Source organism: Vicia villosa, linkage group LG4, assembly GCF_029867415.1.
Source record: "Vicia villosa cultivar HV-30 ecotype Madison, WI linkage group LG4, Vvil1.0, whole genome shotgun sequence".
NCBI classification, from domain to species: domain Eukaryota; kingdom Viridiplantae; phylum Streptophyta; class Magnoliopsida; order Fabales; family Fabaceae; genus Vicia; species Vicia villosa.
Window position 1 is genome coordinate 173,917,508 of NC_081183.1, and position 69,548 is coordinate 173,987,055.

Sequence of the window (69,548 nt, forward strand, 5' to 3'; positions counted from 1 at the left end):
AGAAAGTAGGATTACAATATTTATCACATTAACGTAACTGTGACAGTAAACAAATTTTTCCTATTATAAAGGAGAATACTTTGATAATTTTTTCCCTTGCTGTTTACCTTCACGAGCTTTCATTCTTATCACCTACAGTATAACGATTTTGAGTATCACTCAAGCCTGATGAATGAAGTTGCTTTCTCTTCTTTACAAGACGCAATGCAGCTTTTCTATCATCTTGCGCTTCTTCATAATCAGGCTGCAAAACCACAAAACAGTTAACTGTGCTAAGTATCAAATTGAGTATCATGGGTGATTCAGCTTAAGCTTCAGCAGGAAAGCGGACAGACACATTAGTGACTTTCTGCATGCTAATATTCAAATAATGTTAATGGCAGAAAATTTGAGCAACATTTAAACCTACTACCAAACTTCTTGAAGACTGACCTTGAGAGCTAAAGCTCTGTCAAAGCTTTCAATAGCATTATCAGGCTCGCCATAATTAAGCTGTGCTCTCCCAAGTGTGACCCAAGCCTGCAAGGATCAATAACGAAATAAATGCTTGCACTAGAGACTTCAAAATGAACTACAATTGCTCTAGTACTACTGGGCATGAACATTGGTAAATGATTAAAACTATGACATATTATGTTAGTTTAGACTACTTCCTAAAAAAAAAACACAGTTTGCAGAGTAATCCATTGATCCCTCAATAATTGTCACACTAGTTTAAGAAAAGAATATAAATAAAATTATTTGATATATGCCAATACTTGTAATAGTAACCAATGCTAATCAAAACTAATTGAAAAAATGAGTGCAAAAGCCAAAAAGTGTACACACATAAATATCATCAATAAGAAGGTAAAGACAAAAAAATCATGCTGATAAATTTTACAAGAGATATGCAAATAACGAGTGAAGTACCTCGGCCCACGATGGCTTCAATTCAGTAGCTCCTGCCATGTAGAGAAAATCAATCATCATATTCAAAGTAAAAAAAACACCAAATTGAATTCTACAACAAACATCAGAAGCACTAACAAATCAATTCTGACATTGGCACAAATCAGATATACTTCATTACCATAATTAAGTTCATCACAACTAATTATATGGTTCATATAGGAAAGAAGACAAGCTCTTCTTAAAAGTTAAAACAAATTACTTCAGTAAACTCAAATTACCCTTCAAAACCGGTTCATTTGTTGTCCTTAGTTTAGTAAAATGACTTTCTTTTTTTTTAACATTTCAATCAACATCAAATAAACAAGCTAAGAAGAGTATAATAGCAGCGCATACGCACGAGTTGCGGCCTTCAACGCAGTCCAAGATTCTCCAATTTCCAGTAAAACTTGTGCCTTTTGTTCATGCAAAGCTGGAACATCAGGTGCCAACGTAATAGCAGCTTCCCATTTACCCAGTGCTTCCCTATACTTCCCCTCCTGCAACAAACATGCGAAAAACAATATTCTAATCGGGAGAACACCATTAGGGTTTCAGAATCGCATGCAGATTTCAGTAACCTAACAAAAAGAAGAGAAGAGAATAATATACCATAGCAAGGTTGTCTCCTTGAGATTGAAATTGCAGAGCTAATTGTGTTGATTGATCGGAATTGGGAGAACGTAGTGTTGTTGGTGCATCAGAATCATCTTGGGTAGTGTGTGAATTGGGTTGGTCGTTGTCGTGTTCAAAGGGAAGGTTGGTGAAGTGTGATAAAGGTTTCTTCTTCTTGTTCTTCCAGGTTACTTTCATTTCCACCGCCTCTTCGAACTTCAACCACCGCAACCTCCGTCACTCTTCTCTTCTTCGGTGTCACTCGTGGTCGTGGCTATGGTATTAACAAGACAAAAAAAACCAAAAGAAAATTATTAAGGGGGTGGATTATATATATATATATATATATATATATATATATATATATATATATATATATATATATATATATATATATATATATATATATATATATATATATATATATATATATATATATATATATATATATATATATATATATATAGGGGACGACTCAAGTGAGAACACTTGGTTATTATGAGAAATGAGAACAATGAATCATGATCATTAAATTTTGATTTTGTTGATTTTAATGGACTGGATTGATTTCTCTCTCTATGTTTTAATTAAATTAAATATTAAGGATCATAGAAAGATCCAATCATGTCCATTAAAATCCACAAAATCGAAATTTAATGGTCGTGATTCATTGTTCTCATTTCTCATAATAACCAAGTGTTCTCACTTGAGTCGTCCCATATATATATATATATATATATATATATATATATATATATATATATATATATATATATATATATATATATATATATATATATATATATATATATATATGAGGAAGGTTATATTTAATACAGGAGTAAGTTATTATAACTTACTCCAAATCTACATCATTGATCATTCTCAATTTAATGGTTAAAAATAATAAGTAATAGTTTTCTCTCTCCACATTTAATTACTTATTATTTTTAACCACTAGATTGAAAAGAATCAATGGTCTAGATTTGGAGTAAGTTATAATAACTTACTCCTGGAGTAAATATATTCCAAGAGTAAGTTATCAACACTTACTCCCCATCTTGACTATTAATTATTTTCAATCTAATGGTTAAAATTAATGAGTAATTAAATACGGAGACAGAAAATCAATACTCATTAATTTTAACCATTAGATTGAGAAGAATTAATGGTCAAGATGGGGAGTAAGTGTTGATAACTTACTCTTGTAGTAAATATAACTCTCCTCGTAAATCATATATCATAATCATAAATTTTAATAAGTCTAGCTATAATAAAGATAATTAAAATCAAATTGAACATAGACAGTTGTAGCGGCCTTTTGCAAGAGCAATAAGCAATGTAATATTTCTTCTATTTTAAAATGAGTGTGATTTTAGTAAATAAAATGAGAATATCCCAATCTATTTCTTGATACTCTTAGGTATTTAACGCAGTTCTATTTATGACTTCTGATTTCGGAACTAAATTTACAGAACTTGTTAGCGCCAGAATATTTCGTAGATATATTTACAGAACATTCTGCTATACTTTGAATCAACATGATCACTCCCATTGTTTCTTTTCTTCTTCAACACTCACATTCATCAACCTAAAAAACCTTATATCACCAATATCATTTTTCATTCTAAAGCTTCAACTATTTGGTCCAACAAATCAAAAGGAGCAAGAGAAAATTGAATTCAACTTTGTCCATTACATTGCTCACATTAATCGTCAATTTTTTGTAAAAAAAAAAAAAGTAACGTTACTTTCGTAGATACAGCTCCGAAACGTGTTGAAGATGAACGTGTTTCATCGGTACATCTCTGGGATATGTTTGGGCTGTTTTTTACACCAATTTTGTAATTTCGTGTTATTTTTCTTAATGTTTACAAAAAGGTATGGTGCACCCTCATAATATCTCACAAGAATTAGTTTCTACATATGAGTTTCTTCGAATGTTCAAGGGGTTGTTGTAAAGGCGGTAGATGTTGGCGATGACTTTAATAACAAGTAAGAGTCTGATGATCGTAATAGCATGCTCACATGGATTTGTAGGACTGCAACTAGACTTGGTTTTGGTGTGGTAAGAAGATCGAATAATGGTTCGGAAAGAATAACCGCTTTTGTAACAATGTTGTGCGAAAGAAATAGAAAATACCATACTCCTCTAAGGAAGTTTAAAAGAGACGACACAGATAGTAGAAAATGTGAGTGTCCTTTTAAATTTGTGGTTATATGTTGGCTAGCAAGAAGTAGAAATTTAGTGTCATTTGTGGTTTGCACAACCATGAATTATGCTCAAAGTTACAAGGTCTTTCTAGTGTATGTCGGCTCAAACCGAAAAAGAAGACATGTATTAGTGACATGACCATGAATCTTGTCCAGCCGAAAAATATACTTGCCACATGAAACGGAAGGAACCCGACAGTGTATCAAATATAATGCAAGTGTATAACATCTGGTACCACAATAACAACGCGATTAGGGGAGATAGAAGTGAGATGCAACAACTGTTGAAATTGTTAGATGATAATCGTTACATGTTCCGGTACAGAACTTGCGACGATGGATTTACGGTCCAAGATATTTTTTGGACTCATCCAGATTCGATAAAGTTGTTCAACACGTTCTCGACAGTGCTCATTCTCGATTCTACCTACAAGACTAACAAGTATAGACTTCCACGTTGATGAATGTGGTGGCAAAGGTATTTCCTTCTTCTAATGCATTACTTTGTCGCTATCACATAACATGTAATGTGAGAAGTAAGGTTAAACCCACAGTAGGGACAAAACAAGTAGAGACCGAAGGTGAAAATTGGTGAAGCCCGGTGTGATGGTGTATCAAATAATGGATGTATGGAATCGTATTGTAAATTCATTGACAAAAGCATTTTATACTGATGTTGTCATTCAATTTCGAAAAGTGTGGGAAAAGTATCTTGATTTATTGAAATATGTTGAAAGCACCATTCTTGATAAGGTGAAGGAGAAGTTTGTCTGTGCGTGGACTCATAATGCCTGACACCTCTGAAATACAACCACCAACAGAGTTGAGTTGGCACATGCTAGTTTGAAAAATTGGTTGGGTAATAGAAAGGGTGACTTGTGTCAAGATTGGAACTCTGTAAATCTCATGGTTAAAAACCAACTTAATAAGATACAAATCAAATTTGGTCGGAGCATAACGGTGTTGGAACATCGATTTAAGGACAACATTCTTTATTCTCAATTGGTAGGCAAAATGTCTCGGTTCGGCTTGAACTATATTTTTTACGAGGCCAAACGGGGTGAAACTGTAGGTTCCGATTGCGCAAAATGTGGTTGCACTATTTCTAAAACATATGGTCTCTCGTGTGCATGTGTTATTGCTAAAAATATGAAACTAGGTGAGCCAATAAGAATGGACGAAATTAGCCCTCATTGCAAAAGACTTAGTATTGATTATGATGATGGTTGCATGGAAGGAGGTAAATCGGATATATCTATTCCTACCGAATTGAAAGTGATACAAGAGATATTTTCGAAGGCCGATAACAGCATGAAAATCCGGATCAATGAACAATTGAGGAAGATTGGATATCTCGAAACAACCGACATAAAACCTCCTTCTCAATCGGTAAAGACAAAGGGTGCTCCGAAGAAAATTAAGCCTACACCGAATGACAACTCGACTACATTGTTTCCTTCTTATGCTGAGCATGTTGATAAACTTTTTCCCAACTCACCGAATCCTAAATCTCGAAAAAGTTTCATGAAAGGAGCTTGCATAAGCAAACCGCCTCCAACACCGATTCTGCCGAAAATTCCATTCATCGACGAGATGTCAGTTTTTATGCCCAACAACATTGAGCGGATCTTCAATGTTGAGGGGGACGGTAATTGGGGTTACCAGGCCGTTTCGAATTTTCTAGGTGAGGGAGAGGATAGTCACGCGCTTGTTTTTCATAAACTTATATAAAAGTTGAAGACGCATAAAGACTCTTACACGCGGTTATATGTGTAACAACCCGTTTCTATCCTGCGATTATTATAAAAATCAGAGTTATAAAATTTCAACAAACAAACGGGATGTCACAATTCATAGAAACATAAATCATAAAACAACATGCTCGTTTTAATTCAATAGAGGCATAACACTTACATACGGATTAACCAAAGTAAACTTCACGATATTAACTTCGCATTTTAATACACAGCGAAAAATATTCATATTCATGTTATCAAAACATTTTACATCTAGCATAAACAACATGTATCCTATTTATAAGCCAACATGGCAACTTCATTCATCATTACTCAAAATCATCCTTTATAAATACTTTAACAGTAACTAAGATTCAACTATGAAACAACCAAATGTTCATCCCTCCCTGAGTGTTACATATTAGAGCATGACCGACTCGACGTAAGCAACGGAAGATTAACATCTTCTAAGATACTCTGAAAGTGCACTAATCTTCTTAACCTGCGTGTTACCAACATAGGGGTAGAATTCAAACAGAAGGGTGAGATATCGAACCATGTAAACGAGTGTATGATAAACAATATATTAGAATTCGAGTAATTAAAATCACCTCTTCACAACATCAACATCACAATTCACTTCACTTTACATCATTATATCCGACAAGCAATTCAAGTCACAGCACTTCACATCAATTCACACTTATGCAGTGTAAAATGTAACACTAACTATGCACATGCATGTGGCACCAACAGGGCTTCAGCCCTCATCGCTGAATTTCCAATAAATAGAGGCATCAACAAGGCATAAGACTACTTCGCAGTTTGTTAGTCCAGACCGTCGCAAAGTATGCAAATGTATGTGACTCGATGAATGCAACATCACATACTCAACAACAACAAATCTCATCGCAAGGCATACGCCTACATCAGTGTTTTTACCAATAAATAGAGGTAAATTATCAACATTACATCGTCGCAGGTTTATTATTATAAACTCTTTCATCTTCATCATAGCATCATCACAACAACAGCACAATACTATAATTACGTCTCAACAATCAAAATAACATCATCACAACAATATTATCAACAGGTACTACAACTTCGCATTATCAATAAAATACAATAGCATCACGACGTCAATGATATATCACAAAGAAAATAACAGCACAATTATTAACAACTTCAACGTATTAGCAACAACAACAACGCAACCACAATAGCAACTTAATTCAATGGCAACCTTATACGGCCTACTATCCCAACCAGAATATTCACAAACACTCTATATAACTATCCGGCCAATTCGACTATGTTCTACTAATAAATTTTCTGCTAAAATTCTAATATTTTCTACTCTATTACATTAACTAGTACTGCTGTCAATGATTTCACAATTTCCTGCAATTTATCTACCGAATTCCACCACCAATTGCCATATTAATAATTTACTAATTTATTTCCTACGGGTACTCACCATTAGTATTTTTATGCTACCACTAATCCCATGTAGCTGTTATTACCATATTCAAGTAACTAGTTATATTTCTCATGATTTACCCGCTACATTACCACTGATGTATTTTCTGCTATGGTGTTGTTATTGTTATCAACATAATTAATTGACAAATCCTATTTTCAACTGATCAAGTATTATATTTCATTACTGATACTAACTAAAATAAACTAACCAGTTATGTCTTCAATTGATTAACTACCATATCTTTATTACCAAAAGTGCCATTACTAGTTATCATCACCAAGTGCTCATACTATTAACTATACTGATATTGCACATGATTAATTAAATGATAACACTAAAAAAACATGGTGCCCACACCCCCTTACATGAAGCGCCCGCCCCACCTTTATATTAGTCAAGTGGGATGCCCACCTTAGATTCTGGGGCGCCCACCCCTCAACAATTGTGGCCCCCGCCACATTTCCTTCTTCCTTTGGAAAGATCACTCTACATTTTCTCTGTTCTACCAATCTCAATCCCAGAATTCATTCCGTTCATAATTTTTATCAAACTCAACACACAACACTCAGTATCACAGAAACATCGAATCATGTTAAATCAATACAGAGAAATTTTTGCAACAACCATTCATAGAAAGAACCAATTCCTTATCAATTTCAACAACAACACAACATACAACATCAAACACAGAGTAATAATTTTAAAGACCCAAATATCATCCATCATAATCCCAGTTATAGAGTTATAACTCCACCCTTACCTTGGATTGATCATTCTATAATTTTCGTTCGAATTTCCTAGCTTCCGACCTTCGCCTATTTCTTTTTTCCTTTTTCTCTGCACTTTCTCACGACCACCACTTTCTCCAATTCTTTCACTTCTCGGCCACTTCTAATTAATCTGATTTCTATTAATTTAACCAAACCCTTCACAACTTATTATTTCTTTTGGGATTTACTCCACAATTTCAATTGGCCTTAACTTACACCCCCATATTTCTACTGTTAACCACAAAAACAATCTCAACTAAATAATTACTTCATTATTCCACCACAGGTAATTAAATAATTAATTTTGATAAGATAATTTAAAGTCCAATATTTCACATTCACTTCATAATTCATCCACTATTTCAAAAAAAAAATTAAATAATTAATCGAATTATTCGGGGCATTATAATATGGAGAGAAAGATAAATTTGAAGCGGTTCACGAATCTTTTGTTCCTTGGTTGAAAGGACACGCACGATGTCAAAATAGATGAGATTCTCGAAAATGGGTCAACTTATTGCATGTGCATATGATAGGGTGTGCATTAACTTGAAGGCAATACGGGTTTTCGGAAACCTTTTTCCCGCTCTGCGCCACCTAGGATTCTAAATGACCGCATCATGGGTATTGGATGGCTTACAAAATCAAGTCATTTTGTACAAGTTTACTTGAAACCGGGATGACCCATACCACCTACGTCACCGAAATGGGCAACTCATCATACCGCAAATGTCGAGACGTGGCCGGATTTTTTTGTTGATAGGATGCACAAATTCGAAAGAGTGAACAATATTGAAAAGGAATCGAATGCGAAAAATTCCAAGATGGAACCACCAATTGATTTACACGGCGATACTTGTTTTGATTTGTTTTGAATTTTGGAAGTTTAATATACTCATTATGTAACATTGAAATATAATGAATTTTTAACATTGCAATATGCTCATTTTCCTTATTATTATCAATTTTTTTTCCATTTTCAATATACTCATTTTCCTTATTATTCTGTTCTGCTGCTAAAAATGTAACAGCGAAAGTTCCAGAGATGTATCTACGAAAACTTCTTAAGATGCAGTCTCAGGGTATTTTTCGTAGATATACCTACAAAACCAAAATATATGGGTTCTTTTCGTGGATATAGTTACAGAATGTTGTGTGACAGAAAATGGGTGGTCCTTATTCACCTAGATTTTCTATAAATTTGGGGTTTCCTATGTTATCTTTCACACAAACACAAAATTGTCTCAATATGATATCAACATCCATTGGTATGTGTTGCACCCCAAAATTTGCCCTCTTTATTCGTGAGTTAAGTTATAGATGACGTTTATTTCGTCTCTCAAAAATCAAAGAAAATGATAAAGGATTTCTCATCTGAGTGCTTGGATTTGTGGAAGTTCAGTTGAGGTTAATTGGTTTATATGTGAGATATCTCTTGCACCTCAAATACTTTCTTCCTCAAGGATTATTCAATGCATGTTTATTGTGGTGTTTTCAAATACAAGCACAATGGCATAGGAGGTTGACTTGTTCACTTGTTTTGGCCAACACAGTTTTTGGTTCTCATCATGTACTTGTTAATTCGACGACAAACTACGTGGGATTTTGAGAAGTAAAGGTTAATTCAAGGTTTGCCATTAAAAATTTAAAGGGGTTGGAGGCTCACTAAATGAACCAAGGATCTTAACCATTTGTGTATGAATTCTTGAGATTTGTTAATGGTTCGAGTTTTAGTTGGAACTCAAGAGGCGAAAGTTCGAGTTTTAGTTGGGATTTAAGAGGTGAAAGTCGGTATCCCAATTATCATTCAAATCATTCAAAAGGAGAAGAATTTGTTACAAAAAATCATTACACAAAAAGAGAATTCAAGTGTCCATTACAAAAACCATATAAAAAAGGAATTACATGAAATCATAGGCCCAATCTCTTAATCTCCTAATCCAAAACTGTACAATCTGTCTGCTACAACTTTAAACCGAAATCTTGCTCTCAAAACCAGCAAAACAATCCACAAGGTCAGGAGCTGAAGCTTTACGCATCTGCACATGGAAAATTTAACAAAGAGCTCTCTACCAGTGTGATTCAAAGCTAAATCGGACCTGCAAGAAGAAAAGAGTGCATAACAGTTCGACAAAAACATTTTCAATCCAGCAAAACAGAAATAAACCAAAACCGGTTCGAGCGAAAATGTATTAGTGTACAAGAGAAGCTCATAACAGAAAGATAGAAAAAGAAATCAGAAAAAGGCAAGAGAAAAGATATCTAACAAAAAATCAGATGGTAACAACCGTGTAACAAACTTTTTCGATCTTCATCTTCATCCATTCATGACAGCATAACAAAATCTTCATACAAAATCCTCTCTAATCTTCATCTTCTTGAGGCCTTCAATCAACTCTTCATCAGGCACCTTCAGGATTCTCACCCCATCATCTTCATCATCTTCAATCTACCTTCACCACGATAACCTTCTTCAACAACCTTCACCGATTCATCTCTGCACCTTCATCTCACAATCATCTTCCACAATTCACCTTCAATCGTAATTCTCTATCAAAAAACTCAGAAAATCAACCTTCATCCTCATTAAGCTCTTCCACGTTGCATCACTGCAAGGTCCTCTATGCTTCACATCTGCATCAGCAACAACACCTCAAGGTGTTCACAATTGAAAACGAATTGCAAGAATTAGAGAGCAAGAAGAGGAGATGAAGAGAATGGAACGAAACTACCTGGATTCTTGAGGTCTTTACGGATTTCTGCTCCTAATCATCACCACCGCGATACTCTTCTCAACGTCAAGGCAATCGCATCAACATCGCACTCGTCGTAACTGCAAAACTCCAATCCCAATTGGTTCTGCAAATCAACAGATCTCCTTCGACTTTCACGAATCGACCTTCATCATTGTTCCACGCAACAACAACAACGATGCTTCATCACCTTCGTAATTGCCCCATTCTACGAACAACAACAACTCAGAAACGGGATCGAAGAGACGAACTGATGTTCGTCACCGTCGCGGAGATTGAATCGGAGAGATGAGAGCGAATCGAAAGCAGAGAGTGTATGAGAACCGAGGTCAAATATGGAGACGAGAGGACCAAAACGGAGAGGAAGTTCCGGCCGCCGTTGCCGTTCCGAGAAGAGATTGAGGAAGGAATCGGATATGAGATCGAGAGAACGGAGAGGGAGAGTTTGTGGTGGCCGGACAGCGCCCACGGCGGAGCGTGACCGGAGAAGCATTCGTCGGAGACTTTGATTCGTTGCCATTGATGTTCGAAAGAGATGAATCTGAAAGTGTTGAACAGAGTGGAAGCGTCACAAGTAATTTTGACCTAATCTCTTTGTTAATCATTTGTCTTTCAATTAACATTAACTGATGCACTAATTTGATTTTAATGTTACAATCTAAACGTGATTAAGCATGGGTTAATAATATTTGATAAAGTTTGGATATGGAATCAAAATTGAATCAAAAATCTCCATGGACCTTGGGCCAAACGAAAATTGCTGTTACCACACCTAAGAGGCCCATGCACCATTCTTTTTTTTGGCTACAAGAAATCTGAAACAAAAACTCTGTTTGGGCCAGGCGCCCTTATCATTACTGCACCTAATTTCCAGCAATAAACCCCCCTGTCTCTCATAAAATTCATATTAGATTTAGTTTTTTTTAACTAGTTTGTATTCCATCATTTTTAGTATAATAAAATGTATAAAAAACAATAGTTGTTGTTAGTTTCTTAACATTGATAAAAATAATAAAAACATGTACTATTTTCCGTGTTAGATTTAATTGTTTTGTTCCATAGTTAATTCTAATTCTTAGACAAAATGCCATGAAAAAATAATATTCTTGTTAGATTTTATTCTTAGAATTTTACTTCTATCTTGTTTCATAATGCGATTAAGCGACTTTGTTCGCATTTCCTTGTTATTTCTGATGAGTGTGTTAGCTTGTGCGAGGTACTTTGAGAGAGTTCGATTGGGATTCCATTGCGTTGTGTTCCACTTTATTTGTGGGACACGAACTTATTCTTGATCTCTCATCCATAAGATGTATTCCTGTATTGTCTGGATGGTATCTCCTGCAGGTTGCTTGTGTGGTTGTGTTTGATACGCACCACATAGTGGTTGTGATTTATTTTCACACCGCTCGCTTTGACGCTTATGCTGGACTCCTGGCTTTGCTGGATGTTAGATTACGTGAAGTTTCTTAGTTCTGCTTGCGTTGCTAGCTCATTGCGGATTTGCTATCCGTTCGGTACCGCTCCTTGTCCCATTTACTTATTCGCGTACCATATCTTGCCATGAGAAGTAGGGTAGGCATGCAGCATCATATTTGCCATGAGAAGTAGGACCTAGGCATTCATCTGGCCAAGCCCTCGAAAGAGGCTCTGTTTTTGTTTGTTTACTGCTTTCAGTCTATTTCCAGTTATTCGTTTGTTCAACCATCTCGGAGGACTTTCCCCGTGGACGGTAGCTTCAGAGGACTTTCCCCGTTAGCTAGAACATTTATTTCCAGTTATTGTCTTGTTCAACCGTCTCGGAGGACTTTCCCCGTGGATGGTAGCTTCGGAGGACTTTCCCCGTTAGCTAGAACGTTTATTTCCCGTTATTTTCTTGTTCAACCATCTCGGAGGACTTTCCCCGTGGACGGTGGCTTCGGAGGACTTTCCCCGTTAGCTAGAACGTTTATTGTTTGTCTTGTTCAACCGTCCCGGAGGACTTTCCCCGTGGACGGTGGCTTCGGAGGACTTTCCCCGTTAGCTAGAACGTCTCCCTAGTTCCCAGGTCACTACTTCGGTAGTTTGCTTGCTTTACGAGCCGAGCTCGTTTGTGTGTTGCATTTGCATTGTTTACTACTTTGGTAGTTTGTTTGTTTCTCGAGCGGAGCTCGATTGTATGCCATATCTTTGTGATGCTTGTTCACTATCTTCTTATCTGCGATGCTTGTTCGTATGATATCTTTGTGATGCTTGTTCACACACTTGCACATGTATGCCTGTTACATGTTGTTCGCGATGCCTGTTCGCGTTATCTTTGTGATGCTTGTTCACACACTCACATTCGTGTATGCCTGTTACATGATTGTCTTTCTATCTGCGATGCCTGTTCGTATGATATCTTTGCGATTCCTGTTCGCCTGTTCTTATCTGTGATGCCTGTTCACGTGCCATGTTTGCTAGGATCTTTGTGACGCTCCTTGTTTGCATGCTCCCTTAGGGTGCTCGGTTCCGTTTCTCTAGGAGACGTGAATCGAGATAGAAACAGAAACTTTTGGGCCGAACTACGGCGCTCTGATTTCTCCATTGCACATTGGAGGTACGTAGGCACAGGGTACGGACACCCTAGCGAGCGATCTTTTCTCTTTTCCTTTATTTTGTTCGGCCTTTTCTTCTTATCTTATTTTCCTATTATTTGCATGTTTCCTCTTATTTGTATATCTTCCATTACATGTTTCCCTTTGCACATAGCATGTTACACACACACACCCTTAGATTAGAAACTAGCAAGAATGGATCCTGTGGAGTACCACAGACGTGAGGGGTGCTAATACCTTCCCCTCACATAACAGACACCCTTACCCTTTCTCTGAGACCATTGCTTGTTATTTGGTTTTCTTCGATATTTTCCATTCCTGTATGTAGGATAAATAGATGTTCGATGGCGACTTCATTGTATTTGTTTCGATGAGTTTTCCAGTTGCTTCAGTATGTCGCAAGTGTCTCTTACTCTGACGGTAAAACACCTGGGTGGACGTTTAAACTCAATGATTACACCTCGCTCGATGATATCATTGACGAAATCCACTATTGTCTACCTTACGGAGACAAACGAAAGGTTGTGAAGCTCGAGTATTGATCACCTTCAATTGACAACGAAGGGAACTTCGTTGTTTTGACGGTGTGACAAACATATTTCAATTTTGAAGAGAAAACCCGCTCGAGTTTGTAGCGACGGTACGAAGAACGGTCGACCAAATCTCAGAGATATGCAAGCGTCCATCGGACTATTGAAATGTAATATTTAATTTTCTGTTGAAATCATTTATGTAATGCCAATTTTAATTTATGAATGTCGTTTTTATCATTGCAATGTTGATTTTATGGTTTTTGTTTATGGTTTTTTTCCGTAAAAATACATACAGACATATTTCATAGATGCATCTACGAAAAATTTTAACGTCGAGTAAAAAAAATGTGCGGTGAGAGATACATCCACAAAAACAGGGGGTATTTTTAGAAATGCACATGTGCCTAAGAACCCCAAGGGGTGAGATAAGAGATTTCTATTAAAATTTGTTTTAAAATGAATGTCATTATCACTTTTCAATATAAAAATGATTGCAATTTTTCTAATTGTATTCTTTAATTATTACTCTTTACACTACTTCCAACCAAGATAATCAAAACCGGACCGAACATCAAATCGGTATATGTATGGGTTTGCGGATTTAGGGTTTGACAGTGGTTGAACCCGGGTTGAACCGGTTATATATAAATAAATAAATTATTTTTTGTTATATATAGGATAATAATGCACAAAAATAATTATATTTTTTAAATAGTAAAATAATTTCTTAATAATTAATATTTAATAGTTTTTTAAATGTTTTTATAGCCTTTTATTTTTTTAATAGGTTACATAGGTAAAGTCAAAACTTTCATTTTAATATAATAATAATAAATAAAATTATAATAATTAATAATCTAATAACTTTATCAATTGTTTGTTCATGACATTGCCTGGTCATTTCCTATGCATTAAACTGTATTTTATTATATTTATCTATTATATATTAATATACAAAATCTATTTTCAAACAAAATAATTTAAAATAGTTTTTATTTTGATTTTTCTACAACAAATGTGTACTAGAGTGATTACTTTGATGTTTCTACATTCATCAAATGTGCCTTTTTATGCCAAAGCCATGAATCATTGTTGTTTACCATGAGACATTTTACTTTCAAAGATAAATCCTATAAAGATATCCTAAAAATATTGTTAATTCTTTTACTTTTGATTTTACCTCATGGGTGGCTTCATTTTCAATCAAACATTCATCTTTGGTGAACTTGATTTTGAAGTTTTTTTTTCAAAGTTGGCTTATGCTTAGAAGTTTATGCTCTAGTCCTTCAACATAAAGTACATCTTCAATGGATGTGAAAGATGTGAGTGCATATCTCAATAAGTAGTTTTGGAGTGACGTATAAACTAGGTCTTTAGAAGTAAAATATATTGGACGGTATCCTCTTAGCCTAAGGTTTGGTCATGCATGAAAACACTTCCATAATCATGCTAAACTTGTTCATATGCATATGGATTAGTTTCATAAGGCAAAAATAGTGTTATAAGTGAAAATGCACTCTAGAGGTTGATGCACAACTCTTAGAGGTCGACCTCCAGTGAGCATGAAAAAGAAAATTGCATAAAAATCACCTCTACCTAGCATAGGTCGAAGCACAGAAGTTGCAGGTCGACGCATAGAAGGATATAGGTCAACACATGGCATGCCAGAGGTCGACGCATGTTGTGCATTCTCTTTCCAGACCTCGCTGCCTTGCATAGGTCGAAGCACAAAAGGTGTATGTCGATGCACAGAAGGTGTAGGTCGACGCATACTGTGTTGCTCACCTCTAGACTTCACTGCCTCATAGAGTTCGACGCATCGCTCAATTTTGGGAATTTTTGTGCACGAATTTTCCAGCTTTTTCTTCCTTTCACACACACACACACATATAAATACATTCATGCATCCATATCAACAAAACTTTAAAACCTGAAAGAGACAATCATTCTTCTCATCTTCATTCTTTCTCTTGTTCATTCATCAATTACACATAATAATTCTTGTTGATTGATCATAGAATGAGAGTGATAACGTCCAAGGTTAGGAATTTGTACATTCTGATTGGGTGAAGAATTTTGGGAGTTTCATTTAATAAAACCATTGGGGTTTTTCCTTCAAGATTGGATTGATTTGTGGGTTTTTGTCAAGAAGCTTTGGATTCGATTAAGCCGGGTGAAAGCCTTGAAGAACAGTGAGTTTGGTAAAGGGAGTAACGATAGATGGATGATCATTCAAAGTTCTTGGGTGACAACAATTTACGATTGCAATTCAGCTGAGTGAAAGCCTTGAAGAGTGGTGGATTCGGTCAAGGGAGTAACGATAATCAGGGGATTGATTTGACATTATTGGGCGACTTGATCTTGCTTAAGAATATACATCAAAACTGAGTTTATTTGTTTGTTGCTTTAACTTCTCTTGTAATAACAATTTGAAAAGAAATAAAAACTATTTCAATTCTCGTTTTGAATTAAGAGTAGACGTAATCGTGGCGAGAACGAACATTGAACTGCCTAAACAAACTTTTGTGTTCCTCTCTTCTTATCTCTCTATTACTTTCTATTGATATTGGTGTAAAATTGTTAACTGAATAATAATTCTAAGTGTTAAATTGTGATACAAATATTTTTTTGTATAGAGAATTGCAAGTGTTAATTGTAATTGGATATCCCAATCAACCACACTTAGAATTTATCAACTTGGTAAGAATTGCACACCAACTGTTTGTGAAATTGTATGTGCATAACAAAGTTTGCACAACAAGTGTTTGATGAATTGACTAAGTCAATTTATCATTTTTAATTCATTTGAAGTAGGTGCTTAAGTGTTTTAATCGTTCAAACGAATATTTTACAAAAACCATTTGATTCAATTCATTTCTCATTCTAAGTATTTCTCACATTTATTAAAGGTTTAGTCGCATATCCGATTTTACCAATAGAGGTTCAGAATAGACGCAAGTCGATCCCGAAGCGCTTTCGCAAGCCATCTTTGAAAACAATTTCTGAAAGCGAATAAATTTTTAGTGGGATTTGTTCACCCTCTCTAGATCCTAAGCCTAACGTCTAACAAAAGATGGTGCTCCAACTTTGCCAATGCCAAAAAACTTTCCTTTGTTGTTGTCCCCATAAGTGACATAACCCTTGGCTTTAAACTCTAAGTTTGAAAAAAAATTATATCATTTGAAAATTCTTTTGCATGGTATCAATATTTTCTTCAGGAGATTAGATTTGTTTTTCTTGTGTTGATACCGTTTTATACAAAATTTTACATTTATTAAGTAATTCATTTATAGAACCTTGAACATCATTATTAAGAGAGAAATTCACTACTAACCTCTTCAAATTCCTCACCGGAATAATGTGATGCCTTCATGCAAGATTTACTTACACGGTCTTCACTTTTTGAATTGGAAGGTGAACTCACTTTATTATCATCCCATGCAATGTAGGCTCTTTTTGACTTTGACTCATTTCTTCTTTTGAAGCTTTTCTACAAGAAGCATGGAGTTCTTGTCTTCTAGCGGATTATCTTCTCTTTCAACTTCTTTTGAGTCAACATTTAAAGAAATTACTTTGGATTTTTTCTTGATTTTCATTTTTTTCAAGTCCTCTAAGTTTCATCTCAACTTATTAAAGTTTACCGAATAAGGTTGCGGAAGTCATTATAGATAGACTTCTATTTTCAGACATCGCTGTCACTTTCGGTTGCCATTCCCTTATTAAAAATCTAAGCACTTTAAGATTAAGTCCATCGTTAATAAGAGTCTTACCAAGTACTTTTAAATGATTTGTCAAATGCACAAATCTTTTCTGCAAGTCGAGGATTGATTCTCCAGGCTTCATTTGAATAACTCGTATTCTTGACTCAACGTGTTCAATCTAGATCTTTTTACTTCAGCGGTTCCTTTATGAGTTCCCATTAACGTATCCCATATTTTCTTCGTTATTGTGCATGCCAAAATACGAAAGAATTCATCCATGCTAAGTGCACCTTGAAGAAGATATATAGCCTTATTGTCATAGAGAACCTTTTTCTCATCATCTTCATCCCTTGATGCCTTGGGCTTTATGGAGGCAACACCATTAACAAAAGTTCTTGGAAGGAAAGTACCTTCTACAACGACTTTCCAAACTTCTTTTCCTTGAGGCTCTAAATGCGCCTTCATGCATATTTTCCAGAAATTGGAATATTCACCACAAAACAATAGAGGCTTGTTATTACTATCACATCTTTAAAGATTAGATTTACATTTGCGGAAGCTATTCTAGATCTTTAGGCACAATTTACCTATAACCTGCTCTTATGCCAATTGTAAGTTCAAATTGCGCATAGGAAAGGGGTGAATTAGGTACTTTAAAAATTTTCTGGTTTATGCGGTGAAGGTGATGTTATCAAAGTAGCTAGTGCAGAAAAATAAAAAACACAAGGATATATCCTGATTCCTCTAACAAATCGAGAGTACTCTAGTCCCCTTTCAAACTAAAAGAGATTTCACTATTGTTGGAACTTGTACAAGACTTAACACAATCAACAAGAACAATCATCTTGTGATAAACTAAATTGATATGAGAACAATCTTCTCAATATCAATTCTCTTACTTCTAATAAACTTGGACAACAAGATACAACAAACAAATCTAAAAATAATTTAAGTAAAGAAGTTAATGAACATATATCAATCACTAGAATTGATCTTATTTTCGAAACAAACAATTTATAAGGATATATTAGTGCTCAAGCGTTTATGAATATGAGAGGAAATTTCTGGACTGATATGGAAACAAATGCAGAAAAATTCTCTATGAAATTACAAGTATCAAAACACTTTTGTGAAAATGAATGAGTATTTCATTGCAAATTTCTATGGAAAATGTGAGTTTTAAATTCTGAAAATATGAGTATATATAACACCTTAACACCTCTATGAAAGTGTATGAATCAATGAAAGGAAGCAATGGTTAAGGAGTGACTTTTGTAAAACGTTCAGATTCAAAAAAGACTTGGAATAACTACGGCGTTATGTGGAAATCAATTTTGGAATATGGGGAAAATTGATTTCTCCTGAAACGTTGCAATTGGAATTTCAAATTTTCGTGAGGGAAATCGATTTCCATGTCTAAAGAATGTTTTTCCAGAAAAGACATGCAGGCTGAAACATAAAGGGGAAATCGATTTCCAATTGGTTCTTCTTCTCCATTACTTGATCTAGTCCCTTTAGTTAGATCAATACATTAAGGCTCAACAATATTATGCTCAACATATAAATACCCTTCAATGTTGTTTTAAATAGCATGATTTGCAACATCTACAACTCGGTCATCCGTGTTAACTTCAAAAAAGAAATCATATACACCTTCAAGTTTGTTTTAAGCTGTAATTCTGTCATAATCCCAATAAAAAAAATCAATTTCAACACCTCTGAGACACCTCATTTTTTAATATTTTGATCATATATCGTGGTTTGAACCCCACCTCTATAGAATATTGTCTTGTCTCTGACAAACTGTCCTTCCTCTCGGTGATGAAAAACAACATTGATATTACTGACATTCTCATACTCTGTTTCAGAACGGCATGCATCAGAGTTGTTGTCTACTACACACAAAATCAGAAAAATAAAATACCTTCCTTCAAAGTTCTTGAATGAATCGAGTTAAGTAACCAATGTAGACAGCTACACTAAGCGTTTTCGAAACCAATTATCTTCTCCTTATCAAATTTTGTCTTCAGTTGATTTTTTTTTAGTTGATACGCTAGGACAAAATGGAGAGGACGAAAATAGAAATGAACGATTTCAAATCTATTTATTTTAATTTAGAAATAATTCAACAATAAAATAAATTGTGACATGAAATTTAGTCGTTCTAGGTATAATAAAAAGATTGAAAAACAAAAGAAAACATAGGCATTAATAGTGACTCGGATCATTTAATGGTCTATATGAACATATTATTATAAAATTGAAATATGAGAAAAATTAGAGGGAGAAAAACCAAAAGTCTCATGTAAAATAATACCCATTAACCCAATATTTTATATAATTTACTTTATTGATAACAAAAATTCCTATTAATCCAATATTTTACTCCCTCATTCCTATTTAATTGTTGTTATGAATATTTATGTTAGTGGATGTCCATCCATCTCCATGTTCTTCATCTTCCTATTCCATACTTAATATGTGTTTAATATGTGTGATTTTCTATCTCCCTTGAGTCCTATAAATAGAGACTCGTATTACAATGTAAAGCACATTTGAAATAAGATAAGATAATATTGCTCTCTTTCTTCTCTACCTCTCTTTGATCTCTCTATTGTTTTAGTTAATTTCATAACACGTTATCAGCACGAAACTCTACCGTGTGAGCGATTTTATGATCAATTTGCATAATCATGTTTCTTCTCTTTCGAGTAAGTTTTTAAGATTTTTCTTCATCTTATAGATTAAATTTTAGCATGCTATTCTATTATTTTTTTTGTATAAGATTTCATTGGAAATTTTGTTTAATTAACACAATTATATATTTTAAAGTTGTCTATCATCGATAAGTTCTTGAAGCATCCCTGAAGGATTACTTAAAGAATGATTGTTCAATTTTTAAGAAAACACCAATTGTAATTTTCATGCATTCCTGAAGAATTGCATGAATAACGTGCATCCCAGAAGGATTATAAATATTATTATTTTTATTAGTAAACGATTTGTGATTGAGTTCCTGAAGAACTACAAAATGTGATTGAGTTTCTGAAGAACTATAAAAAAATTGTGATTGTGATTGAGTTCCTGAAGAACTATACAAAAAAAAAAAACCTCTCTTAAACTAATGTTAAGATATCTCAAGAGAATTACTTAAAGAATTATTTTTCTTAATCGATATGAATGTATTTGATTAAAGTGTTTAATAATGAAATACTATTATATTGGTTTTGACTTATATTGGAGGTATCGAATATCTTTGTATTACACAACACAATTTGGACAGAAAATGGGTAATAGAAAAGCTACCGTTTTTTTCCCGGGCTTGTACTACATTTATATTAGTACAATTGAAGCACATGTCATTGTAAATCTGTAGTTTACAAATTACACTTAAATTTGTCGTTGGTAAAACCGGTTGGGTCATCTCGGATTTAATATGACGCGGATAATTTGTATTGAAGAACCAGAAGTTTCTTCAATCCAGTCAATTTTTGTGTGTTTCTAAAGGAAAATAAAAATTTGAGAAATTACGATTTTATGACACTAATTGTTGCATCGACTAAAATATCATGCATATGTCTCTACTCACAACCAGAAGTTTGTGAAATTATTTTCTCAACTAATTAGACTAAGATCTTGTTTTCTGGATTTTTTAGAAATTCCTGTATAAGTATCACATATATTATTAAAATTGATATTGAATATCATGTAATATATGTTCATAAAAAGAAAATGGACCCGAAGATCCATTCTTTAGACGTCTAAAGTTAATTATATGGTTGATACTTATGAGATCATCAATTCTAAATTATATATTTGAAACACCCAAAGTATGATATTAAGATATTTATTCGCATTAAGCCAACAAGATACTATATCTTACTCCTCCCTAATTTATTATAATACTTCTCATCTAAGTGAATATTTGGATGTGTTGTGTATATTCCAATTGCTCCAATATAATACATTAAGATGAGTCTTGAAAGAATATTGGAAAAATATAATTAATATGAATCTCAATTTTGAGGATATAATTTGAGAAAATAATCAAATACTTGATTTCAGCCCAGTAGGCTAATTATCACTTGATAAATTAATTTTCCCAATATTAGGGGGAGAGAATAAGCAGCTGAAATCATGAACAAGAAGTTCAAATGAACAATTTAAACTAAATTGTTGTCTTGATCCTCGTACAAATCAATATGAACCAAATGTTCACAATATTATTCATTTGCAAAGTTTATGAAATAAATTATCAGCTGATAATACTCCACTCAAAGTAGATTCTCTTATTGGATAATATAATAATGCAAATGAGTTGTTATTGCGCCTGAAGCGTGGTATGAAAGTTGGTTCCAATGTTAAAAATCCTCTACTAAGAAAAGAAACTAAAGATGACCCAAGTGAGGATATGAAAATGCTTAGAGCACTTTGACATAATTTAATTTTCAGTTCCAGAAGAATAAATCAAGTACTTGAAATATGAAATAAAGAGATCTCGATAAATTATGTCATGGATGAAATGGAATGGAACCGAAATTGAGATAACTGAATAAAGTCAATATTGACAATGTCTTTGTATACAATATAGCGCTAAAAGTGATCAATGATAACGAGGATCATGAGTCAAAGTCTATTAAAGATTGTAGACTAAGTGAGAATTGGCCAAAATAAATATATTCAATTGAAGAAGAACTAAACTCACTTTACAAGTAACTCACTTTTGGACATGTAGTCCGAACACCTTAAGATGTGAAACTAATGTGATATAAATGAGTTTTTGTGAAAAAGAAAACTAAGAATGATATAAAGTTTGATTTATTGCTCAATGATTTTAACAAAGACCTAAGATTGATTTTGATATATTCACCTGTAGTGGATTCAATCGACTTTTGATAATTAATTAGCCTTGTAACACATGAAGGGCATAATTTGAACATGATGGGTGTAATGACATCTTATTTATATGGTTCACTTAATAGTGACATTTACCTGAAACTCCCTGAAGGGTTCAATATACCAGAGGCACGTAATTATGGATCTCGAGAAAATTACTACATCAAATTGAACAAGTCTCTGTATGAGTTGAAAGAATCTGGATGCATGTGGTATAATCGCCTCAGTGAATATTTACTAAATGATGAATATACAAATAATTCAATTTGTACTTGTATTTTCATAAAATGATGTGGAAAATAATTTGCAATACTAATTATCTATGTGAATGTGATACATATTATTGGAACTCCTGAAGAGCTTCCAAAAGCTATAAATTCCTTAAAGAAAGAGTTTGAGATGAATGACCTAGGAAAAACAAAAATTATGTCTAGCCTTACAAATTGAGAATTTGGACAATGGAATATTTGTACACCAGGAAGATTATATAGAAAAGTGTTGAAACACTTCTATATGGACAAATCTCATTCGTTGTCTACTCCAATGATTGTTATATCATTAGATGTAGAGAAAGATCTTTTCAGGCCTCAAGAAAATGATTACAAAAATTGTTTGGTCCTGAAGTACCATATCTTAGTGCAATTGGAGCACTAATGTACATTGCTAATTATACACGTCTTAATATATCGTTTGTGGTCAATCTATTACCAAGATACAATTATTCACCTACATGAAGACATTTGAACGGAGTCAAACATATACTTCGTTATCTTAGAGATGCTGGTTACTTGTAAGATTCTCACAATAGTAGATCAGAAACAGGCTATTTGTTTACATGTGATGGTACAACCATTTCATGGAGATCTATGAAACAACTCATGGAAACAACTTCATCAAATCCCGCATTACTATTACCACTACATGAAGTCACTTCGAAGAAGACATTTTAAGAAACAACTACAAAGAATATCGTCTCACATGTAAATGTCTGCATGAGGGGGAGAAATACATATGTTTTGCACTCTTTTTTTCCTTCACCATGGTTTTGTCCCATTGGGTTTTCCTGGTAAGGTTTTTAACGAGGCAATTCACATTCAAAGGATATTGTACTCTTTTTCCTTCACTAGAATTTTTCCCACTGGGTTTTTTCTAGTAAGGTTTTAACGAGGCATATCCTCAATGGACATCCAAGGGGGAGTGTTATGAATATTTATGTTAGTGGATGTCCATCCATCTCCATGTTCTTCATCTTCCTATTCCATACTTAATATGTGTTTAATATGTGTGATTTTCTATCTCCCTTGAGTCCTATAAATAGAGACTCGTATTACAATGTAAAACACATTTGAAATAAGATAAGATAATATTGCTCTCTTTCTTCTCTACCTCTCTTTGATCTCTCTATTGTTTTAGTTAATTTCATAACAATTGTCACTTTTTAGAAATTTTTTTTTTAAAATTTATTATTTTTAAATTTTAAAGTAGTAATGATTATTATTTTGTCAAAAATACCCCTAATATTTATTATGGAGAGGAAAAAAATTAAATTGACATGATAAATAATTAGGGGTATTATAGGTAAAATAAAAATTATTGTTTAAAAAATAACAATAATTATTACTTTTCTTGGTAAGTGTAAAAATTATTGTTTAAAAAGTAACAATAATTATAGACAAAAGATCATATGCAGTTCAAATTGAACAATCATTTTGAATATTAAGTGCAAATTAAGTTTGATACACTTCTCGTGATAAAGATATGTTAGTTAACCAAGTAAAAACGCTTCGAAAAATATTTGGCACTACGTATATCAATCATGTCTCAAATGAAACTCAAGTTTGAAGACTCAGAATTATGATAAAACCTATCCACATTAGGGCAGGTAATTTTTCTCTATTTATCAAATTAACATACATTTTTGTACAATAGTATACATAAAAATCACGGGGGCGGGGGGAAATGACCTATGTTGTGTAAAATGACAAGAGAAACTAAAAATCAATGAGCTCAAATTTTCCAAAAACTATGTATTACCTTAATTACCTCATTTAAAACTGCCTTTAGTCTCCGCCACTTGCCTAAGCTTGCGGGTTTCTAGACTGAAATTGCAAAGCAAATTTCGGTATTATAGAAATATGTTTGATGAGTTCATCAGAAGTATCCAACCGAAGATCCATGGTATCGTTGTCACAAAATGTTGATAGCTCGGATGATTGGTCAACCATGTCTGCCGCTTCTTCATACACATCAAGACTGATGTAGTCGGTTAGTTCATCTTCATGTTCTTCATTCTTTTGAGAATGGCTGGGAGCCACTGTCAACCCAGGTTCAGAAACATCAGCAGAAATAGAACCAAAGTAACGTCCACTATCGTTGTTCTGATCTCCGGATCTCTTTCTTTTCTTTCCCTTGCTTTGTTTTTTGGGGTGGTGAAGCTTGCATTTGGTTCCTTGAGAACAGGTTCCGGTTGCTTCAAAACTAGGACAGACGTAGCTGTGCTTCTTCCGACACTGGGAACAAACAAATTTGTTAGGGTTAGTGTAGGATCACAACAGCAGAAGGAGGCGGAAGCATGTAGAGAAGCAGCAGGAGGATAGAAGCTGAACAGAGCAAAACTACTCCGAAGAATGAACATTTAGCTGGGAAAAAACACACTAAGCAAATATTAAAGAACACCGTCGATAATAGCAATTCAACAACCAAGGAAGAGTTACAGGCTGAAACTGAGAATTCATTCAGAACTAATCAAAACACAATTTGTTGAAAGTTCAGATTGTCCTTTATAGAATCTAGCACGCCCTGTTTTTGATATACAAACCATAATAAAATTCCACACACAAATTGATTAATTGTACTAAAAGAAGAGTAAATCTAAAATTTAAATTCCAGTAATGCAACAGGAAATTAATCAGAATTGATTAATACCTCATTTCCGTCAGCACAATAACCCTTAAGAAATCCTTCACAAATAGATGCATTAGGGTTCACGTTGACATGTCTATATGAACAACTTTTGTTTGAGCATAAGCCTGCCAAGAAAAATGTTAGAATCATATTTTCATTTTATTTTACTTGATATAAAACAACAATCTATGATGCACCTTGCAAAAAGTATGAGCAATCGGGCATTCTCTCTGGAAGAACCTGCACAACAAATCAATTAAACTCAATATTTAGTATGCAGGTCAGTAATTGCAACTACCACATTCAATTCGTTGGACCCCATATATTACAAAACCTTATGAGTCAATTTGCAGTTTGCAGTAGAACATAAACCATTCAGGAACTTAGTACAGACAGCAATTTTCGAGGGATCGTGAATGTAAGGACACTTCCCTCCATCCTTGTTACATTTCCCAAATCTTGTGAAAAACTGGCAGTACTTCTGCTTACGTGCCAACCGCTGTCTGGCAGTGTGCAAGCTCCATCTAACTTTTTCATTTGCCAGTTTTCGAATTCGTTTCTTTGGGTCTCTGATAAGTTGGTTTCCATTGCCAATTGTGACATATCTGCAAATATTATTGACAATAATTCGAATGATCAACTTCATAATGATCAATAGAATATATGATCTCCATTCATTGACCTACTTTCAGCATAGTTACTTGTTAAAAGAAAGACAAATTTTTGACACTGCCACAAAAGATATTGAAAAAACTTAATGAAAAAGAACGGTGCACTTACTCATCATTTCCAATCACTAATCTCCTTGGGATGTAACCTCTTTTAGAAACCAAACCTGAACTGGTTGAGGCAGAGGACAGGGACTCATCATCTGCAAAGAAAATAAAGGGAAAGTTTGTGATATTAATATTTAATATAGTGATAAACCTATTCAAGACAATACAAAGATAGAAAAAGACTGGAAGAAATGAATGACCATAAAGGCAATACTAATATCCCCAGCATAGCAGCAAAAGAAATGAAATTAATGATTTTCATTTAATGTTTCAGTATTACAACCTCTCCTTGCTCAAACAGACAACGACAAGATAATGCAGACAAATTATTGTGGAGTTCTGTATACAAAATCAGCTGTAAGGAAAAATGAAATTGACAACTTCCAAGAATGATAAATTACATTTTACTCCTGCACTTTAATCATCATGATACTCATACACATAAACTCAATCCAAAAAAAAAAAAAGATCATTCAAATAACAAACCCTTAATGGAGTTTTCAGAGTTTGACCAGCCATAAGGTCATAAAATGTCATTCACCTGAAATCCTCTGAAGTGTCCGCCTGGAAGGATCCATTCTGTAGCGAACTGAACCAACACGAAAAATACGTTCTCCTACACAATCAACCGCTACTTATAATGTCAGAGCAACAGACAATGGTAACTAATAGCAAAAAGATGTCTTTTTTTCATAAGCAGGCATAAAGAAGTTTTAATAATAGAAAAAAAGAAAATATAGTCTTCCGCATTTTGATATGACAAAAACTCATGGAAAGAATTCTTCCTACTCTTTGTCTGAGAACCCGCACGAGCTGGATTTTTCTTTTCTCTCTTCTTCCTCTCAACAGCAGCAACAGCAAGTGTAGCTTCCTAAAATAACAATGAGAAATTAAATGAATAAATTGTTAAAGGCATATTATACTTTGTATAAAATATAACTAACTTTGAAAAGGAAACTTCAAGGAAAAGCATCATAGTATCAAAAGCCAAACCAACCTCATTAGTTTTCTTTGAGTGCTTCTCAATGGATTTTGACCATTTTAAACTAGACCCACCAACGCCTAAAACTTTGGATTTCCAAAGAGAAAACCCACGGGTCGACCTGGTGTATACAGTATCCCTCTTTCTCAACAGAAGCAATTTCTTACTGAAAGAAAAACACCAATTAACAATTGCAATTGAATATCATCGAGGAACACAGCCAAATTAAAGAGTGGTAAACATAGAGGAAGAAAGCAGTAACAAATGTTTAGGTACCCGGCTGCAGATAAGGAACCACTATTGAAGCTTGAAGCAGAATTATGAATGAAGCTTCTTAAATATGTTGTTCTTTTCCATGGAAACTTTTGATAATGCCACGAGTTCCTGTCATTTCTAGAAGAATTTTTGCCACCAAGTGTCCACACCAATGAGGCTCTTGAAGATTTACTTGACATCCCAGCAACTGCAAATGCAATCTACAGTTAAGTCTTTCTTTAATCACATAATAATGCAAAAAGGAACTAAACGGAACAGCACCGGCACATAACAGTCTCCGGGTTTATCAATCATCAGTCATGCACAATTGTGCAAAACGATACTGTCATAGTGCATTAACGAGTATTTTGAATTATAATGCTGTATTGTAATTCACATCCATTCTCACCGCTTTTGCGTTGGAAGGTGTAAAGCTCCATTATTAACCGCCCCCTATTTTGTGTTAAGCTTTTGTTATTTCCCTTACATATATATATGGAATCAAAGAAATTGGAAAACTTTCCATTTCCAACCATTATTAGCAAATGTAGTAATTAGTAAACCTCTATCCCGTCCGCCTTTACAAGCTCGGGCCCATAAACTGCCAACAATAACTCTGGTCATTCCCGGTATTTATGGCATCACCTGCTACTGCTGTTATCAATGGCAGATTATTGCAGCTAGCCAAAAATCTACCATATAAACATGGCCTAGCAGAATACAGTGGATATAATAGGTACTGCGGCATATGGAAGCTGACACAAAATCTGCCACCCTATAGCCCCACAGCGCTGCCATGGGGGAAATTTGACAACAATGCCTGCTATTCAACCATCCAATTTCTTCCTAGACTACACAGTACAGATACCTTCTGTTCACATCCATTCCAAACTAGCAGGTCTCATTATGTGTTGTCTTCACTCTGTTATTATACTCAAGGCCCTGCTGTTCTTTATTTACACATGATTATTATGGAAGTTTGAAATTGGGATAGTTATCTATTTTAAAGCATGCACAGTCATCATAGATTATAGGGTTAAATATACTTCTAGTTCTATAATATTTAGATCCCCATTTTTGTGATGATGGTGAAAATTTTCAATGATATTTAGTACCTAAAATCACTAAATGGGGGGAACTGAACAGAACTCAACAAGGTAGGAAAGCATTTTAGTTTTTAAGGCTAAAAACATACTTAACAATAAATTCTATATCCTACTCTACAGGTTATACAACTTTTAGGGCCAGTCACTCTACACTACAATCCAGGATGGATAACTAAAGTATCAACATATATTAAGAAAATGTACCAAAAAAGGAAGCAGTTAAGAAAAACTTAGTAATTTGCAAAGCTTATACTTGGACATTAAATATCTGAACATGCATACAATATGAAAAATTCCATGAGCGTCATACATAACCAGTACAAGTGTGTCTAGCAAGTAGAATTACACGGGCAATGACAGCAGCAATTTACTGAAGTTCTTAGCAAATAAACCATAGTATTCAACATGAGATATCTACTGGAGCCTCAGTCACAGGGAAGCCTGCTAATTTTAAGTAACATACTTCTCCAATCGTAATGAAACTCAGCATTGCATTCATATAAGTATTGCTTGAAGAGATAAAATAGGCGACATAGAAAGTTCTTTATACCTTTATGTGACCGTCTCTTGGTAAACCTCTTGTTGCAAAATACTCTACTAGCTCCTTGGACGTCAGAATTCCCAATGTTATTGGGCATTGAAACTGTGTGGTTTTCAAACGTAGTCCTAACCAATTGATTTTTTTTCCTTTTGAAATACCTATCAGAGAAGGCTGTTTGGCCTTTGTCATCAGTAGAGACCATCATATCACTAGAACTCGAAGTAGCAACCAGTTGATTTGTTTTAGGCTTTACATAAACAATTCTTTTTGAGTTCAAAGAAGAAATGTTTCCATCATTTGCTTCAGCTTGACACTCCCCATTGTTAGATGGACCAGTTTGTTTTTCAAGAGCTTCGTATTGTTTTGATACATCTCCAGAGGAGACTGGTGCATCATTACTTTCAATAAACTTCCTAAGATCAGTTGTATTTTCACAGCAGCCACTGGAAGGGGGTTCTAGCAGCCGAAAAGATATATTTTCCTCTGATTTGGTGTCAATGGGTAGAGCAATATTAGATACTTTTGTTTTTGAGTAGATTGATGGATCTGTCAAATCAGCCCTGCTTTCAGGTTTGGTGCCCTTAGGTATTTCACCTAACCCCAAAGGTAGCAAATTTGTAGAGGAGATTTGAGGTATAGCAGAAACTGGAGTAGGTTTCCTCATGAGACTGGTAGAGGAGATTTGAGGTATAGCAGAAACTGGAGTAGGATTCCTAACAAGACTGTTACCTTTACGAATGTAAGAAGTATTTTGAAAGTTCTTTTTCCTTTCGAGAATTGGCTTTTTGAGAGGAACTATTCTGGCTGGAAGCTTGACTCTAGGTAGAGAAGCGGGAGGATTATTATTATCAGTCCGATGCCAAGTTCGAGATTTTAAAGCATGCATTGAAGAGGCAGGAGTTTTTGTTTTTGGCTTCGGAAAGGTAAAAGAATAACCCTGAGATGCTTTAAGGATGACGCCATCAAGCTGAGTTTTGCTTCCATTTAATTCAGAACAAGATGAATTTAGGCCCAGGGGTGTAACTTTGGAATAAACTTGGGTTGGTTCTGGCGTGATATTCCTTGTTATTGGGTCACTACATCCAATTACGTGATCTAACTTCATAGTTTTTTCGGTATGCTGTTTTGATGAAGTAGAAGTATCCGAGTCAGAACCATGTTTGACTGTAGATTCAGTTTTGGGATTTTCTTCACCCCCGCAAATGTTTTCATCATCATCGGTTGCTGAAAATTCAGTAATCATTCTATCGGGTAATTCAGATGTCGTCCCATGAGAATATATATCTGATAAAGCATTGGGCAAATCCTCAATCAATTTATCATTTGAATGACTGATGGTGGCTCCATTCCGGGCGACAGGACAGGACATTAGGTTCTCCTGAACAAGCGAATCATTCTTCATATTGAAACCATTAGATAACATATCAGCCCTTGGAGACCTTTGCAAATCATCTCTAGAATGGTAATTGTTTTCAGCATCACGCGAATCTGTATTAACTCCCTTGATAATCCCAATAACCGAAATGTCAGTAGTTTGAGTGTTAGTTATAGGCACAACTGGAGTAACACTGTCTTTCTGCTCACACCCTAATACTGAAAACTGAACATTTGGAAAGGCCAAGTCCACACATTGTGTAGCAACAATATCTGAGTGCTGCAATTCCAAATGCTCAGAACTCTTGGTTTCCTCATTTGCAATCATAGACTCAAATGATCCTCCAGTGAAAATACAGTCAGATAATTTAGCAATATTACCTGAATAAGGCATCGACTGAGCCTTAAACTGAATATCCATACCCATTTTTGACAATGCAACATCGTCTTTCTTATGTTCTTGGCTATCACTGAAACTGATAGGAACTTCTGCACTAGATGTGGTCGCTACAATGGAATCAATAAATTCAGTTTGAAATTGAGCTAAATTTGGGTTACTTGCAGAGACTTTTTTCCTTTTAGAAACTGGTGAAATCTTATTCTCATCATCACTGTCATTATTAGCAACACAAGATTCAGTCTCTGAAAAATCCCTTTTCCCATGTGAAGCAGTGCCCATAACCTGGTTGGACAGTGAGTAAAAGTCTAGCCTTTGAATAGAATGATCTAGGACTTCTGAAGAACATGGATCCTTCAATAAAATTCTTGAGCCTCTATCAGCATCATTTGAATGGGTAACTGGAGTAAGAGATATATCATCCAAATCCAAACTCAAAAAATTTAAACGAGTCTTAACATTTCTCTTTTCTACTTTACTTGTATCCCTTACTTCAAATCCAAGTGAAATATTAGAATTTGGAAATGTTTTATCTATGTCGCAATTCTCAGCATATACGGGAACTTCACCAGGGGACACTTGCTTTTCAGCATCTTTAATTATACCAAATTGGTGAACAACAATACTCTCTTCTAAACTAGACGATCCATCATCAGAACCCTTGTTCAGTACACTGGTATGTTGTAGGCAATCTTGACCATCCTGAATCCTAATATCTCCTAAACTTGAAGAGGCAACCATTCCACCGCATGGCAGAGGGATGGCTGTATCTGAATTTTGTTCCAATGTAGTGATAGCAAGACCCATCTTTTCACAATAAGCCCCTGCATCAATGTCATTGATATTCTCACTATCATTGACAGTAATTTTATTCTCTTCTGAACTTGTAAGATTGTTAGAATTGAAGCCGTAAACGCTGTCATCAGCAGAATTATGTGAATTTATAATATCAGCTGAAACGACATTGGAATTCAATTCATTCCTTATGGCTGTATCTGAATTTTGTTCCAATGTAGTGATAGCAAGACCAGTCTTTTCACAATAAGCCCCTGCATCAATGTCATTATTATTCTCACTATCATTGACAGTAATTTTCTTCTCTTCTGAACTTGCAAGATCGTTGGAATTGAAGCCATAAACGCTGTCATCAGCAGAATTATGTGTATTTATAATATCATCTGAAACGACATTGGAATTCAATTCATTCCCTACGTCTACAGGATTCCTATTCTCTGAACATCCAACATCTATATACTTCCCAGGTGATAGAGATACTTCACTCCGACATAATTGCTTGTTCCCACAATCCAAGTGATTGAGTTCAGAAGTGCTTCCATCTAATGACTTAGTAGGTTTGTCAATTTTTGTCACGCTAAGCAAGTCATGGACAGAATTACACACATCTAAACAATCACTATCAGAACCACAGTTTTTATCTACACTACTAGAAGCACAAGATGGAGCGCTTGAGATACTTCCACCTCTTTCAAACCTGGATTCTTTCCCAATATCAGAATCTTCATTGATCTTACATTCTTGTGATCTGAATTCTGGCCCCAGACTCAGCAGGGACAAACTCCCATTTTTATCTTCACACTTTTCACTGTCTGGCGCGGACACCTTATCAACAGCATTGATTTTCTCCTCCAAATAAGTTTCAGCTTTGACATTTTCAGAGGCAGCATTGGACGAGTCGTGTGTTACACTACCTGCTTGCACAGTTCCACCAACTTCTTTGGCGAGAGAAGGTGAAGCCAGCGCGCTTGAACTAGTAGGATTTACGGAACCTTTCTTCACCACTCTCTTAACAATTTTCTTCTTCTTGACAACCTTAGAGGCCAATTTCCGATTACCAGTGCCACTAGGATTAACAGAAACTGCCACCCCACGTTTGTCACAAGGATTACAAGCATCACCTGCATTCTTCTGCGAAGTATTATTATTATCATTCAAAATTTCAACAACAGAAGACAGTTTACCATAAACAGGAGCAGCGGCGGCACCAGAAGTGGAAGGTGGGGGTGTGACAATAGCCTTGGCCACAAGAGAGTTTGATTCAAAAGAAATGTCAAGTTCAACTGGGCTTCCTTTTTTCCTATCCTCAGCCTTTGAGTAACCTCCTCCATGTTGATCTTTATTGTTACCCCTGAAGAAATTATTGTTAGAATCAGAAACATAACGTAACTGTTCAATGTCACGGTTCCTATGGTTTGGTTTTACCGTCTGGATTCTAAGAAGAGCACTCTTCTTTTGAATCTGTTTCTTAGGTGGAGTACGACTGAATTCACGTTCCCGTTCACGACCATGATTATGATTATACTCTCTACTACTCGATCTACCACTATTGCTACCATTACTATACCTAACCGAATCAGAATCATGATACTCTCGTTCTCGTTTCACAGAAGTACCAATTTCATCATTCACCAATTCAAAAGAAGGAGAATGTGGAGGAGAAGAGTTGTGTACTTTTCTATCATTCAACCACCTCCTGGGGGATACGTCATTGATTGGGTGATAGGCGTGATTCGATGTGGAGGTGGATGTGGCCGTTCCGTGGCGATGGTAGCTATCGTCGTTGGTGGTTCTGCTGTAGACGAAGGCTTCCCTAGGGCTTCCTACTAGGCGGGAGGTTTCTGTGCTTAACCTCCCGTAAGAGCTCTCAGATTCGTATCGGACAGGTGGATATGAAGGCGGAGGACGGTGGTTATGGTGGTGATTCGATTCGCGATGGAAATCGACGGGAGGATAACTTCTGGTGGAGCGATCTTCGGGGTTAGGGTTCCACGGGGGTTCGGGGACGATACGGCGGGGGAGATGATCGTTACGATTGGTGAATGAGTTTGAGAGAGTGCGTGGTTCTTCGATGGGGTAAAAAGGGAATCGGGGAGGGTTGTAAGATGGGGGCGGGGGTGGAGGAGGAAGGGTATCGACAGAGCGGTAAGAGAGAGGTGGAGGAGGTGGAAGAGCGGGTGGTGGAGGGAGGTGGTGATGCGATTGAGAATTTGGAGGAGCGTATCGTGAACGGTGTTCTTGGTGGTTGTAGTGGTGGAGGAAGTGTTGATCCATGGCGATTGACGGCGGCGAGATGTGTGGTCTGAATTGAAGTTGTGTAACCTAATTTCTTTTGCTGTTTTATTTTTATTTGTGTTATTGTTGGATTGAAAATTGAAAATTCAATTATTGGGGATGAGTTTGAGTGGGTGGGTGGGCTTCGAGCAACAGGTTTGGTCTCACATGCAACACAACTGTCTTTGTGGCCGTAAGTTAAACAAATCCTGCTTGATTGAGCTTTCAATAACATCATCTCTATCTTTTTTTTTTTTTTATATTTTTTTAAATATGTATTTTTTTTTATAAATTTTATTGTTTTTTCATTAAAAATTTTGATATTGTACTATTAAGTCTAAAAATAAGTATAATTTTAAAATACATAAAAATACCTAAATTTCTTTTTCTAATTAAGTTCATAAAGAACACAAGTCACATATACAAATAAAACATATTGATTTAAAATTTGTGTAGCATGAAGAATCGATTTTTTGTTGTTTGAATATGTGAATTTGGCAAAGATGGTAACAAAAAATGAAAAATCTCGATTTGATAATCCTAAAATTCAAGTTGACAACAGTGACAGAGGAGCTTGGGAACTAGGGGTGGACATAGGTCAGTTATGGGTGGGTTCGAACCCAAAAACATCAATCTGAAAAACTTAACTCATTTATGTCGGTTGTTATCTTCATTATGTCGGGTGACGGTTTAAACGGATACCAGTTTGATATGGGGTAAAGCGATTCTACGTAAATTAAAAATTAAACTAACATTGAAGGAAAATCCATAAATCAGAAACATTACGAGAGCAACAAAAAATATATGAAATCTAGATCTTAAACTTAGAAAAATAGATCTGATGTTCAATATAATTTATAACAACCGTAATTTTTCCTTTTTTAATTTCCTCGGTAAAGATCTCATTGTAGTTGCGAGCAAGGTGGATCGGGCATAGAAGAAGATGATAAATCTAAAACATAAAAAATTAGATCTGATGTAAAAGAATAGTAATTCTGATTAAAGTCTTTAACCACGACTTGTCCATCTTGAATGACTCACATAAGACATTTAGAATTCAAGAAGAAATTGATAAGGCGTATCAAACTTGAATTTTGGGTTTTATCCTATTTAAAATTTTATTAGTTTTTTTTAGACAAAATCGATTTGGATCCATTATAAGTAATATATTTTAGCTTATTGGTTTTTTTTAGAAAATCGATTTAGATACATTATAAGTAATATATGTTAGCTTGTGCAAAGAAATTATTGTAGGAAATTAATAGTGTTTAACACCTATTTTTAATCATTGAGATTTTGTACATTTTATATTGAAAGATTATTTATCTTTGATGTAGATATTTTTATCAGATTTTGTGTATTTTTATTCATAATATTGTTTCAATCTTGATTTGGTTTTACAATATGATAATGTATGGAAATTTTGAGTTAATGGCTCATGTTCTTTTAAGGGTCAGGATCCTCTCCATTATTATTGATGGAACATTAGAGTACAAAGATAAACGCTACGTTGATAATCTATTTTTGAGTACAATTGATGAGGTTGGAGCAGAAAATGTAGTCCAAAACATTATTACTAATATTCTTGTTTGCAAAGTTGTTGATTCAATTATTGAAGGAATGTATCTTCATACTTTTTCAATTCTATGGGAAGTGAAGACACTGGATTTAGCTATAAAAAATGTATGCGTACCAAAAAAAATAAATCAAGTTATTAAGTTGTTTATCTTAAGTGTAATTGGATATTTGTTACTATTTAAGATGATTTTTTATTAAAAAATTTATTATGAATTATTCCATGAAATTTGCTATGTTCAGAGAATTTGTGCATTTAATGTTTCTTTCTATTTCGGAAACAAAATTTACTTCGGTTATGAATATAGAGAGGATGGTGTTCTTAAGGACACCTTATGAAAAAACAGTTTAAAATTATCAATGGTGGAATAAAGTTTATTATTTTATAAAATTTATAAAATTCACTTTCATTTGATTTTATAAAAAGTAGAATTATATGATTGAGCAAATCAAATGAGCAATATATAAACATGGGGGAAGGAGTTGACTCAAAATTCATTATTTTATGATCTGGTGTATAACATCTTAATTGCTAAAGAGACTAGAAGTCACACACCTATTCTTTGCTTTACATGTCATCTCAATCCAAGGTAAATTTCATTTGTTTTTCATTTTCCTTTTCAGTTTCAATTATCTTACCTCATACTTATAATGTTATGTAAAAGATAATATTGCATACAATGGCTACATCAATCTCCAAATCGAGTTGTCTCACATAAGGAGAATGAGAATTGTACATGAAAAAATGCAATAGGAGTTTCTTTGTGGATGTGTATAAAAGGGCCGAGGCAACTACAAAATTTAGTAAGTTATGAAGTGGTAAAAGAGAGTTTTGTTGCCATTCTCGTATTATTATAGTGACCTCTCTTAATTATGTTATTAAAATTAGTTTATGCTACTAGACTTGATTTTATTTTTTAGCGATTGGTCCATTCTCGGATTCGACTTCTTTCTAGTTGATTTCCCCCTTTGTTTCTTCCTTATAGAGAACAAAGGCAACATTCTACACTTAGGTTTGACTATCCTATTATTTGGGACCTGACACAATCTTTGGCATTTTGTCATTATCTGTCCCATTTATTCGGGAACTGACGTAATCCTTACCCATCCCATTTATTGGGAATGAGCGTAAGTCTTACCCGTCCCATTTGTTTGATGCTGATGTAATTCGTCAGTGTTATTGGGGACCTTACCTAACCAAGAAAGAGTTAAGTCTCATTTTCTGTCCCGCAAGTTTGAGCTTAGTTTGAGGCAAGCGTATCTAGGATCCACCACCTACGCCCTTGAATAATGCCTACACCATTTTGATAGAAACTGTAACGTTATTCATATAAAATATTATTATGTTAGAAAATAATTATATGGTTCAAATATATTTTTCTCGAATAATTAGCATGAAAAAATTATGAACCCCTCGATTCGGGGTGGAGTAGTAGCATGTTATTTCCCCTGATGGGCTTGAGGCGGAAGGTCCATCGACCTTTTTAATGGTCGTTGGAATTCTTTTAAATGTTACCGCCTTTTTTCTAGAGTCAGGTAATTGTTGATAATCAACATCTATAAATGATCAGTCATGCTTATATAGGTGAAAATATTTCCTTTTAGCGCCAATGTGTTGGTCGACCTAAAGTTTACGCTACTTCGCTTATGAGGTATTATGCGTTCTGGGTGTGAGAACCCTCACGACTTTTTCCTGTAGAAAGAGCACATTGTTTTGGGTGGTCTAGTGGTGATGACCATCTCTTTGTATTCACCTCGTAGCTTCCCTGTTGGTGGATTGGGAGTAGTGCTCGTCATTTTTCAATTTATTTGTGACGCCATCAACTTTTGCAGATCTATACTTTCATGTTGATAAGTGGCGAGGTTGACATGTGTCTAATGATGTTGGCCTTCTCATGTCGATTTGTACTGTGTGTTCATATTTTGCACCCCGACCATCTCTAAGCACACTAAAATACTGATGTTTCTATCGCCATAGGGATCATGGTCATTCTTATTCAGTTGAGAAGGATATATTTTTTCTTACAGAATTTTAAATAGGTGTAAATTATATCTTCTTTTAGAGTATGCATTACATCTTAGACCATTGAACCTCTTTATTTTTATGGTTGGTTTAATGGTAAGATCTATTAAGAAAAACTATTTTTAAGGGATAAAAAATTTCTCAGTTGAACCACCACTATTTTCATATTTTAGTTCAACTGCCGGAATTTTATGTATCAGATTTCAATCTTCACCTTTCAGTCCTTTGATTGATATATGATATTATCTCTACTTTGGTAGAAACATTCGTTAATATCTTAAAAGTCAGTATTCACTAAAATTCTCATGAGATAGTGTTGTAATTGTATTTCTGTGTGTCGAATATCATCACACATGTTGTATATTTATATGCAAAATAGGTATACAAAATAGGTAATAGTATATTTTACACTTATGACTGATTGAATACAAATCAATAATAATTGATTTGTAACCGATTCTCAACACTCTCCCTCAAGTCGGATCGTATATATTGTATGACCCGAGTTTGTTATACATATAATTCACTCGAGAACCCTTAAGAGACTTGGTAAACATATCAGCCAATTGATCTTCAGATTTGAAGAACTATGTGGTTATTTCTCCTGACAGTATGTTTCCCCTTACATAGCGACAATATATTTCTATGTGTCTGGCCTGTTCATGAAATACCAGATTGGATGCAATATAAAGTGCTGCTTGATTGCCGTATATGAGTCTTGTGTCATGAAGGTCTCCCAACCTAAGTTATGAAAGTAAATTCTTAAGTCAGACAAGTTCCTTTAGTGTTGCTGCCATAACATGATATTCAGCTTCAACATTAGATAGTTTAATTGTGTTTTGTTTCTTGCTCCTCCATGAGATCATATTTCCTCCGATAAGAACACAATATTTGGAAGTGAATCTTCTATCCAATGGTGATCCTGCGCAATCTGCATCTGAATAATATGCGATTTTAGCATCCCCCTTATCTTCATATAATAATCCTTTTCCTGGTGCATTCTTTATATATCTGAGAATCCGACTAATTGCATTGCAATGAGTATCAAAAGGAGCATTCAGAAATTGACTCACAATGCTCACTGCAAAAGTAATATTCGGTCTGGTGACGGTAAGATAATTTAGTCTACCCACTAGACGCCGATATCTTCTCGGACATACCATTTAGATAACCCTCGTAATCCTAGAACTAAAGGGATCTAGTCACTCATATTGGTGATGAAAACACATGTGATAGTTATAAGAAACAAATTCAAAAGTAAAAATAATGATAAGACAACAATATAAATAAAACTTGAGATGCAAAGAAAGATAAAATTATTACGATGCTTTATTTAATACAAATAAATACAAATCTTTTTGGTCAATTCTAACAAGTGATGAAGAAAGCTTAGGTTGAAGCTAACATCATGTTTATAAGGCATAATGGTTTAATAGAGTGTGATAGGTCGTAACAAAGTATTGACTAATCGATACATAATTTCTAGAATGTAGAATAGTTTGAAAAATGAAACTGTGAAAAATGAAACTGCAAAACAAAATAAAATTAAAGGTCGTGAAACCATTATGGTCGTAATGCCCATTATAAAATGTTGTAATGTTCCTTGTTTTGCACCAAATATTATTGTTCTGATATTTGATAGGTCTAAGAGAGTTACGACTATAATGGTCATTACACAGGTTGGTCTTAATGGCCATTATGAGCTGAACATAATTCTCGTAATGGAAATCTTGCTACTTTGGCTCCTTAAAACCTAGAACCATTACAGCCGTAATAGCCATTACATAATGGTCGTAATTCTAACTATTTGTGTCACATTTGCTTTATTCTTCGTCAATTTCTTCAAGATGTCCAGGCATATCTCGTGCTTAACTCTTATATCTATTTATCATGGGCTTTAATCCTCTATGAAAAAAATTACGGAGATGCATCTTGCTATCATATGATTAAGATAATCATCAAACATAGCATCCATTTCTCTACTTGTCATAGCGGGAGGAGCAGACACATAAGAGTCTCTAGGAATAAACTGCATGTAGCCAAACTGTCACATGAAGCGCTTAGGCAGAAGAGGATACATCAGACATGAACCACAAGCCAACCATTCAGAGTATAAAACTACACCGTTAAAGGAGCCTCACGGTGATCAATGTACATATGAAAGTGTATATCCTATACTACCAACCGGTCAAAATACACTAAGTATGACTCCGTCGCTTGGTTCCCTTTGAGCGAGGAGAATGCATAAGAAAGTGACATATCCTCAGTATAGGTCGGTACACATGACCAACCGGATATGTGTGGAATGTGATGGAGGATCCAAGCCTGAAAATGGAGTATATTAATCTTTAATAATAGTGTTGCAAAAGTGTTATGAAAATGACACACAAACACTAAAAGGCCTAGAAATATTGTCGTCAATAGTGTGATGTTACCTGTTACATGTTTGGTCTTCCACATACAACCTTCAGATAACTGATAAGTGCCAAAATGTAGTTCTTTTGTGTTTGTAAATAGTGGCACTTATCGATACTTTTTGTTAATACCGTTTGAATAATTCCCCGTTTTGTGTATAAATACGTATACTTTGTGAATATTTTTAGTTTCATATACTTTTATATCTTTTGATAGTTTTTGTGTATTTTTGTAGGTATTCTTGTGTATTTGGAGCATGAGCAATAACGTGTCGAAGACACGACTTCAAACGCGCGATTTTGAGCAACGAAACCAACTCGTCAACGAATAAAGCTCAAAAATCAAAGAATAATAAATCACCAATTTGGTTGTTATTTTATCATGGTTAGATAGGAAATTGAATAAGCTTTCCAACGCTTCGAGCCGGACGCAAATCAGAGTTACGGTTCTCAAGTTATGGCCAAAACACTAAAGCTGATTTTTTCAAGACAGCAGTCAACGCGCGGCGCGCCCTCCTGAGCGCGACGTGCGCTGTACAAAACTCAAAATTGCATAAATAGGCGGAAATCAAATTTTTTAGGTGATGTTTTGGGTATTTTTGAACCCCAACTCATCCTAGGTCATTTTTTGATAGATTTAGCTTGGAAACACCATTGGAGCTTGTAATCGGATAATCAGAGGTCGAAATTCTCATCGATTGGTGTTGACAAACCAAGAAATGTTTGGTTCCTCTTCTTCTCTTCTCTTTGTATTTCTCTTTTGGTGAGTTTGTATATTAATTACTCTAAACACATGTATGTTTGTTACTCTTTCTACTAGTTGTATAAAGTTTGCTTTACAAATCTTAATCGGTGTTTTTATGATCTTTTTGCTTAATCACTTCGAATTTATGTTGTTATAGACATATGGTTCGTAAATCTTGATTAGGAGAACACCTGATAGCTTTTGATTCTAGACATAGGGTTGGGGTTAACATCCACATAATATCTAAGTTTCATGCCTCTGGGTTGTTCGATCGGTTGAGACATCGTCGAAAGAGCAATATGGTTGAAATCTCGTCGGTGTTTCAGAAATGGACATGGATGTGAGGGATATGTGGTGATTCTGACGAGTATTGTAGATTGAGTGCGGCGGAGTGATAAATCTAAGTTTGTGAGAAGTAGTTTAGATTCGAACCAGATAAGTTATTTCTTTCCAAAGAACGGATTCATTTTATGTTTATAGTTACTTTTCAGTTTTTACTTGCAACCCATTTAACCCAAACTCATAACTGCGGAAACTGTTGAACGACAGTTCAATGCACTAGTCCCTATGGAGACGATAAATTCCCAGATCAATACTTCCAAAACTTTTGTTGTTTGCCGCTTTACCGCTTTAACAATAACTTAGAGTACAAGTAGATCAAACCAGCGGCCCCCAGTTGTACTCATGGATCTGCTCAAAATCTTCGAAGTATAGCATGTAGATGACATCCACATAAGTTTCACTCTTGTCCATAAAAATGGTAGTGCTTACCAAATACAACAGGTATGATCTCATACTGTATGCTCTATGTCGCGCAATATGCACGTCATCACCAGCATCCTGCTTTGCTCTAAACAACTTTTGTGTATACACTATCTCCAAGAATCGACATATAGCATGACACCCTCGTATGACTTCTAACTCCTTCGTGGCATCCTTTGAGTCAACTCCTAGATAGTCTACCATCATCTCCAATGCATCATCTCTTTTAATTCTCTTGTGATTTAAAAATTTCTCCTAATCAGAAGATGCAGTAGGCACGGAATATTGTCCAGTGTGATAGACATCTCAAACTAAAAAGTGTAAAAAATGCACTGAAAAACTCCGGAGATGCATCTTTGATTTATGAGAATCAAAGCGTTGAGAAATTCCAGAGATGCATCTCCGCAATTTTTTGCAACTCCAATTAGAGTCAATTGCGAAAGTGCGGTCCCTAAAAATAAGTGCATTATTCAATAAAACTACCTATCAAACACATTTTTCATTTACATAAGATGTATGAACTACCTATTTCATAACCTAATCATCAAAAACTTTTAAAAAAAATTAGAAAAATAAAAAACTTACAAATTGTGAATACTTCGGTGTTGAGTGGACTCTTTGATGGACTTGATGTTGATGGAAGAAGTTTTGAAAACTTTTAAAAAAAATTAGAAAAATAAAAAACTTACAAATTGTGAATACTTCGGTGTTGAGTTGACTCTTTGAGGGACTTGATGTTGATGGAAGAAGTTTTGAAGTTGGTTGAATAATTTTGAGAAAATGTGAGTTAAGAGAGTTTGAGAAAGTTAGTGTTGAGTGTTTTTAAAAGTGAGGAAAGAAAAAGGGATCCGGCACATTTTTTATCAAACAATATCCAAAGATACATCTCCGTAACATACACATAGATGCATCTCCGTACATTTTTTTCCCATTGTCTTAGGGTCTGATTAAAAATTGTATTGAGGGGAGGTATATCTAGAGATGTATCTTCATGATTTAAGAATATTATTGTATGTTCACAAGGATGTGGGATGTGGTTGATTGCATTCACTATTTCCTTTAAAAAAAAGGTATGATACATTTTTTCATCCTTCTACTACATAAAGAAGAAAAACAACTTTTACATTCTATTTTTGCCACTGCAACAACATATACCACAACCAAATTGAGATCTATAATAGATTACATAGATTACAGATTACAAGGGCGTAGTTTCCCGGATGAAGGGAAGGAGGAGGGCACTCACAAACAACCTCTCTTCCAAACCCATCATGAATTTATATAAAACAAGACTCTATATATATTGGTTTTTCACATGTTATTTTTACCAGAGGCATCTTGAATAAGGGATCATCCGATACTACATGTGTACACCTTTATTCAATGGTTTCTCACAAGTTCCTTCCATTTGAGGTAATCTTGTTCGTGACATTGTCGAACACTAAATACTTGCACCTCTTTCAGTCTGGATTCGAACTTTGACTTGTTCCATTATAACGAACTAGTCTTTCCTGCTAGACTCGAACACCGTGGTAGAATATACACATATACACAGCACACATACGCACAAGATTTAGATGAAATAAAATAAAGTTTCTTCTAGCACTTTGCTAGGAGTTAGCTCAATCGAAGCTAGATGAACGGCTCCACCTGCCTCTCAAGTAGTCCTCTAAAGAGACATTTTGATCAACACTCCATAAGGAGAGTGCGTCGTCCTCCACATCAAGCAGTGCAAGATTTAGGTGTGACTGTAAGTTAGAAGTTGGAGAAGCTTCTTCATCAAGCAATTCTGTAGCTTTCAAAGCATTAATTTCTATCCTTGCCCACTTCATTACTACAGCATCACCTTTAAGAACCTTTGAGATCTGTGGTCCAATGGAACAAATATGAGATTTAACAATAAATGCTGTCATAAGATAAGCATAAATAAGTTGCAAATAAGCTCTTCTGAATCCACCTTGAGAAGTTAAGGTATATATGCTATTTGAGTTCAAGTAGTGCATGATATAGGATAAGCAAATCTATTTCTGTATATAAAAGACCAAATCTGTTACTAGGCCAATTTTTATTTCACTTACAAGGTTCATTTGAGGTCTAGCTCCCGGAGCACGCCTGATACAAAGTGTGGCTGCTAAGACCATCCTTTCTATCTTTTCATGATCATAGTTATCACCCAAACTAGGATCCAACAATTGCGACAGCTTCCCACTATTTAGAATCGGACTTGCCTACAAATGATACATTTCCATTATTTTTTCCCTCCAACACCAAAGATGATAACGAACTGATAAATAACCGAGTTCCATTCCTACTCAAAAAAAAAAAAAGAGACCAAATATAGAGTACATACCCACATGACAAGGCTCTCTTGACCCTTAGGATAATCGCCACTTATAGGCTTTCTCCCTGAAAGAAGCTCAAGAAGCACGACGCCAAATGCATAGACATCAATCTTATCATTTACTTTACCATACATGAAGTATTCAGGAGCCAAGTAACTGCATAGATATAGATAAGTGTAGTACATAGTTCAGAATCATTTCAATTACAATATTTTCCTGCAATAAATATGCGCAATAATGGATGGTCTAGTTATGTGGATGGAAGTTAAGTACAAACCCAAAAGTTCCGGCAACATCGGTGCAAGTTGTATATGATGATGAGGATGATGCCCATTTAGCGAGTCCAAAGTCAGAGAGCTACAGAATATCAACATAACAACAGCATGAGTATAAATCCATCAGAATATTGGTGTGAGCCAAAAGAGAGATAAATTACCTGAGGTTCAAAATCCTCGGATAATAACACATTTGATGATTTTACATCGCGATGGATCACAGTTTGGTCACCATTATTATGCAGATACTCCAATGCCTTGGCAACACCCAGTGCCACTTTATATCTCTCGGTCCAACCGAACTCGAGTAGATTTTTCTTATTACCTATTAAACATGAAGAGGTAAATCATATGTGAGCAGGTTACATAACATAAAAAAAAAACTCTTACGAATCACATGATCAGAGACATGAAGATTCATCTTACAAGAAATTTAAGGCGAATATTACGTACCGTGAAGGTTGTGTTCAAGGCTCCCTCTTGATAAGAAATCATAGACCAAAAGAAGATTATCATCTTCAAAGCAAAATCCAACGAGGGAAATGATGTTTACGTGATGCAAAGTAGTGATAATTTCTATCTCTAAAACAAATTCCTTCAAAACATCATCCGAAGGCTTTAAGATCTTAACAGCAACTTCCTTTCCATCAGGAAGACAGCCTTTATAAACCTCACTACTTCCTCCTTTCCCTATCAAATTTTCTGAAATCAAACCAAAAATGTCAATTAAACCAATTCAGAACAAATAGAAATCATAGTCCAAAATCAAAATACACACCAGGCAAGAAATTTGATGTTGCTGATACAAGTTCTTGGTACTTAAACAATCTACAAGACGATGAGTATTTCTCATGAAGCCCCACCAATTCTTTAGGAATGTTTACGGATTTGCGTTCGGGTGAAGCAATTGTCCCTATTTCAGCATCCACCGGAACAAGAGCACCACTTTTGCTATCTAGACCCAATAATTGATCTTTATCATATGAAAGATTTCTAGAGGGCAACTGCATTGCCCATTGAACCACAGAAATCTTAGGAAACGAAGATCTTTCAGAAAATCTCCTGTCCGATGATGAAATTCTGCTATGTAGTAGTGGCCAACCAGGTTTCAAATCAGCCACCTCTCTGTAATGCAAAGTTTTCATGCTCGAACCGGCATCAGTTACCTTTACAGGCACCATAGCTAACAAGTTCTTTTCGTTCTCCCTATCACTGCCACCATAAGACTCTCGATCTCCAGCTTTGTAGCAAGATGAATCTGACAATATCGAATCTTGCATATCATCATTCAGTACTTTTGAACTCTTGCCGAATTTCCATTGAATCGAACCAAGCAACCCAACTCGACTGCCTGCAACAACTCATAAACTAAGAACTCCACTATCTCTCTTAATAAAATTCCCTTAAAAAAAACAAAATTAATAAAAAAAACCTTTTAAATCGGCGCAATTCGTAGACGATGATCCATCTCTCTTGAACACAACTTTCCCATTATCAACAGCAAAAACCCAACAATCCTTAGATAACTTCTTAGCACAATACCTTCCTATAGAAATAGATGGTCTAATTTTACTAAAACCTCGCGGTGCTCCAACTATAACATGAGTTGCACAATAATCATTTGCTTCTCTAACCAAAATCCTCCTCACCGACGAACCCCGGCAAATCTTAAGCTTCAGATCCACCTACATAATTTTTTTCCAAAAATATACTTATTTCATAAAATCAACCAACTTTCCTTAAAATTGACGCTAAAAAAAATAAACACTAACCTGTTTCAAATTGCAGAATCCTTCATAACCAGAAAGAATAGAATCAAATGCTTTAACAAGAGAAAACAAAGACGATTTCCCATCTCTATTCACAGTTTCTACACCAACAAACAAAAAATCAAAATTGATCAAAAAATAACAAGATTGATAACTGAATTTGAGTTAGTTAGTTAGTTAGTTATTTAGTTAGTTACCGTGATTTGGAAGAACATGAAGAGCCACAATAAGATCACCAGGTTGAGCGACATTAACTAACGCCCAAGTAAGCAACTCCGAGCAGTGACTGTGAGAATGATCCTCCATCTTGACACCAACCACGACAGTACGGCCTCCACTGGAGGCGGAGCGTCCGGTGATCATTTTGAAGATGCCACGTGGCAGTGGTTATTGTTGTCGTTATATTGTCGGTGAGAGGAGAAAGTGATGGAAGTGTCGGTGGTGAAGAAGGTGGTTAAAGGGAAAGCAATGGTGGACGGTGATGAAATGAAATTTGAGAGTGTGAGTGTGTAACCACAAAATTGATTTGATGATTCTTTGTTTGTTTGTAAAGTTGCTTTCATAGATATATACACGTGGGGGGTGTAAATATTAAAAATGCGTGGTGTTTTGACAGCGGAGTGTGTTTTTTGGGAAAAGGAAAAAATCTATTTATAGGTAGGAGTTAGGATGAAAGGTCAACGAGATTAAATTGGCGGGTAAATGAATCATTTAATGTTTTTTATTATTTTATTTTTTTGGTGGAAGTTTGTGGTAGAAGATTGTGCTGCATAATTACATTGGTCTCTTGTTACGTTACGGACGTGAATATAATTTGGTAGTGTATTCAATTTTGTAGCTTCTATGCTAAGTAGAAGTACCCTATGTTAGCAAATTAAAGGATTTTTATATAATTGTTTTTTATTAATAAATTAATAATTATTTAGGTTAAATGCACTTTTATTACTATCATCTTTGAGATAAAAACAAAGGTTTGATTCCTCCCGTCTAAGAATAAATTTTTAAGGGTTCTATGGACAGTTTTATTTTTGACTGAAAGAACAAATTTAATATGATATGACAACGTAATTATTCATTATATATGATACAAATATTAATTGTTTTTACATGTGTATGTGTATGATCATGTCAGAATAATTCATTTCTAATAAATGCAAGACCAAAACAAAATTAAAATTAAAACTGAAAATTAAAATTTATTTTTAAAATAGAGATTAAAATTTTAATTTTTAAAATAAGGGGAGTAATTCCATTTTAACCTAATTATTTTTAATTATATACTCTTGTATTCTAAAAAAATATTATTTCATTAAAAAAACATTTTTTTTTAATTGTTTTTAAGTATTACAAAATTTTGATGATAAAAGTTAATTTAGTTGATAATAAATTGACTCATTTATTCGTAGATTTATTTCCTATAATTGATTTTAAAACTTTTTTAATTTCTATAGTCTTATAGAGTCTTTTCATTCTTAGTACTAGTGAATTTTCAAATTCAATTCACTTAGATTTTTTTAATAAACAAATTATATATTTTTTATATATTTTTCTTGAAAATACTTTAATAACATATTAGTAATAAAAATTTTAAAAATTTTTTTCGTTTAGACTTTTGTTGAAATTTTTTAAATAATTTAAAATGTTTAAAATTATATTAGAGAGGGGGTAGAGAAGATCGTGAGATGACAGTGCCAGAAGCGCAGAAGGCTCGGGCTGTTACATATGCCTTAACTTGACTGCTTGATTCGTAATTGTGGAATAGGCTCATTGAATACCTTTCTTATTATATGATAGCAGGCCCAAATGTATTACTAAAAGGCCCACTCATTTAGAGGATTATGTGCTGAATTAAGACATTTTCTTTAAAAAAAATTATTATCTTTTTAGCTCTTTCGTAATTGGGCCTAGCCCATGTTGCTGACCCGTTTTGCTGTTTGTATATAAGCCACCTTATTGTCTAGGGTGAGGCAGAAAATTAATGAAAAGTTTATTTCTTTCTTGTTTTGTGTTCATTCAATGGTAGAACCTAGTATTTGGTAGTAGGTGCTAATCCTTTTACATCATTGGTGCTTTCATCCTGAACCCATGGACCCCCCTAAATCAACTCAACCATCCCCTCAAGAGATCGTTGAACAAGCTGTTCAAACCTCTAACATTCGCCTTGATAACACTGTTAATCAAATACACTCAGATCTGGATGATCGATTTGTTGTTGTGCAGTCAGATCTGGAAAAAATGCAACAGAACCTACAACAAATCAATACTAGAATGTAGAACAAAAAAATAGATTTCTGATTCCCGTTATGACTCAATCATGACGATACTCAACAAGCTGCTGATTCAACCTACTGCTACTGTTTCGGCTGTTCCTACTTCTTCAGGTACTAAATTCGTTCCATACTCTATACCTATGATCTTGAACTTCCACCATTGTCGCGGATCCATTCTGTTATCCATGTATCTCAGCTGAAGGCATACCATGGAAGCGACCCAAACACCCATTTCATCCCCCTTCCACCGGATTTACAAACGACGCATGCAGAGGATTCATCAAACGAAACTAGCCTTGAGAACTCATATGTGGTCGCTCACGGAGGGAGTATGATAAGGAGACAAGAGTTTTCTTTGAGTTGTGAGAATAAAGGGAACGAACCTCAAGCTTTGAGAGAAAAGAAAAAGTGTACTTTGAAAAGCAAAGGAGATGTGAACGTATCTACTGAAGATTTGGAAGAATGTACTAGAAGTAATGAGATAGAGTTTTCGGTTCCCAATGCTACAACGTCTTTACAATCTCCACCCTTCATTACTTTGGATTCCCCTCAAAACATATCCACACCATCCATCAGTTCCCCAAACCCTTCACGTGCTTGCGTAACTTCCAAGATCGTCTGCACTTCCCTAGTCAACACGCCTAGCACAACTGTCCCGCATGCAGCCACTGACGCCACCTACTTGCCAGCTAGCCCTAATACTTCCTTCTAATGGGCCTCTTCTTTTCAACGGTCCAACTCTTCTTTCACTTCCAACGTTGAGGACAAGGTTGTCATTGGGCCGGAAAGTAGTGATAGCAGGCCCAAACGTATTACTAAAAGGCCTACTCACTTAGAGGATTATGTGCTAAATTAAGACATTTTTTTTAATAATTTTTATTATATTTTTAGCTCTTTCGTAATTGGGCCTAGCCCATGTTGCTGACCCGCTTTGCTGTTTGTATATAAGCCACCTTATTGTCTAGGGTGAGGCAGAAAATTAATGAAGAGATTATTTCTTTCTTGTTTTGTGTTCATTCAATGGTAGAACCTAGTATTTGGTAGTAGTTGCTAATATTTTACATCATTATAGGTAACATTCCACTCTGGATAATTGACGTGTGTCTCTATGCTAGCTGGTACTTTAGAGCTTTGAACAGTATCCAATAAGATCTCGACTATTGGTGGTGTGTAGTGAATCTTATTGAACAATTGACTTCAAACACAAGAGAGGATGAATTGTGGTATTCAAAAATCATGATTAATTTAAAGTTTACTACTAAAAACAACAGTTTGTATTAATTTAATTAAAAAAAATATCGAAAAATGGAAGACGGAAATGTAAAGGAAAGTAAATATATGAAAGTAAATAGAGAGAGTTAAGAGAGACAACACTAAGATTTATAAAGTTTCGGTCGATCTATTGGCCTGCTCCTCTCCTCAAGAAAAACTTCTTGAGAGTTCCACTAATAACATCTTTTAAGCTTTTACGAAGTTATGCTCAAGAACCTTATTATGATTTTTTAGGAGATTTTAATAGGTTGATCCCTCAAACCAATTGAAGCTTATCACAAGCTAAGCTCACGAACCAATAACGGGTTTTTGACCGACTAATCTCAAAAACCAAACAGAGGCTTTATCAAGATAGGCTCAACAACCAAACAAGAGAAACTTCAAGAGAACCACACTCTTGATAAAATAGTTGAACACTAGTACAACTAAAAATTTCACAAGTGTATTTCACTCACAAAGACACTAAAGCAACTTTAAGTGAAATAGAGAAAGAGAGAGAGAGAGAGAGAGAGAGAGAGAGAGAGAGAGAGAGAGAGAGAGAGAGAGAGAGAGAGAGAGAGAGAGAGAGAGAGAGAGAGAGAGAGAGAGAGAGAGAGAGAGAGAGAGAGAGAGAGATATTAGAATGATAAATGAATGCTTAGAATTTGAATTCTGGTGTGTAAAGTAATGAGAAATGTAGCTTAAAAAGGAAGATGATCCATGAGATTTTTAATGCTCATAATCGATTATCCCATAAGGATAATCAATTATGTAGTGTAAATATGGAAAGTTTTCAAAGTATATTGTTACTAATCGATTATAAATCCTAATAACCGATTATGAGGCATTACAAATGAGATAATCAACTAAACCTAATTGATAATCAATTATTCAGTGTAATTTTCTCTCATAAGAGATTATTTGAGCTAGTAATAACTAGTTATTCGTGTAAAAACATTTTGTTATAATTATATCAAAACAAAAGGGTCCTAAAATAATATTTGGTAACTCAGACACCGTGCTAAAGGCACGCCCGACTAGACAAGCTTCCACACTTCCTATTTCACAATTTGAAGCTTCAAGTTCTTTGCCACATTATATTTGATTTTAGAACTTCACTGGAACTTTGAATCTTATCCCTAATTAGGCTTGAGATAAATTTAGGATAAGCAACATCGTCAAAGACATGTGGAAAGATATCATTAGAGATCAACATGATCAACCTAAAGGATTCCATCGATCATCAGAGTCATCATCAAAACCACCATGATCGTCACATGATCAAAACATCAACTATACTTTACTGTACCTGCAAGCACATAGATCCATAAATTGTATAATCCTTAATGGATGAGACATATAAAAGGAGTTCTTAAAGTGTTATTTTGCCCTTTCCTACCATTCGTGATTTGTAAAAGAACTTATTTTTGCATTATCATCATTCTTTCTTACAAACTTTGTTGTTCCAATTTTTGGTTATGCTCATGTGTGATCTGCTCTTGTTGGCACTTGACATGCATAATTAATCGATATATTTTCTTTAAAATAAAACCAAAGTCTTTTACTTACTTTCACTCTTTTCTAGGATTTTATCGATAATGTGTAACATCCTGAATTTTTATTTGAATTTTTATTTAATTGATAGTGTGATATTTTAATATTTTTATGATGTTATTATTATTTTTCCCTTTCTCATTCTCTTCCTTTTTATAAAAAACTAATGTTAATTTATTTTTAATTTCACTTAACTCATATTTCAGTTTTTCTTTTCATACTTTGACTTCATGTGGTTTTTCAACTTTCTCCTTTCAAACATAAGAGAATGACATTTTTATATGAGAACATGAGAATGAATCTGAACCATTAAATTTTAAATAAATGACGGAGATTATGTGTGATACTTTTTCTCTTTCTCTCTTCCATCATTTATTTTAATAATAGAGGAGAGAGAGAAAATAATGACACATAATCTCTACCATTTATTTTAAAATATGATGATTCGGATTCATTATCATATTCTCACATAAAAATGTCATTCTCATACGTCTTTTTATATATATATATATATATATATATATATATATATATATATATATATATATATATATATATATATATATATATATATATATATATATATATATATATATATATATATATATATAATTGTGTGTGTGTGTTTTTTTTTTGTTTTTTTATTTTATTTTTTATAATGCATTGTTCTTTTCACAAGCGAAAACAATACATATTTGTAATTGTAGAAATGTGCATGCACTAGAGCTCTTAGATTTTGAGCCTATAATATTCTATTTCTATGTTCATTAAACTTAAAGCCAATAAAGAAAAAGTTACGTAACTATTGAATTACCAATATTTTTACTTGCATGTATGACATGAGTTCATATAGCTTGTTTTTCTTTTAAGAAATGTAGTTTCTTCGTTTGAAGTTTTATATTTTATTCCATTGGATTGAATCCGAAACCACCATCACAACACAGATTGCTTTTATTCTTTGATAGTTGCTTATATAACTTGTACACAATCAGGTTCTTAATGTATTTGACATCATAATGAATTTAAATCTAAGCAAACTTGACGGCCATACCTAATCAGTGATGTATGTATATAGATAAACTTCAACAACATTTCTTGCAATTAAATTAATCTATACAATCTGTATAATTTATTTATACAAATATGAAAAATGTTAGATAACTCATAAGATTTGTTTTTAAATTTTAAAAAATTGTTCAATTGGAGTGATAAACTGCTAATGTTCTTAACAAAAAATTCTGCTTTCAATTTAGATAGATACAAGGGAAGGGGAACTATGTGATGTGGTTGGCGGCGAGGAAGATGAAGCGTGTGATTAACAACATTTTAAATTTTTTTTAAAAGAACTTTTTTAAAATGTGTATCAATCTATTATCTATTATTAATATATAAAAGTAATAGTACTTGGAAATTCCAGTAAAAGCCCTCTTATAAATGTACTGAAACTTTTCTTATTCCACGGGTATAAAAGTCTTTTGTCAAAATAACACAATAATATTGATTTGGCATTTATTGTTGCTGATGTGGCAGTCTCTTATTTTTTTGTTAGTTTTTTATTTTTCCTAATTGGTTTATTTATTTCTTCAAATCTACACGTTAAAATATGTAATACTTATGGTTATACCCTAATAATTATTTCATCATTGAATGGATAAGTTTTATTACTTTGAAAACATCAATTCCTCCACTACCCAAAAAATCAATTATTTGCACCCTTTCATTTTTCTATACGTTTCTAAGTTTTGATTCTCACTTTCTCTTTTACACATTTATTGAAAATGCATAGCCATGGAACATGAAAAGCCACTACTCAATAACCATAAACACACCTTCCCATATCTCTTTGATCCATTTTACGAAGTGCATCGTTACAAAAGAGAGAAATACCTCTTCATTTCAATACCACGAAGCATCTGCCTCTCCAACCTTCAATTTTTACTAACAACAAATTTGCAGAAGAAAATAAATGCAGCATCCATCACCAATGGGTACAACAAAACCATGGAGAAAAACAACAACAGAAGCAACGAGAACACAAAAAATAGAAGGGAAAAAGCAGTGCTGTCGGAAATCAGATCTGACACGTCCACTCATGTGAACATCGCTCCGCCTTCGCAAACCCGTTGGCAACTATAACGCGACAACCACCGTAGACGCACAAAGCTTCATCCGACATTCTTCCTTTGTTAATAAACTGTGAGTTCATTGATTTAAAAATGGAGTCACTTTCTACTGGTAATACTATGATGGTAGCCAGGGACTCATCAAACTAGGTTTGTTTCTAACTATATAATTAATTTTATATTTTATTTCAAACTATAAGCTACTGCACTTAATTTTCTATTTAGTTTTTCATTTTGAATCATTCTAATCCTAATTACTATTCTGTGTTAGGTTTTGCTGCAATTAGATATGTTTCACAATGGACTTTCTAGGATGTTCGAGTGCAACACTGTAAAGGGTTATGTTTGGGTTACTCTCAAACTATGTGTGTGTGCTGATGATGTATTGTTTGTTAGATTGTGAAAGTTTTGGATTTATAGGTTATGAAACTTACTTTTTGTTTGTATGTTTGTTGTTTTTGATTTTGTGTTTTTTTTCTTTTCAGCATCCTTGAAATCTAAATTTGGTTGGATAAACCAACTCTTGGCATTGCTCTCATGAATTTGAGGTATAAAGATGAATGTGCAGTTGAATCAAGGGGTAAAGGTAGGGAGTTCTGAAACTTATTTATTTGTAGTATATATAGCCAGTGTCACCAAGTAGCATTTTAGCGCAACAAAATTATATTCAAATTGCCAAAATTCAGCAATATGAAGTTTATGGCAAAGTTTTGTCAAATAGAGGTTATAACCTATTAGCAGCATGGTATCATTGTAGCAGTGCAATTTGATCAAACAACTATTCTCTGTTATTCCTGATTTAAAATGTTGTATTAGCTAAGCTGGCATTCAGAGTTATTATATGGTTCTGATTTCTATTTGCTTATTTATCATTTTTCAATTTCAATATTAGGTGTTTGATCAAGTTATATAGTGTTTTTGAAAATAATTTCATTTATTTATATTGCTATTTTATGCAGTCAACGATCCTGATTTTGATACTGAGAGTTAGCCAAGTTGATGTTGGAAGATCTTCTCCGAGTTGTTTGAATCTTGAAGAATTGGCTCATATGCCTCATACTACCGATATGTATGTTCTTGGGTAAGTTTCTGATTTTGTAAACTAAATGTGATAATGGTCATAATATGAAATGATTTACATTATACTTCCCTCATGTTTCAAGAAATTGTACCTTTCAATGCTAGAAATGTTTTAGGAACAGAATAAAATGGTTCGGCTAGAAAATGGCTAGCTCTTTTTCGGAAGACGCTAAATAGTCTCCCCAGAACAATTGGTGAATGCTACACTAATTTAATGATCCCTGATCCTATTTTTGAGTTAGATCCTTGCTGAAACTGTTGTTGCAAAGAATCTCTCAAACATGTTGCATTATGTGTCTCTCCAGTCAAAGGTATACTAAGAACATTAACATTCTTGTGACCTTGATAGAATTTAGGTAATGATCCTTGATATAGTTTTGTATCTGTGTACCAAGCACTTATATGAATTCCACCACGATAATCGATTCTGATCTTTTTGTTTGGATTTCTTGCAGTGATTGATAAGTTGAATGTGGTTGATAAGCTATTGTTGCTTGAGAGATTGAACAGCGTGATATGCAGTTCGTTGACAGAGTATTTTGGATAGAAGGTGAGGAAGAGGATTCCGATTGCGATAGCGATGGCGATCCTGATGATTAGAATCAATAGGAGGCTGCATAGCCAACAGAAGAATCGCAGCAACAACTTCTTCTTTTCTTTGGTGATTTTAGATAATGGTTCATATGAATACTAGGTTGTTGTGCAGGAAGAGGTTGACATTTTCATTGAATCAATATTATTTTCAGCCTGGCTGCATTATGTTTGTCTATTATTTATTTATTTCAAAACATCCTCTCAAAGCTTTATTAAAACTACAGTGTAATTGTTTTCAATCAAAATTTGATCGTTCCGCCCATAATATATAAATATAAATAATTTTAGCGTTTGATAATTCATTACAATATATTACGCATTTTTTTAAACATGAAATATTTGTTAAAGGTCAGACTTAATATCACATATTTAACTCACAGTTTTTTTTTTTTAAATTTCAATATAAAGAAAAGCTTTATCGTACATGCATCACATAATTCAAAATTTAAAACGAGAAACTTTTTAATGATTTTAACATTAAAAACAAAAAATTGAAAACAATTTATTGTCAATCAATACTTCTGATTTGATTATAGGTCAACTTTTATTATCAATCAATACTTTTGAAAATAATTAAATTCATTAATTATAGTCAATTTTTATTTATAGGTTTTCAATTTTTATTTATATGTTTGAAAACTATTTATTTAAAATCTGTAATTAAAAGTTTTACACTATTTTTTTAAATTTTATTGTTGATCCAATTTAAAGTAAGTGATAATAAATAAAATAAATTATTTTTGATTGATGTAATTGAAATTTTATTTATATCATTTTACAAATTTGCTTATAAAATCAAATTAATAATAACCAAATTGTCATTTTGATTGGTAATTTTTAAATTTCTTAATAATCTAACTAACTAAAATATATTTAAAAAATATTCCGTGATTCAATTTATTAAATCTAATAAATTATTATAAATTTAATTTTCTTATTAAACCAATAATATTTTTTTATGTACTTATAATATGTTTTATTTTGAAATCTTTATTAATAAATAAAACAAATAATTTTAATTTTCATATTATATGTTTTTTATTTAAATATATTTATAAATAGGAAATTCAATCTTTTTAGCTGTTCATTCAAAAGGTAAACTTTTTTAAATCCAAAATTCAATTAAATGATAGTTATAATATTGAATGAAATTATTATTATTGAAAAGTTTTATCATACAAGCATCACATAATTCAAAATTTAAAACGAAAAACTTTTTAATGATTTTAACATTAAAAACAAAAAATTGAAAACAATTTATTGTCAATCAATACTTCTGATTTGATTATAGGTCAACTTTTATTGTCAATCAATACTTTTGAAAATAATTAAATTAATTAATTATAGTCAATTTTTATTTATAGGTTTTCAATTTTTATTTATAGGTTTGAAAACTATTTATTTAAAACCTGTAATTAAAAGTTTTATACTATTTTTTTAAATTATATTGATGATCCAATTTAAAGTAAGTGATAATAAATAAAATAAATTATTTGTGATTGATGTAATTGAAATTTTATTTATATCATTTTAAAAATTTGCTTATAAAATCAAATTAATAATAACCAAATTGTCATTTTGATTTAATACCAATGTTTTTTTAATTTCTTTATAATCTAACTAAATCAAATATATTTTAAAAAAATTCTATGATTCAATTTATTAAATCTAATCAATTATTATAAATTTTAATTTTCTTATTAAACCAATTATATTTGTTATGTACTTATAATATGTTTTATTTTGAAATGTTTATTAATAAATAAAACAAATAATTTTAATTTTCATATTATATGTTTTTTAATTAAATATATTTATAAATAGGAAACTCAATCTTTTTAGCTTTTCATTCAAAAGGTAAATTTTTTTAAATTTTAAAATCAATTAAATGATAATTATATTATTGAATGAAATTATTATTATTGAAAAGTTTTATCATACATGCATCACATAATTCAAAATTTAAAAAGAGAAACTTTTTAATGATTTTAACAATAAAAACAAAAAATTGAAAACAATTTATTGTCAATCAATACTTCTGATTTGATTATAGGTCAACTTTTATTATCAATCAATACTTTTGAAAATAATTAAATTAATTCATTATAGTCAATTTTCATTTATAGGTTTGAAAACTATTTATTTAAAACCTGTTATTAAAAGTTTTACACTATTTTTTTAAATTATATGGTTGATAAAATTTAAAGTAAGTGATAATAAATAAAATAAATTATTTGTGATTGATGTAATTGAAATTTTATTTATATCATTTTACAAATTTGCTTATAAAATCAAATTAATAATAACCAAATTGTCATTTTGATTTAATACCAATGTTTTTTAAATTTCTTAATAATCTAACTAAATAAAATATATTTTAAAAAATATTATATGATTCAATTTATTAAATCTAATCAGTTATTATAAACTTTAATTTTCTTATTAAACCAATTATATTTTTTTATGTTCTTATAATATGTTTTATTTTGAAATGTTCATTAATAAATAAAACAAATAATTTTAATTTTCATATTATATCTTTTTTATTAAAATATATTTATAAATAGGAAACTCAATTATTTTAGCTTTTCATTCAAAAGTTAAACTTTTTTAAATCTTAAATTCAATTAAATGATAATTATAATATTGAATTAAATTATTATTATTGAAATGAAAACTAAATAATTTCTCATAATTCTTAATTTAAAATATATTTATAATAAAATTAAAAGTTCGATATATTAGTAGATTTATACCTAAATTTTTGAATTTTATAAGAAATTAATAAATATGTATTTAATTGTATAAATAAATAAATGTCAAATTGTTATACAATATTTTAATTGATTTTAGTTATTCTTATATCTGATTTTTTATTTACCAACTTATATGTACACTAATTAATAAATATTAAATTATTTTAATTTTATTTACCTACTTATAATTATTCGATATTCTTAAAACAAAAAGATTTTTGTTTTTTCTCTTTCCTATATAAAATTTAATACTCTATTTAATATATTATTTATAGTACATAGGTTTTAAATTTATATTTTTTTATAATTTTACATATTCAAGATCTAATTACTCTATTAAAATATTTATATTTTTATTATTTGTTTAATTTTAAATATTTTAAGTATACATTAAACATAGAAACTTTTAATATTTTACGGGAAATGTCATATATTTTAGATTTGAAAAAAATGAGCTAATATCTGAAATAAGTTTAATAAATTTTATTCTCTAACTATGTTTAATTTCTTAAGCATTTGACGGGAGTTGTCATACATTTTACATTTGTAAAAATGAGCTAATATCTTAAATAGGTTTAATAAATTTTTAGAATTAAAACATTTGGATTCAACTGGGGTTTCTTACCTCATCTGAATTGACGGGTAGATGTGAACGTATGTATGAGATACCAGTTATTGACGGATCATTTTAATGTCTATCTTTTAACTATTTCTTTTGTTACTGTTTTATAAATTTGAAGTTATAAAAATAATTGACGGGTAGATGTGAATGTATCTCTGAGATAACAGTTATTGACTAATCATTTTAATGTCTATCTTTTAACTATTTCTTTTGTTATTGTTTTATAAAATTGAAGTTATAAAAATAATTGTATGATTTATTATAAATATGAATCAATACTTAAAAGTTGATACATATTATTAGTATATAATTGAAATTAAATGAATATTTATGAACTGCAAAATAAGTTATATTATCTTTCATATTCCAAAGACATGAATTAAATTTTGATAAATGATTATAAGTTATAAACATATTAATGTTATCTAACTTAAAATATGATGTCATATTTAATATTTTAGTCATTGATACGTGTAATATGAATCCATATATTTATTGTTTTTACTTAAAGAGCTAAAAAAAATTGATGTATTATTATCTGTTTCATTGTTTGCTATTATGTTTTTGGGATGCATTTTGATTAAATATATATGGTTGATTTATATAAAAGAACTTTACAAGTGATATTTGGATACATGTAATGTGAAACCTCGACCAGACCCGTGCGATAGCACGGGTTTCCTACTAGTTTATTTAATATCCGGATACTCTGAACTTTAATTAAGTGTGTATCAATAATTTAATGACATTATTTTTATATTATTTTATTTAAAAAATATTTAAATAGTTAATAAATCATGTCCTCGTATCAATAAAACACAAAATTATTTAAATTTTATGATTATCCCAAATATATATTTTTATGTTATACAATTGACTTTTTTTATTAAAAAAAAACACTTTTAAAAATTTTCTATTTGGCTTTTGCACTAGTTTTATCATGAATTACCCGTTTAGTATCAGGGAATTTTTTAATATATTTTTATTTGAGTGATCCATCTCACCTCTGCAAATTGCATATCCAAACGAACCACGATGAATTTTAAAAAAAATGGTTCAAATATGTATATCTGAAAACACCCAAAGACGTTTCGGGTATGCATATTCGAAAACATGACTAGACATAATGGTTGGCAGAAACATAATTGTTTTTTATTTTTAAAAAAAAAGAATTAATGTCGGTTTGATCCGTATTTTGGCTAAACCATTAATAAAAACGCAAACGGACAACAATAAAACCAACACAAAGAAGGTATGTAATATTGTTCTGATATAGCGAAAAATAATACAAATGTTGTTCAAAAAGTACGGAGTATAAAATTAATACATCGACAAATAAAAAAGAAGGGCATAACCTACTGCGTATGTCTTATCCTAATCCTCTGTCTCATGTATCCTGCAGCACTCGATGTCTCCCTAACCATCATTCTACGATGGTCACCGCTTCATGACCACCTATCTAAATCACACCTAAGTCCAAAGCTTCTTGCCAAAGCAATTGTATACGCTGACAAATCAACAACAAATCAGTGGCATGGTCATCCTGGGCCCGATGGTTCTCCAAGATCTCCTCATGAGCTGACCTATGTGGACGACCAGGAGCGTTCGGTGTCATGATAGGGTGTGACACTCTGTAGAACCATGTCCCGTATTTCTCCATACAATGTCAACTGCTCGATGTTGGCATCATCCGATACTCCTCTGATACCATATGATGCTTCTAATCCTAAAAGATGCCATCGAGATCCCGATGGACAATGGTGTCTGGAGCAACCTGAAAGAGAGATCTGGGGATGGTGTGCACATAGTCAAACTATCGCATGCATCACTCAGGAAGATACATGACCATAATGTTACTCCCACATGCCACCCACCCCGAGTATAATGAGATAGGGTCAAAGGGAATCATCTCCCTATGATTCTTGTAAGGCATCCAGTTGATGTCATCATGAACATTCCGATCAAGATACACCCGAACGGTGGCAAAACATTATTTCCTATTTCCAAGAGGTACATGACATCCCGTGGTAACTCTTCATGATAATCCTCGTCAATATAGAAACCATGAATGCGATAGAAATGATTCATCATTGAAAAACGAGTAAGAGCTATGTAAGAATGAAATAATTATACCAAATTAAAATTAATAGTTGGAATGAAAAGTACCATCAACAGTGTGCAAGAGCATGTCAACTGCCTTGTTCCCCAGTTAGTGTCGTCGGGAAGGAGAACTTGACACGAGCTCCATTAGTTGAGGCACACTAGTCAAATGCATGTTCTGGTTGAGCACCCAAATATTCGACCATCCATTCAATCGCATCGTTGCGACTGATCCGGAAGTGGTTAAGTAACATCCCTCTTATAGGAAGGTGTAGCAGGCATGCAACGTCATCTAATGTGATCGTCATCTCTCTAACAGGAAAATGGAAAGATGAGGTTTCCTTGTGCCATCTCGCGCAAAATGGCCTCTGCATGCCGTGGCCGATAGTCCCATAACCAGAACAACATAGTCCGACAAGTCTAGAGCCAAGGATGGCCTCCGTGAACCAATGCTCCCGGGGATGAACAAGATCAAATATTTTCCGCATATGGTACATGAACTTTAGAGCTGGTCTTGTAAAAATTAATAAAAATGTTAGTCGTTAACATATTTGTGTGTGAAACATTGGATGAAAAATTGTAAAAACAAAAACAGTCCTCCTACCCAAACATGCAGAGTGGCATGGGTGTTGTAATATTAAAAAAGGGAGGTGTCACAGGGCCCTCCTGGGTACTCTTGGACAGACCTCTCGGTAGACTGCCTCATTGTTGCACATAGTTGTGCAACATGTGTATCATGAGCAGTCTACGTATCAGGAGCAGCATGTGCTTGAGCATTTTCCTGCTCAAGTTCCGACTCATTATCCCTATGATGCTGAGACGAGGACACATCATCCAGACGACTCTTCGAGACCCTTCTAGACTGCTCATCTCTTTCATGCTGAGCAGACGTTGTCTAGCTTGGCCTGCCAAGTCTCAATCTAAGGTTCTCAGCCATAATCCTGAAAAATGAAACAAATATAAAAAACACTCAAGCAACATTTTGGATTGGCATATCGGAAAATTTCTTAGAGGGGATATCAGATATGCACATTTGAACACCCTTGCGAACAACCATGGATGGACAGGTGAGTGTTCATGCCCTAAATGCCCTAATAAACTTCAAATAATGACCCAAACATCTAGATTTTCCAAATCAAACTTCTATCTAATGATTTAAAATGATAATAAACTACATATTACATACATGCAATGTACAACCAATGATTTGAAACTTACTCAAATTTTGAGCTTTTGGAAACTTGTTGAAATGAGGAGAAGAAACACTTGCTTCGACATCACTTACTTCTCCAAAGTATCGAAAACCCGTATTTCAATAACTTGTTTAAAAATTGATAACTTGTTGAAATGAAGGATTTGGGTGTTTGTGTGAATGGAATAGAAATAGTGAGGGGTTATGTTCGCGCCAAATATATACTTAAAACAGGTTCAGATATGCATCTTCGAAACTCGTATAAACTTAAAATTATGGGGTTCATTCAGAGATGCATACACGAAACTCCTTTAATTTTGAAAAAAATATTATTTCAGATATGCATATCCGAAAACCCCTCTAATATATATGATGAGGTGAGTTCGAATATGCATATCCGAATTATGTGGGTATTTTGGAGTTTAGGACCTCTAAGAAGGCATAAGGGTGATCTAAGAAATACTCTTAGTAAGATAGTGGGTCTCTCCATTTTTATCTCTACTAATATGTTGGATATCCCATCTACTAAAGTCTTTTAGGGTTTCCTGAGTGTTAGAGACTAGTTTCTCCAAATGAGTTATATCCTCTTCATTTTGCAGCATTGTTTCTCTCATTTATTTTTCATTCTCTCTATCGTTTCATTCTTTATCGTTTCATTGATTCATCGCACTTCATTCTTTTTTATTTCAATCCTTATCCTTCTTTAACATGTTCCACTCAAATATATTAACCAGTCTTTGACAATCCGTTTGGATCTCAATCTCATTAGCCGTCGTCTCCTTTGCGAGCTTCACAACATTGTATATAGGTTGACATTCGGCTATTATGGGGTTATCAATATATACCCTTTTTGGTTCCAAGTTGCAAAATCTTTGGTTTCATTTCTACTTTTTCTAATCCAAGCGTCAGTGTTCCATTCTCCTTTGATCACCTTATTCATATCATTGTTGATGAGGATTCTCTTGTTTTCCCATGTGAGCTCTTCCATTGTTCCTTTTTTTCATGCTTGTGTCATTTTTATACATTAACCTTTGCTCTTCGTATTAATACACATATTCTCGATGATAGTGACTGCTGAAGCGGTAAAGCGGCAAGCAACAAAAAATAGGAAGTATTACTTCGGTAAAAATTATCGTCTCCACAGGGATCAGTGCATTTCAACAGTTTCCGCAGTTATAAGTTTGGACTGAATTGTTTAAAGCATAAAAACGGAAAAGAAAATATCAACTTAAAAAGAATTCATTTTTCAGAAAGAAGAGACTTATCAGGCATTGCATATAATCTACTTCTCACAAACTTAAGCTTATCGATCAGTTATACTCAACCTACAATACTCATCAATATCATCAAGCATCGCTCACACCCTAAGTCATTTCTAACCCAAAGTAGATAGAACTACTATATCATCTCGGCGACAATCTCTCAGCCAACCTCAACAATACAACAGACAACCGTATTGCTCGCGTCGACGATCTCTCAACCAATACAATCAACACAGAGGCATTAAGCTTCGATACCCACGACAAATATTAGCTTTAAAATCTATCTCTAGAGTCTACAACTAATAGATATCCATCCCTAATCAAGATTTGTGAGGTATATGTCTATAACAACCCAAATCCAAACATAAAGCAAAAAGATTAAGGAAGACATCAATAATGATTTGTAAAGCAAGCTTTATACAACACCATGATCAACAAATATACATGAGTTCAAAGTAAAATCATATACAAAACCCAACCAAAGAGAAAATACACAAAGAAGAAGAGAAATGAACCAAAAATCTCCCGATTTGTCAGCTCCGATCGATGATCAATCCACCCCGGATCATCCGTATGCAAGCTCCGAAGTTGTTTTCTAAGCTAATCTAACTCAAAAATGTTTGGTGATGGAGTGGGGGCAAAAAATACCCAAACCGTAACTTAAAAATTGTGTTTTTGGCCCTTAAAACGTGTTTTTGTCAGCACCACTTCGCCCGGCGGCTAAACGGCTTCGACCGGCGGAACACAACAGAAACAGCAAAAATTTCTGCATTGTTTCGGCCATAACTTGAGAACCGTAACTCTGATTTGCGCCCGGTTCAAAGCGTTGGAAAACTTATTCAATGCTCTATCTAACAATGACAAAATGGAAACCAAATTGATGATTTTTATAATCCTTATTTTGATCCTTATTCTTTGATGAATTGATTTCGTAGCTCAAAATCGCGCGTTTGAAGCCGTGTCTTCGACACTTTATTGCCCATGCTCCAAATACGCCTCAATACCTATAAAATTAATAGAAAACTATCAAATGGAATATAAATGAATCAAAAACACGAGTATACACAAACTAAACGTATTTACACAAAAGTTGGGTTTATTCAACCGAAATTAACAACAAAGAGTCGATAGGTGCACTAAAAAGTATATGCAAAAATAGCTACAATTTGCACTTATCAGTGACAACCCATCAAGGCTTCCACCTCCTTGGATGAAGCAGTCGGGCTAGTTCATATACAACAAACTATTATTATGTGAAGCAGTGGCGAGGACTTGGGGCAACTATTATGAGTCGCTCACAAGGCCCAAGACAATTGGCTCAGAGAGGAAGCATGAAAGTGTATACGAGAAACACATGTGTCATACCCAAAAATTTGTCCTCTCATTTTTAAAGACAAAAATCTTCAAGTGCGAAAATAATTGAAGAGGACATCCTAAGCTTCCCAACAAGTTCAAAATTACTCTCAAATAATGAAAATTGAGAAAATTATGACTGGTAAAAGTTGGGAAATTTTGAGTCAATGCATAAAGTCCAAATTGGGCAAATTCATTATTGGGTCACAGTTTTAATCCAATCACCCCTTAAATTGTTTTATTTCAATTGTTTTGATTTACTCATTTAAATAATTCAAAATAAGGAAAATAAAATAAATTAAGCTCTTAGTGAGGTCCAAGCCCATTTTCCTTTTAACCTAATGTTTTCTTATAAATAACTAACAACCCTTATTTTTAACCATTGACCAACCATTCACCTCTACCAAATTCTCCATTCCCATACACTAACAATCAACAACTCTCATAATTTTACACCCATCTACAAAAAACTCTTTACCATCGTTTCTGACTGTTACGAATAATCTTCCATCACTCTAATTCCAGTTGCAGCAGAGTGATAATTTTTCCAGCCTATTAGCCGAATTCTGAAACTACTGTTTCGATTTGCTCCGAATTTTTTCCTGAATTTCAGAAAAAAATCGAGGAACAGAATTCTAAAGGATTTCGACGCTTAAAATTGCAAATTCTTCGTTTCTCTATTTTATTTGATTTAATTTCTATTTTCATATTTTCAAAAAATCTCAAAAAATTTGTAGCTTCATTATCTTATTTTATTTGATTTATAATCAGGTTTTTATACTTTTTTATTTTATTTTGATGATTTTCTATTTTTCCATTTGTTTTCTTAATTGTAACATTGCAGTAGTTTATGAACAGGTTTCCTATGGATTGACCAAGTGGAAGGAGTTTTATCCCTTGACCTCAAGGGTACCCAAATGTTTTTTGGCCAAAAATCTTTTGGCTTTTGGCCAAATCAAGGTTATTCGTATTTGGCCAAAAAATCTTTTGGTATTTGGCCAAATCAGGTTATTTGTAATTTTGTCCATAATTGAATATTCTAAACCCCAATTCTTTTCTTGTGTTATTATTATTAATATTATTATTATTATTATTATCTTTATTATTAACTTTATTATTATTATCTTTTTTGTAGATACTTCCTTTGGCCATTAACCTTATTTTGGCCAAATACTTTGTTGGTCACTTTCCCATGATGCACCCTCAAGGATTGCCACATCAAATCTTAGCCTCTTCCTTTTGGTTCTATTTTCTTCTTTTTTTTCTTTTCCTTTAATTAACCCTCTTTTATTATTAATATTTAATTAAAAACCAAAACCTTAAATTTTCTCCCTTAGGTAGATGTTGTCCATTTTCATAAATTAGGGTTAGGGTTTTATTTTTAGGCTAATAATTATTTTTAGGCTAATTAATTTAATTTTAGGGTTTATTAACCTTTTTTTTTTATAATTTTAATTAATTTAGCCAAATTAAATTTTCTCCCCTATGTAGATGTTGTCCATTTTCATAAATTAGGGTTAGGGTTTTATTTTTAGGCTAATAATTATTTTTAGGTTAATTAATTTAATTTTAGGATTTATTAACTTTTTTTAATAATTTTAATTAATTTAACCAAATTAGGTTTTTAACCAATAGTTAATTTTAGGTTTGTTAGCCTGATTTCAAAACCATAGGTAAACCTTAGAAATTATCAATAAAGTAAGAGTTGTTTATTAATTGTAGTTTTTTAACCCTTAGGTTTTAACCTTTAGGTTTGTCTAGGTTTTTTAGCCATAAGGTTTTTACCTTGATTTTTCTTAAAGTATATCTTATTTGCGATTTCTCTTCTCATCCCGTACTATGTGTACGTCGCATGTCTTTAATTATTTATTTATTTATTTATATTCTAATTATTCTTTAGTTTCTGCCATTTCAATTCTAGAAATTATGTATAGGTCGCAATAAGTTTTCTTGTAATAGTAATTAGGTTTATATTCATGCCTTTAATTTCTGCATTTTATTTCTGCCTTTCCCCCAGTTTTTGGATTGTAATTCCCCCTCCTCGAAGCCTTGTAATAGCGTAGGACTTTTAATTTCTGCCTTTAATTTTGCTTATATTAACTGCGTGGTTTTTAATTTAGGGAGTGAAAACCATTGAATTGAATTTAGAATCCCTTATTTTACAAGATAAATATCTGAACTGAATCACGTGATTGTTGCACCCACACACCTTTAGAGTGTGTTTGGATGAAGCATTTAAATGAGGTAATGTAATGTTTTGAGGGAATTTAAAATGATTTGCACAAAATTCATTGTTTGGATACAAAAATGAAGAATTGTTAAAATGATGGAAATTTATGGAGTATTTCATCTTAAGTTAAATTTAATCATTTTGAAATGACACCAAAAACCAAAGAATTTGAAATTCCTCTCATCCTCCATGTTGCTATTATTTCTTCAAATTTTGCAAATTGGTCCTCATATTTTTCAAAATTACATAATTGACCCTGAAAATTTTCAAAAAATTGCAAATTGGTCCTTAATAATTTTTAAAATTTACAATTTGGTCCTTAAAAATTTCAAAAATTGCAAATTAGTCCCTACTTTTCAATTTTTTAATTTTGGTCCAAAAAAATTAAATTTTATAAAAAATAACCCTAAAAATCTAATAATGAATTATCTTAATATTCCATCCAAACAAAATAATTTAAAAATGAATGGATTTCAATTGAATCATTTGAATTGCTTTGAATTTTAAATTTCTTTAAAATTTCCAATTACTTCATCCAAACACACTCTTAGGGTAATTCCTCTTATGCTGCCTTCAATTCAAAAATAGTCAAGTCCCTCGAATACGAGGATACCTTAGCAAATGTTGCCCTCAGTTCATTATCATCATAAAAGATCATAAGTCCTTTCGATGTTGCCTACAAATGTATATAATATAGTCCCTCGACGTTGCCTCGGTAATATGATAATTGTCTCAATTGCTAAGGTATCCTCACTGGTTGCCTAAAAATGACTATTATATCCTTCCCCCGAGACTACCTGCCCTCTTTATGGTAGGGACAGTCTTATGGAGAATGATAATCCTCGATGACCCTTTTCAAATCCAATGAAAGGACTACCTGCCCTCTTTATGGTATGGATAACCCTTTCAAACAAAAGTCTTAAAGAACAGAAAAATTTTAAACTTAGGGTAGGTGCTCTTAAATGCTTGCTCTATTCAAATTCAAATCAAAATAACTTTTCACACCTCCTTTTCAAAACAATTTCCAAAAGGTTACGCTTATTTACAAGTTAAAGTCCTTATTCAAATCTTTTCAATTTCCTGTTCTTTTTGTCTTTCCAATTGGATAAAATAAAAGTCGGTGGCGACTCTTGCTATTCGCAACATTTTCTAAAAGTCAGTTCTCTCACCGTATTACAACATGTTTATCTATCCTCTCCTGAAGCATATTATTCCACTTTTGAAGTATAAATATCCATTTAGATAAATTGTACGGTTGAACACGATTCACGTCGCACTCCCCGCTTTCGGTTTGAATATAAGAGAAAAGTGTGACATTCACATGTATTCAAATTTATTATCACTATCACATCACTTTCTGATCTCTCATTAATTTGCGTTGAAGTGTTAACCTTGCAGACCATTCTCCTCTCCGCCGCACCAGAAGTTCAAGACCACTGTAGCAAAGTATTGCTTCACAGTTCATCAAACAACTCTGATTCCATAACAAAACATTGTTCATTAATTTTTATTTCCGAGCATGAGAATATTTGAATTGGTTCATATCCTATTATTTAGATACTTAAAAAATACCGAATTTTAAAATTTGAAGATATTTTTTTTCATTTTAAAAGATTTTTTTAAGTGATGAAAAAAATCTCATAAATATATGGTGGTGTTTTTTTTAATAATGTAAATTTAATATTGTTTTGATTGGAATAATGTGAAATTTAACAAAGATTAGATGAGCAGACCAAAATCTAAATGGTTGTGGATTTGTATGGTCTCACTAAAGGCACGTGTGTGGTGTGTCGTAACATGGGAAGGGAAACAAATCCAATCGTACTAGATAGTATTTTACTTTCTTTTTCATGTTATATTTTCAGCAAGGATGTGTAACCATGATATTATGTTGGATGCTGTTTGGGAAATATTTAGACCCACCACTTGCTTTGCCCGAATTTTAGGCTAACTTTCATGTGGGGTACGCTGCAATATGTTGTTTTATAGTAATCGGTAAGCTATTTCCCTCTCTTTTCACTTAGCTAAAAAAATAAACTACTATAATTATGTGAACCAAGATTGATCCACTTGGTGAACAATAAGCACGTCACGTTAGTTTTTATTCTTAACTTTTTAAGAACAACAAAGCGATTATCTTCCGTCTTACTTTAAGTGACGTTTGTATATATTCGGTGTTTGTAGATATGTGTTGAGTATGGTTCATATCAGTAGAGGAGGTGAAGGAGAATCGAGCTAGCTAGAGAAGTTACACAACCTCTTTTTGATCTTCAATTTCATTATATCTATTTTGAATTTTAAATTGATTTGGGCGTTAGAGTGCTAACCATGTAGATCCATTCCACGCCACCTTAAAGGAGATTGAAGCCACCGTTTAAGATCAATAGTTATTTAACTCTCTTCATTTTTTGTTCCTTCGTGAAGCAAGAACATACATTTATGTTTCCCGAACGGAACAGTGGCACTGTTTGTGGGAAACGACATATAATTCCCGCTAATTTTCATGTCCAAATCAATCTTGACCTGAAATCAGATATGTAACCACAACAGGGAAAGCAAAGACGGTAATTCCGATAGTTATAGGTGGAATCTTCAATGCATTCCCTAAATCGACTGTTTATCAGGCGTTATTGATTGATGAATTCCACGATATCATATCGTCTAGCAATTATCCTTCATCAGGCCACTCTATACTTGTAACTGACATTGACGCTCGTTGAAGAATAGATCGATCAAATTTATGATTCCTAGATCGAGATAAGATCAATGGAATTTCAAACGTTGATCTACCTTTGATTCTTGCGATCACCAAAGTTATTCACAATCTAACCGTATTTTTCGTGGATGGCGGAAGTTCGTGTAACATCCTCTATTTAGATACGATGGATTTGATAGGAATCTAGCAAGCAGATATGAATTCATATAGCGAGGAGATCTACTAGCATTCAACGATTCATCACTCATCCTTAGGGAACCAGGGATCTATCGATGACTGTTTGAGAGGGAGACCGCAAAAGAAAGGTGATCCTCAACTTTGTGATAATATCGTATCAAAGCGCCTTCAAAGTTATCCTAGGAAGATCCTTCCTAACAATACTAGATGCAATAGCATTTTCGGTCCTTTTGAAAGTGATGTATCACAACGTGGAAGAAAGGTCGGCTTTTGCGACCGCCAATGAGGAAGAAGCTAAAAGAATTAAAGAAATTATCTGAAGGAATCTCTTGGTTTCAGTCGTAGCCTAAGAAGCGAAATCAAGAGGAGTTTCGAGGAATCCTAAATCATTTAACCTAAACATCCATGAAGACAAGGTTCTGCCAGTACCAGATGAGGATTCGAGTCCATCCAACTCGGGAAAGATCCCGCTAGGTCGATTAAAATAAATGTCAGACTTCTTTTAGAAGTGAGAATCGCACTGATTGAGTGTCTCAAAGATAACACCGGCCTTTTTGTTGTAACCCTATAGGAAATGCTTGGCATCGATCCTAGCGTGGCATGCCACTAGCTGAAGATGGACGTAAAAACTCGTTATGTATCCCAACGCTAGAGGAAACAAGATAACTAGCACAATTAATGAATAAGATCTTCTAGGAAGAGATAGGAGAGACGCTGTAAGTATACATGGATGAAATGATCGTAAAGCCTAG

At 33.4% G+C, this 69,548-nt stretch overlaps 5 protein-coding genes and 1 long non-coding RNA gene across 7 annotated transcripts in view; 2 read left to right on the top strand and 4 right to left on the bottom strand.

Annotated features, from left to right (window-relative positions):
• The window catches only part of LOC131600340 (uncharacterized), a 1,902-nt gene extending 44 nt beyond the window's left edge, over positions 1–1,858 (bottom strand). Inside the window, exons 1-5 of the mRNA XM_058872520.1 lie at positions 1,543–1,858; positions 1,292–1,430; positions 913–944; positions 433–519; positions 1–244 (exon numbers count right to left, since the gene is read on the bottom strand). The exon at positions 1–244 is cut by the window's left edge and continues 44 nt beyond it. Coding sequence (XP_058728503.1) covers positions 110–244; positions 433–519; positions 913–944; positions 1,292–1,430; positions 1,543–1,743 — 594 coding nt within the window. The 5' untranslated portion in view covers positions 1,744–1,858 and the 3' untranslated portion in view covers positions 1–109. The remainder of the gene's footprint in view (positions 245–432; positions 520–912; positions 945–1,291; positions 1,431–1,542) is intronic.
• A 2,522-nt stretch (positions 1,859–4,380) lies between these two features.
• On the top strand, positions 4,381–5,490 carry LOC131598339 (uncharacterized). The gene is made up of 2 exons (XM_058870953.1): positions 4,381–4,523; positions 4,581–5,490. The coding sequence occupies exons 1-2, from the start codon at positions 4,381–4,383 to the stop codon at positions 5,488–5,490; spliced, it is 1,053 nt and encodes a 350-aa protein (XP_058726936.1).
• Positions 5,491–24,044: 18,554 nt separating this feature from the next.
• On the bottom strand, positions 24,045–33,813 carry LOC131596007 (uncharacterized protein At1g21580). 2 transcript variants are annotated; one of them, XM_058868551.1, is made up of 11 exons: positions 32,763–32,895; positions 28,781–32,688; positions 27,146–27,332; positions 26,885–27,035; positions 26,677–26,758; positions 26,429–26,503; positions 25,892–25,982; positions 25,446–25,716; positions 25,309–25,351; positions 25,133–25,236; positions 24,045–24,717 (listed from the first exon to the last, which is right to left on the bottom strand). In XM_058868551.1, exons 1-11 carry the CDS (start codon positions 32,846–32,848, stop codon positions 24,286–24,288), a joined length of 5,430 nt encoding a protein of 1,809 aa, XP_058724534.1. In that variant the 5' UTR covers positions 32,849–32,895; the 3' UTR covers positions 24,045–24,285. The 2 variants fall into 2 exon arrangements, with proteins under 2 accessions (XP_058724534.1, XP_058724533.1); XM_058868550.1 differs by having other exon boundaries at positions 28,781–33,813.
• Positions 33,814–37,976: 4,163 nt separating this feature from the next.
• Positions 37,977–38,372, bottom strand: LOC131598340 (secreted RxLR effector protein 161-like). Its single transcript, XM_058870954.1, has one exon. The coding sequence runs from the start codon at positions 38,370–38,372 to the stop codon at positions 37,977–37,979; it is 396 nt and encodes a 131-aa protein (XP_058726937.1).
• A 3,819-nt stretch (positions 38,373–42,191) lies between these two features.
• On the bottom strand, positions 42,192–46,115 carry LOC131596008 (protein kinase STUNTED-like). The gene is made up of 10 exons (XM_058868552.1): positions 45,714–46,115; positions 45,520–45,617; positions 45,180–45,432; positions 44,526–45,098; positions 44,201–44,449; positions 43,909–44,072; positions 43,750–43,829; positions 43,481–43,628; positions 43,209–43,358; positions 42,192–42,995 (listed from the first exon to the last, which is right to left on the bottom strand). The coding sequence occupies exons 1-10, from the start codon at positions 45,877–45,879 to the stop codon at positions 42,753–42,755; spliced, it is 2,124 nt and encodes a 707-aa protein (XP_058724535.1). The 5' UTR covers positions 45,880–46,115; the 3' UTR covers positions 42,192–42,752.
• A 6,285-nt stretch (positions 46,116–52,400) lies between these two features.
• On the top strand, positions 52,401–53,795 carry LOC131600342 (uncharacterized). Its single transcript, XR_009283103.1, has 4 exons — positions 52,401–52,864; positions 52,986–53,096; positions 53,200–53,300; positions 53,674–53,795. It is a non-coding gene; the product is annotated as an uncharacterized LOC131600342 (long non-coding RNA).
• The last annotated feature ends 15,753 nt before the right edge of the window (positions 53,796–69,548 follow it).

What these genes read in the sequence shown, in the direction of transcription:
- LOC131598339 (XM_058870953.1), top strand. Translation starts at nt 4,381, where the DNA reads ATGGATGTATGGAATCGTATTGTAAATTCATTGACAAAAGCATTTTAT. An exon ending in CTTGATAAGGTGAAGGAGAA is followed by an intron (nt 4,524 to 4,580) that starts GTTTGTCTGTGC and finishes AACCACCAACAG; the next exon opens with AGTTGAGTTGGCACATGCTA.
- LOC131596007 (XM_058868550.1), bottom strand. Translation starts at nt 33,611, where the DNA reads ATGGATCAACACTTCCTCCACCACTACAACCACCAAGAACACCGTTCA. An exon ending in TGCGGGTTCTCAGACAAAGA is followed by an intron (nt 26,504 to 26,676) that starts GTAGGAAGAATT and finishes TTGATTGTGTAG; the next exon opens with GAGAACGTATTTTTCGTGTT. An exon ending in GACACTTCAGAGGATTTCAG is followed by an intron (nt 25,983 to 26,428) that starts GTGAATGACATT and finishes TTTTCTTTGCAG; the next exon opens with ATGATGAGTCCCTGTCCTCT.
- LOC131598340 (XM_058870954.1), bottom strand. Translation starts at nt 38,372, where the DNA reads ATGGTATGTCCGAGAAGATATCGGCGTCTAGTGGGTAGACTAAATTAT.
- LOC131596008 (XM_058868552.1), bottom strand. Translation starts at nt 45,879, where the DNA reads ATGATCACCGGACGCTCCGCCTCCAGTGGAGGCCGTACTGTCGTGGTT. An exon ending in GAATTGCGCCGATTTAAAAG is followed by an intron (nt 45,099 to 45,179) that starts GTTTTTTTTATT and finishes GAGTTGTTGCAG; the next exon opens with GCAGTCGAGTTGGGTTGCTT. An exon ending in AAGAGAGCCTTGTCATGTGG is followed by an intron (nt 43,359 to 43,480) that starts GTATGTACTCTA and finishes TATCATTTGTAG; the next exon opens with GCAAGTCCGATTCTAAATAG.